The sequence below is a fragment of the Ziziphus jujuba genome, chromosome 3, assembly GCF_031755915.1.
Source record: "Ziziphus jujuba cultivar Dongzao chromosome 3, ASM3175591v1".
In the NCBI taxonomy this organism is placed as follows: Eukaryota; Viridiplantae; Streptophyta; class Magnoliopsida; order Rosales; family Rhamnaceae; genus Ziziphus; species Ziziphus jujuba.
In genome coordinates this window covers 2,321,632-2,393,720 of record NC_083381.1, presented here as the reverse complement: position 1 = coordinate 2,393,720, position 72,089 = coordinate 2,321,632, and the positions used below count along the sequence as shown (strand labels likewise).

Below are 72,089 nucleotides of genomic sequence, written 5' to 3'. Positions count from 1 at the left end.
AAATTATATTTGATAACCTATAATTTATATTTTGTAGTTGTGGGGGTTTGAAGCAATCCCAGATTTTGGTAACCAATTTGCCAACCAGTGGGACACCCGTTGTCTGAGGATCCTTGGATGGCATGCTTCAAGGCAACTGAACCTTTTTGCTGTCCATAATTGGTTCACCTCAAATAGCAATGTAAGGCAAATTTTTTTTAGACTACATGGTACGACTACATTCAAGTTACATTACCATAGTCAGTTTCCAAATTTACTTTTTTTTTTTCCTTTCTTCATTTCATGTAGTATGTTGTGCACTGGAGGTTAAATGCTATTGATGAGGAGAAGACTATGGATTACTGGCGAACAATAGCAGTTAACATACATGAAGTTTGCTACACGTCACCTCCACTTGTAGCACCAACAGTTGGCACTAAAGATGTCGGCACTAAAGATGTTGGCGCTAAAGATGCGTCCAAAGCTTAGGAGCATTCTAGTGGCCCTCCAGATGCTAATTTCAAGGTATGCAATTGTTACTCGCAGCAAATTTGTATTTCATATGTTGTACTAATATATGTTGACTTATGTTTTGGATATTGATATTGATTAGCTTGCTTGCTTGGAGGCAAAATTTGATGAATTAAATAAAGAGATGGCAACGTTAAGGAAGATGCTTAGTTCTGTTATTGACCTACAAAAGCATCAGGTATCATTTAGACAACTTAGTATACTTTACTTTAGTGCTTCAGCATTATTAAATTATATATTGTAATTCAGCAATTATTTGTTGTTAGAGTTTGGGAACTGCAAAATAACCATTGTGTTTTGTAGGTTGAACATCATATGCACAGCCATTCACCGTCATCTTCGGTTCGACCATCATCCCCTGTGGCACCATCATTTGGAGAGCAAGCCGAAGAATTTGATGCACCCATAGACGATTCCAATGGTAGGAAGGAGGATGATGATTGTACTACACCGTTTGAGGCTATCGTACCTGGAGGACCTTATGTGGAGGATTCCTGGGCTTTGGTGCCATATCGGCCTTCGCATTTCGGGTGGGATATCGGTGCTTCAGCTGACAGTCCACATCATGACCAATCAGCTAAGATTGAGGTGGAAGATCGGACGCATAACATTGGTGATACAAGCCGATTTGGTAGAGTTTACCACCAGTCACATCATGTCATCTCTCCTTACACCGACCAGTGTAAAAGAAGGTCAAATTTAATCTTAATCGACATATTGATGCATCGAAGGAGAGGGCATTCAATGAGTGGTGTAGGGTGACACCGAAGGAAGCAACCATGTGTACATCTTATATGACGGTGGGAAAGAAATTTTTTGTTGAGCTACTTATCTCTGAAGGATGGTTGAATTCCGATGTAAATTATATGCTTTATGTTCATGTAAAATCATTGTGTTCCTACGTTTGGAATGATGTTTTATTTATCACCTCGCACTTGTTACTTATTTCCTTTAATGTGGTTTTGCAGCATATTGACACTATTTTGTATTTCATACGAGAAAGGCGGTTTGAGAATGAGAAGATGTTCACCAACACCTGTGCCATATTAGACGTATTATTTTGGGTAAGATGATGGGATGTTACTGCATTGCTTAATGTTATATTGATGATATTTATATTGTATATATTTCATTATTTGGCAGTCATCCATCAAAGGGCGTTATCCCATATGGAGGGCATCTCGTAGCACATATTCATGTGATGCGACCCTTTGTAGCTATGTGCGTGGGAAGTCACCCAAACCTAGCGTGCCGTGGCGGATATGTGATTATGTAAGTCCCTACATATATTTAAAAAAATTCTCAATAAGTTTCCCATTTTGTGGATAATGAGGTTATGCTCTAATTTGCAGGTGTACATCCCTGTCAACAATGGAGGCGCGCATTGGTTGGCAGCATGTGTGGACTTGAAGGCCCGACATATTGATTTATACGATCCAAATATGGAAAATAAATACGTCCAGAATAAAGAGTTGAAGAATGCGGAATGCCTTACGTATATGCTGCCTTACCTATTGAGGGATGGGGGATATTACAAGAAGAATCCGGACGTGCCTCCCACTTTAGATCCATTCACGATGACCATGATCAAAGATGCACCCCGCCAAGATAATGGGTATGAATGTGTTGTCATTTCAAACAACTTCTATTGCTGCTGTTTTATTGTGGTTACGTGTTGAAATACACGTGGTTGGTTTTCATTAATGCTAATCATTAATGCTATTCTGCAGGGGTGATTGTGGCGTCTACGCTTTGAAATTTATTGAATACAACAAGAGTAGTGAGGAGAATCCTTCATTTGGCCCGCAAGACATTATGTTTTTTAGAAAAAAATATGCTGTTGATTTGTACTTTAATAAACTTTCAATGTAGATCGTATGTTTAATGTTATGACACTCTATACTAATGTGATCTTAATATGCTGAACCTATCTTTAGTAATGATAACCACTGAAAAAAAAAAAAGAGAGAAAAGAAGACCCTTGGTTGTGGTAAAAATTAAAGCAAAGATGATTACCAATGGTGCATTGATAATTCCAGATTCACCATCGGTAATTACAGAAATGCTTTTGGTAATATGAATTAACAAATTTTTTTCTCCAAATACTCAGCTAATGGGGTGTTTTCGGCAATATCATGCAAATTATACATTCATCAATGCCCCCAAATGTTCCAAAAACATTCTCCAATTGGCAAAAATACTTAATTACCGTAGGTTTCGTCGGTAATTACCGAAACCCCTATGGCAATCACATTTTACCAATTTTTTGGGCCCCATAAGTCCCCTTACGTGTGTTAAATGAAAAAACATGCAACATATAGATTATCAAATGATTGTAACGAGAGAAAATCCTAAAATTGCTGAAAAAGCTCTCAAATTGGCCAAAAAATTACGATGACTGTAGACCTTCGGTAATTACCAATAAAACCTTCGGTAACCAACATATACCCTCTGGAAAAATTACTGAAGGTTTCATCGGTAATTACCGAAACCCCTATGGCAATCATATTTTATCAATTTTTTGGGCCCCACAAGTCCCCTTACGTGTTAAATGAAAAAACATGCAACATATGGATTATTAAATGATCGTAATGAGAGAAAATCCCAAAATTGCATAAAAAGCTCTCAAATTGGCCAAAAAAATACGATGACTATAGACCTTCGGTGATTACCGATGAAACCTTCGGTAACCAACATATACCCTCTGGAAAAATTACCGAAGGTTTCGCCGGTAATTACCGAAACCCCTATGGTAATCACATTTTACCAATTTTTTAGGCCCCACAAGTCCCCTTACGTGTGTTAAATGAAAAACCATGCAACATATCGATTCTAAAATTATCCTGAGGAGAGAAAATCCCAAAATTGCTTAAAAATTTCTCAAATTGGCCAAAAAATTACGATGACTGTAGACCTTCGGTAATTCCCGATGAAACCCTCGGTAACCAACATATACCCTAGAAAAATTACCGAAGGTTTCGTCGGTAATTACCGAAACTCCTATCATAATCACATTTTACCAATTTTTTGGGCCCCACAAGCCTCCTTACGTGTGTTAAATGAAAAAACATGCAACATATGGATTCTAAAATTATCCTAAGGAGAGTAAACCCCAAAATCTCTAAAAATTTTCTCAAATTGGCAAAAAAAAATAGGATGACTGTAGACCTTCGGTAATTCCCGATCAAACCCTCGGTAAACAACATATATCCTCTGAAAAAATTACCGAAGGTTTCGTCAGTAATTACCGAAACCCCAATGGTAATCACATGTTATCAATTTTTTGGGCCCCACAAGTCCCCTTACGTGTGTTAAATGAAAAAACATGCAAAATATGGATTCTAAAATTATCCTAAGGAGAGAAAATCCCAAAATTGCTTAAACATTTCTCAAATTGGCCAAAAAATTACGATGACTGTAGACCTTCGGTAATTCCCGATGAAATCCTCGGTAACCAACATATACCCTCTGGAAAAATTACCAAAGATTTCGTCGGTAATTACCGAAACCCCAGCGGTAATCACATTTTACCAATTTTTTGGGCCCCATAAGTCCCCTTACGAGTGTTAAATGAAAAAACATGCAACATATGGATTCTAAAATTATCCTAACGGCAAAAAATCCCAAAATTGCTTAAAAATTTCTCAAATTGGCCAAAAAATTACGATGACTGTAGACCTTCGGTAATTCCCAATCAAACCCTCGGTAAACAACATATACCCTCTGGAAAAATTACTGAAGGTTTCGTCGGTAATTACCGAAACCCCAGTGGTAATCACATTTTACCAATGTTATGGCCCCCACAAGTCCCATAATGTGTGTTAAATGCAAAAACATGCAAAATATGGATTCTAAAATTATCCTAAGGAGAGAACATCCCAAAAGTGCTTAAACATTTCTCAAATTGGCCAAAAAAATACAATGACTGTAGACCTTCGGTAATTCCTGATGAAACCCTCGATAACAAACATATACCCTCTGGAAAAATTATCGAAGGTCCACGGTCATCGTAATTTTTTGACCAATTTGAGAAATTTTTAAGAAATTTTGGGATTTTCTCTCCTTAGGATAATTTTAGAATCCATATTTTGCATGTTTTTGCATTTAACACTCACTATGGGACTTGTGGTGTCCATAATATTTGTAAAATGTGATTACCACTAGGGTTTCGGTAATTACCGATGACACCTACGGTAATTTTTCCAGAGGGTATAGCTTGGTTACCGAGGGTTTCATCGGGAATTACCAAAAGTCTACAGTCATCATTATTTTTTGGCCAATTTGAGAAATTTTTAAGCAATTTTTGGATTTTCTGTCCTTAGGATAATTTTAGAATCCATATGTTGCATGGTTTTTCATTTAACACACGTAAGGGGACTTGTGGGGCCCAAAAAATTGGTAAAATGTGATTACCATAGGGGTTTCAGTAATTACCGACGAAACCTTCGGAAATTTTTCCAGAGGGTATATGTTTGTTACCGAGGGTTTCATCGGGAATTACCGAAGGTCTACAGTCATCGTATTTTTTTTGCTAGTTTGAGAAAATTTTCAGAGATTTTGGGGTTTACTCTCCTTAGGATAATTTTAGAATCCATATGTTGCATGTTTTTTCATTTAACACATGTAAGGGGGCTTGTGGGGCCCAAAAAATTGGTAAAATGTGATTACCATAGGGGTTTCGGTAATTACCGATGAAACCTTCGGTAATTTTTCCAGAGGGTATATGTTTGTTACCGAGGGTTTCATCGGGAATTACCCAAGGTCTACAGTCATTGTATTTTTTGGCCAATTTGAGAAATTTTTAAGCAATTTTTGGATTTTTTCTCCGTAGGATAATTTTAGAATCTATATTTTGCATGTTTTTGCATTTAACACACATTATGGGACTTATGGGGTCCATAACATTGGTAAAATGTGATTGCCACTGGGGTTTCGGTAATTACCAACGAAACCTTTGGTAATTTTTCCAAAGGGTATAGGTTGTTTACCAAGGGTTTAATCGGGAATTACCGAAGGTCTACACACATCGTAATTTTTTGGCCAATTTGAGAAATATTTAAGCAATTTTGGGATTTTCTCTCCTTAGGATAATTTTAGAATCCATATTTTGCATGTTTTTGCATTAAACAAACATTATGGGACTTGTGGGGTCCATAAGATTGGTAAAATGTGATTGCCATTGGGGTTTCGATAATTACCGACAAAACCTTCGGTAATTTTTCCAGAGGGTATATGTTGTTTACCGAGGGTTTAATCGGAAATTTCCGAAGGTCTACAGTCATCGTATTTTTTTGGCCAATTTGAGAGCTTTTTAAGAAATTTTGGGATTTTCTCTCCATAAGATCATTTTATAATCCATATGTTGCATGTTTTTTCATTTAACGCACGTATGGGGACTTGTGGGGCCCAAAAAAGTTGTAAAATGTGATTGCCACTGGGGTTTCGGTAATTACCGACGAAACCTTTGGTAATTTTTCCTGAGGGTATATGTTTATTACCGAAGGTCTACAGTCATCGTATTTTTTTTGCCAATTTGAAAAAACTTTCAGAGATTTTGGGGTTTACTCTCCTTAGGATAATTTTAGAATCCATATGTTGCATTTTTTTTCATTTAACACATGTAAGGGGGCTTGTGGGGCCCAAAAAATTTGTAAAATATGATTACCGTAGGGGTTTCAGTAATTACCGACGAAACCTTCGGTAATTTTTAAAGCAAAAACAAATTGAACGGTGTCATTTTTTAATGCTGTTTGATCGCTTACTTTGTAAGAATTTATCATTAATAATGCTACATTTAGCATGTTATTGGTTGGAACACACATGATTGAAGTTGTCAGATGGAATTGTGGTGATTCTTTTACGACGGTGTACAAATGTCAATTACCAACGATGCATCGGTCATTAGCATTGGGCAGTAATATCATCCGTGCAATAGTAAGAAACATACAAACAACTGAACCAAAAACTGAACACGGAATGATATGTTATCAAAACAGTACGACAGATGAATTTGACAACAAAAGAACACATAAAGCCAACGTCTATTATGCCAAAACACATGTTACGCGGTTGAGCAACTAATTGCATTCCTAACTACATTGCATACACACACATACCGCATAACATGGCCCCATTGTCTGAATATAGCATCGCGCGATTGATGGGCCTTCATTTCAGTGGTGCTGTTGGTTGGTAGTGCTATCAAGAGGTACGGCGGCGGAACATGATCGGGTGCTGTGACCAACTTGTTTGCACCTCCCGCATCTGTATTGATGATGCTCCTTTCCTTGAGATTGAATCCTCTTATTTCTCGGTCTTCCTGACAGTTTGCCAATTTGAGGTGGAAGTACAACCTGGTTTATGACATCATCTGGGCATGCCACTGACATTTATCTCCAAGTGGATATATGGTTTCTGAATATGCATCACAGTGTGAGTCAACTGAGTAATGCACTGAGCAAAGGAAATATGGAGAAATATGTCGATGCTTACATGCTGCAATTGCATGGACATAAGGAAATCCATCAATGTCAAATTCCTTGCATGAGAACGTCTTATTTTCTAAGTTAACAACTCCAACGAACATGCCATGGCCAACAACTTGAAACTTATATAAGTTTATTGGCATAACACGTAAGCCTCTGCCATTATTTGAGCGCTCTTGCATGATTTTTCCCAACCAATTAGTAACAGGAGTTTGCATTGCAGCTGCGTTAGTTCAACGTTCATACCACTACCTTTGCAAGACATCACGAATGTGATCTAGTAATGGCAAAACAGGTTTATCCCTAGCATCAATAAGCACAGAGTTCATGCTTTCTGCAATGTTAGTTGTCATTATGTTGTATCTATTGCCCAGAAAATGTGATCTAGCCCATTTTGAAGGACTTGCATCCTTGAGATATTGTACAGCTTCAATACGAACCCCTTCTAAAAGCTGCATGGCCTTATCAAAATCCTCAACAATATATGCTCTAGTTGCATCATTAAAAGTTGATATAATCGCATTGACATTACCTTTAAACTTCTTAGCACGTAAATTTGTACCAAGATGATATGTGCAGTGGCCATGGTGATTATTAGGGAAAACTGTATGTATTGCTTTTGCAATGCTCTTGTGTCTATCCGATATAAAAGCTATATTCGGATCATCCCCAAACGCTTCTTTAAAGCTCTCAAAAAACCACGTGTAAGCCGCATCCATCTCCCCAAGGCCTATTCCATAAGCAAGTGGATAAATTTGATTGTTCCCATCCAAACATGATGCAATATATAACAAACCTCTATATCTATTCTTCAGTGTAGTTCCATCGACAGCTACGACTCTCCACATATGCTGAAACCCTCTAATGCTAGCTCCAAGTGACATGAAAAAATATAAAAATCTATTTTGATCGTCAGTTTCAATTCGAGTAAACGTGCCCGGATTTTTGCTCTTCAAAACGTGACTCCATAAAGGAAGTTTTGCATATGAATTTTCTGGCGTGCCCCACAAACCTGATAGTCCAACTTCCTTAGCAGCCCATGCTTTGTTGTAGCTTATGTTTACTCCGTAATTAGAGCGAATGTCATGCACGATATCTCGAGGTTTGTATTGCCTTGAAATCCCATCAAACGTTGGCTGGATGATGTCTCCGATAACTGAACTTGTTGCTTGACGATGATCCCTTTTCATGATATTTAAAGAGCAAATATGCTCATCCTTGAAGGCCCTAATCATGAAGGCCTCTGTATTATCACCATGTAGTTTGGTAGCACGCATTCGCCACATGCAATTGTCGTTTGCACATACAATCTCATATCGGACTCTATCTGACTTCTTGACCTTGAATTCAAAATTTCTCCTTAGTGCATAAAGACTAATCTTCTTCTGTAGCGCATTCTTACTCGTAAAGATTTGGTTGATTTGAATGATGTCATGGGCATTGACGGATGAGAAGCGATGGTTAACCCTAAGTTCAGCCATGGTTGTGACAGAATCCTGTCGAATGTTCAAATGGTTTTCGGTACAAGGAGAGGCAAGCACATCATCATTCACATTATCAATTGGACAACTACCATAAGGAGACTCACCATGTCGACTATCACCAGCTGAAAGTCCCGAATGTTAGGTCCAACAAATGTCTCGTAACCCATCTTCACTACGATCAGTGTTGACCTCAACCTCAAATTGTTCATCTTGATCATAATCATGCCCACGATATTCATTCATATCATTAATGTCGAAGCGCTCATTATCATGATCATGTTCCACAGATTGCACATTGTTTTCACAAATTTGATTTTCAGATAATCCAGGTTGAGTTTCCGGCACATGAAGTTCGGTCGCTAGGGACTGCATGTCGGCATCAGAGGTACAAGTAGCTATCTCGGGAACTGCAGATAGTGGGGCAGTAGTCATAAATCTTGAACTTGTAGGTATCCTATTCACAACACATCCAGCAGTATTAATACTCTTTGGAACCCTAGATAACACATCAACAATAAGTGGAGATCTATCTTGAGGTCTGTGTGAATTATACTCTTTTATAAAACTTTGTAGGTCTTCATCATTTTCCACAACGTATGGCTCACATGACAAACACGCATGGTATATGAACTTGAAGATTAATTGATGTTGTGTAGAATCTAAGTTGAGAGCGTTGTAGGCTACATATTCAAGTTTGGCCAACTTACAATTCCTTTTGATACGTATAATCTTCGTTCTTTGACGTTGGTATCTCCAGGTACCTTCAGAACATACACTCCATGTTCCATCGTAGAACAGTAAAACTGAAATTTGTGACATTGAGCACAAAGGGTTTACCAATTCAAAACATACTAAGTATCTACTTCTGCAATCGTAGAATCTTTGCTGGAAGGTTTAACTATAATCCTGAAGCAAAAGTAATGAAAAAATACAAATGCATTTTCAGTAAATGAGTACAGAAAATAAGCCAAACACTTATGTTATTAACGCCTAGTGGAATAGCATTTTGAATGCAAATGAGTAGAATAGCATTTTAAATACAAATACAAACGCATTTTCAGTAAATGAGTAAAGATAAAATACAAATGCATTTTATGTAAATGAGTACAAATGCTGTTTAAATGTTGCATATTAACATCTAGTAGAATAGCTACTCTTGACAGACATAGTGGATCAAGTAGATTAAGATGTCAAATCTGTGGCACATGTGCTAAATCATAACATAACGTTAGCTTGAATGGATGCAATGTTGACAATATGGTGTTCTGTGGATTATTTTGTTAAACATCATAAATATAGTTACATTTAGCATGTCATTCATTTACAATAACATTAGAGAAGTGGACAAATTCGATTGTCCAATCGGTTTGCTTTTACAAAATGGAAAAATTAACTATTCCGATGGAACCGCCGTTAAATTTTCCAACAAGCAAGTGTTTCATAATTACTGATGGACCGTATGTAACAAACAAAGGTTTAATTTTCAAATGGAAATTTCCGAACCATTTATGGATTGTTTTACATAAAATAGCACCAACATAGAACTTGCACTTATATATCATGTCAAAACGTGACAAGCAATGAATCCAATATAAGGGAAAATGTATACATATCTGTACACATATTTATATTTATAACACACCCTGTGAAAGCTGATAGAAGGTACTAGCTGCTGGATAGAGAAGACAAACGAGTTTTCATATTTGGTCAATGTTTTCCCTTTCTGACCATGTAAAGGTTATTTTTTTAATACAATATTGACTAATTAAATTCTTATTCTTAGGCTAATATATATATATTTATTAATTAAATCGATCCATTGAAAGGTCTAATGCTCTAAATTTGACCTCGATATCATCTTTCTGTGAATTCAAACAAAACATTTTTGATTCATTTTTATAATATTATATTTAATTTTTTGTTTATAGTTTATAACGTGTCCTTTGTTCGTACCAATTCATACTTTTTCCTCACTGCTAGTATTGTGCTAAGGCTAAGTCATTATTTGATTTTGACTTTATCTATTAGCTATACATAAAGTATATTTGAGGAAATTTTTTTCGTAAAATCAATTAACAAAATTAATATGAAGTATATTGTATTTATTTTTTGGCTTAGTTATTAAGCCATTTATGTTTACTATTGGGAGTTCATGATTTCAAAACATTAAGATGGAAAAAAATTATTATAAATGATAAAAAAAATTATGCAAAGAAGTATCATAAAGCCAAATTATGTATATATATATATATATATATATGTATATATATCCACATACCAGGTAATCTTTAACTCTGATCTGCAGAAACGTACAATTTAATTACATCCTTTTGAAGTGTATGGGCTCCACAATGAAGATTTTCAGTCTTGTTGTTATCACAAAAGATTGGGGGTATGCAGGGAGAGTGAACTAAACTGAAGAGATTTTGGGATTTTCTGCAATGTTCATCAATGCAAAGAAAGGTTGAAAGGTACGTAACCAACAAAAGAGATAGAGAGAGGAAGACACACAATATTCATTTAATGTGGTAGCAGGGAGAGTAAGAGAGAGGGATAGAAGTTAATGAGGGTATATGAGAAATGAGAGATGCTCAAAAAAATTATTTTAATGTTTTCCACTTTATTCGACAGTCAATGAGAAATGGGAAACTGTTACATTTATTTTACACTTTCATATCCATTTATTTAAATAGTTTCCACAAGTGCACAATTAATTCCCTCCTAACAACTCTCATTTGGACATACTACTATGGAGCCGTTCATGTAAAAGTGATTGGAAGAAGCTTGCAAGCTGGGAATCACATTTTACAATCTAAAACTAACTACATTTCAATGCATACCATTCAAACAAGTTCTAATGGTCAGAAACTAGAAAGCCAATATTTGAGAACTCAATTACCATCCATTTAAATTATCATCCTTCTTATTTATTACTTTTCCACATATCAAATAATATGGAGAATTTAATAATGAAATTGGATCCTTACACATAATATTGACACGAGAATCATGTACAAAAACTAAAAACAAAATCTAAATTAGCAAGAGAAAATTGTACAAGTGTTTTATGAATAAAAACTAGAAAATATTACAGCTCCTAGAGAATATTATAGCTCCTACAAAAGCCTCTGTTGGTATCAATCCCGAATTGACCCAATGTTCCCCATCAATGTCAAAATCTCGAACACCAACTAGCACCACAATTGGTATAATACCAAACTTTAGTGACAGCATTAAAAGCATACAGGGCACCTTCACTAAAACGGAGACAGATTTGATACCTGGATGAAATCAAACGAAATATCTGCAGTTAGTTACAATATTTAGCATACAAGTTTCAAAGAAAATAATTATTGTAAATAATTAAGGAAAATTACAAAAGCATTTTGTTTTAAATCTCAACCTAAGAAAATGACTAACTTTTTTTAATACTTGACAAAAAAGCATCTCTGATTTAATAAAATAAGGGATTCCCTCAAAAAAATTTTAAATAAATATAATGAGAACTGAAGACCTTAGCTGTCCTCATATGCGATAAATGCTATATGCAAACTGTGAAGAGTAGAATTATTGGTCTAGACATCAACAAAGGAAGAAAAATATCACAAAGCGAGTCATTATCAAACTGTCTTGTAAGTAGTAAGTATGCAAGTGGATATGTTGTCCTGAAGATTGAATTGGATAATCAAAATAATTAAGTCTTCCATCTAAAGATCCTATTTCCATTCACTGACTTCATATAAGAAATTCTAAGGAAATTTCAGAAATCATGAAAGCAACAAAGTATTTAAAATGTCTATAAAACAGATGAAATCAGAAATGGAAAGGCTTGAAATTGTCACAGCAATTAAACATCAGCCATGGTAGTCAAGGATCACCTGCTGACAACACGATTAACTGTTGGTTGAACAAATATATGAACCCTGCAGAAAGCAAGTAGTTGTCAATAAGCAAAAAATACTATCTAGTTTACATGAAAAGAATCATGAAAAGGAAACTCCATATGAATGATAAACTTTCTAAGTACCATTTTCCAGGGAATCATGAAAAGGAAACTCCATAGGAATGATAAACTTTCTATGTACTTTCATGATTTTCTTCATTTGGAAAATTCTCCTTCCCTGTATTAGACTTCTTATCTGCAAAAACCTATATGAACAACATAAAATAAAAGTGAAAAATATAATGAGCACTGGGAAATAAAAACCACCATAGCTGAATATATTACCCTCGGTAGAAATGGAGGTTTCTGTTAACGTATAGAATGTGCAACCATGGAGTTTAAACAGTAAACCATGGAGGTTTCTGTTAACGTGTAGAATGCAATAACTGACAGTTTGCATTAAACATTAAGGAAAACAAGAATTATACATGACAACAATAACTGATAACAACGAAAGCAGTTATATTTAATCACCAACAGCAATTATAGTAATAAAATAACTATAACTACAATTATATTAAAACACAAATAAGCGTGCAGACAATTAAATTTAATAAATAAGCAGCATTCAATAATGGAAAACACACAAGACCCAAAAAACTAATAATAATATAAAACACACAATTACCATCTTTAGAATAACCTGCACAACACCTTTGCCATCACCAAGAGCTCCATCTATTTCATCAATCACCTAGAGAAAAAGTAGTAACTTGTTTCTTCTGCATACATTCTAGAATAAGAAGGGTAACCATAAAAAATAATACCAACCAAGCACTTTGGCCTTGAGTCTACAGTGACAGAGTTCATCTACACTACATCAAGAAACTAAAATGTTATATAAAGTAACCTATAACACAAAGCAATACATTGTAATAGCTAGGGAAAAAAAAAAAAACACAAAGTAACTTTATACAAAATTTCCAATCTTGAAAGAATTTAATAGTCAGCAGATAAGAATTAATGCAGATCCATGTGAAAAAAAACAAAAATGAAAAAAAAAAGAAGAAGTATATATATACAAATACATACATCAGGGACCAAACCCATGGATTTCATTTGGTCAGAAAAGTAGAAAGCGTCCTGCAAGCAAGAGCTTTTCATTGTTCCAACGATGAAAGAATGGAATGTATCCCTAGTTGGCTATACTCCATCCAGCATCATATCATCCTACACATCTCTCAGCAAGAAATGCCTACCACCACCGTTATTAAAAAAAAAAAAAAAAAAAAGAACACAACTTTCACAATTTCTCCCAAAAAAAAAATTCCAAAACCACAAAAAGAAAATCAAAATTAGAATCTACCTTCTCTGCGCGGTGAGAGAACCGATAACAGTGTTATACTCAGAGACATTGCTTGCATAGTTCCTCCTTGCGTATTCCTGTATTGAAACCGCACTGAAGTATCGCCGTCCCACCTCTCGCAGCAGTGAATTATGCTGCCCTGAATTATAACAATCTAAAATATATTATTTATTTAAAAAAAAACTATTTCATTATTAGCGAAACGAGTAAGAAAATGTCTGGGGAAAAGCTTAAGAATTTGAAAATGGAGAGGAGAAGATTACCAGTGATTCATCAAATGAGCCTCATGCTTACCTACTTCGCTGTTGCCTACCTGCTGCTTCTGCTTCTGCTCCTAGGGCTCTCTAAAACCCTGCAGTTTTCTCTCTGAATTGCCTCTTCACCATTTCCTTCAAAACACACAGTCTACAAGCTTACAATCCCGCCGATGCGAAAGGAAACAGAGGGCTCCTAATGGGCTGGATATTGATTATAAGGAGAAGAGAAAAGTCGGATGAAGAAAAGAAATAAAAAAACATAGGAAAAAAAAAAGGAATAAAAATATTTAATTTGGATATAAGGTATTTTGGGATTATCAAAAATTGAAGGGGTAGAACAAAAAAGATATCAAATGAGGGGGCAAAAATCGTTAACCTCGTCCCTATGAGGGTATTGGGCCAAATTCCCCATGTGAATTCTTTCACCAAAATACATTCAGTATTGGGATGTCCTCATTTAAGAGCTTCATTCAAGATGTGCAAAGGCTTGTTGAGCTACAACCTAAGGCCCTGTGTGGCTTCGAACTCGACAGTGGGATTCTTTTGAGCCATGTTACATCCTCCAGGGCTTACCTAGGCAAGAAGAAGATGCAGTGGACTTTGATTTTACATATTATCAAAGTAAAGATTCAAAGGCTCCGAGGCTTTATGAGGATGTCATTAGAGAAATAGAGCAAATGGCAGTGATCAAATACGGGGCATTGCCGCACTGGGGGAAGAATCGAAACATAATACCTGATGGGGTGATTAAAAAGTATAAAAATACTAAAAAGTCCTTGGCTGTAAAGAAATTGTATGATCCAATGGCGCTCTTCTCTAGTGAATGGACCGACTAACTTCTTAGACTGCAGGGTGGGATAACCATTTTCAAGGAAGGTTGTGCACTGGAAGGTTAGTGCAAATGAAAAGAGGATATTCATTATGCCCAAGCAAGGGCTATTTCTCTACGCCTTGTCAAGTTTTCAAGGATGCAAGGGCTTGTTCTCGTCAAAGTTTATTTCTAGGAGAAGTAGTAGTTCTGGCCCTCCTCCGTTAATGTCAAACATCAAGCAAAAGGCCGGAGGACACTCTGGCGTATCTTGGATTACGCAGTAAAAAACCTAGTTCAATCAGAGGAAGGTCCTGTGATATATAGGCTTTCTTCTCTACTTTGTGTCACTGCTACTTATAAGGGACAGCACGGTTTCTCCACTTAATTATAGCAAACAAACTAGACGAGTAGTGTTTAATAAGCAATTAAAATAAGTATTATTAACATCATAGCACCTTATGTGAATTGGTATGAGAGGATCATAAAATGCATATGAGAACCAAATATATATATATATATATTGATTGCAACATCAAGTTTCAATGTTTTCCTTGTGGATATGGAATAAAATGCAATAGAACAATAATGTGATATTTTAGTTGATTGCAAAAGCACACTATGGCTATCTTATATGATTTTCAAAATTTGAAATGTCAAATATAATATTAGCTTCTGTGGCATCATTGTGTTAAATACTTGTTCAAGAAAGTTTGCACATTAAATTATATTAAGCATCCAAAACACTTGAGCAAACTCTTCGTCTCTATTACATTTTGTACCCTTCTTCAATCCATGAAAATTCTAATGCACTCTCCACCTTCTATCTTTTCCAAATGCATGTACTATACCTCCAAATTGGTATAAGAACTACAAATTAAGGACATGTTATTTACTTACGTTTAACCAGTACTAATAGGAATAGCATTTATGAAGCTTTATTTTCTGAAATGGATAAAATCCAGGATAAAGAAGGCAGAAAACAGCCAAGAATTTCATTATGTCAAGCCTTTTTTTCCTGCTAGCCAATATTTCATTATTGGACAAAAATTTCTTTCTTTTCTATCGAAGAAATATATAAAATGAACTTAAGCAAATCATTAACTATTTAATTCAAAAAAAAAAGAAAAAAAAAAAGAAGAAGCTCATGTCCAAATCCAGAAAAAAGTAATTGAAGGAAAAAAGCATGAGAACTAACACAGACCCTAGGGGTCAATTGGAAGTTTCCATAAAGAATTTCTCATCAGAGAATGCATGAACAACAAAATCGATTGAAACCCATCATGACCTCCTCTGTTTTCTACTCTTTGTACTTTTAAAGCACTTCTGTTCTTTCTTTTTTTCTTGTTATTTTTCCCACAATCTACAATCTTGAAGAGAGATTAAGTTGGCTAGACAGGTGGATGATTGCAAAGCCCTAAGAAAGAAGTGGAAGAGCTTCAACTTGATTAGAGAGGTCCCATTAAAACCATACAATTGGATACCACTATTTGTTCGTCTCCCTTTCTTATTCATATCTGTTTCTGCTCTGCTCATTTAAGCCATATGGAAATGAAGTACAAGTGATAAGTGAGTTTTAACTCACTTATCTAGTCTTCAATAGCTTGATTATTTATGGAAAATTCAAGCATTTATAGTTATTTTGACATGTTTATGTGTACTTGTGTAGATAAGCTTTAAAGTGAAATTAAGGCTAATTTACATGATTTTTAAAGCTTTGGAGATCACCTTGGAGAAGAAGAATGCACACGATGCCTAAACCAAGTCAAACATGCCACCCATTACTCAAGATTTTCAAAATGTTGACTTTCCATGCTTTAATTTCTAATTTTGACTTTCATTTACTTTGGTCAAAATGTAGTTTTGATGAGGGCATATGCAAGGCATGTGTCTTTAGTGTAGGGATTTGCATATGCAAATCATGTAACCTCATTTAAAATAGGCATGTGAGAGTCATGTGCACTATCTAAGACCTTTTGATCTTGATTTAATGGTTTGATTTAACCAAAAAGGCCAAGGTTTTGGAGATAATTTGCTGAGGCTTTATTTAGGTGGCTTGGTAGAAGAAGAAGGGAGGAGCCACCAGAGCCACCATTGTAGATAGCTTGGAGAAGAACTAGAGAGCAACACACTAATCTAGAGAGAGAAAGAGCTAAATCTAGAGAGAAAAAGCTTGAGCTTGGAAGAAGATTGAAGATTCAAGGGATTCCTTTACAAGATTCCTCCTCCTTTAAGTTTTCTCTATCTTTTATCACTCTTTAAATTGTATTTGTATATATATATATATATATTGTATTTGACATGGGTTTAATGATGAATATTCATTTTATTTTTAATTTGGTTTATATTATATACATGTATTGCTAGATTTATTATCTAGGGTATTGATGGAACTTTCATTTGGATTGTAATTGAATGATGGATGAGTATTATTGTGCAATTCTATTCTTTTCTTGTGTATTCCTTGGATTTAATGTTATAATATACCTAACTAGATTGGAAATCAATTGGGTATTTGATAGATTTATGAATTTCTCCTTTTGGAAAGGTTATTTAATGAATTTGTCACTAGGATTACACAACCTATTTTTTAACTAGAGTAGGAAAGCTTAATTAAGAAGTGGGGAACCTAGAAAAGGGGAATTAATGCATGGCTTTTTAGGTTAATTTAGGAAGGAATTCTTGAATTTTCACTAATTATCTGTAGATTCTAATTTTCCCTGAGATAGGAAATTGGATGTAATTAGAAACCCTAGGGTTAGAATTAAAGGTAGAAGTCTAATAGTAATCACCGAAGTTAAGTTCAATTATAGGAAGAATACGAGGGAAATCAATATCCTAGAGTTTTGGATCATAATATTTGCCATGTCCATTACTTGTGTATGTTGTTTCTCTTGATTTCTTATCTTACTAATTTAGTTTAATTTTAATATTAGTTTTAGTTTACATTTACATTAGTTTTTAGTCAAATTTGGTGCCTAAATAAAAAGAATTAATCAATATTTTTTATACTTAGCAAAGTTTCGAACATTTACATTGGAATTGCATTAGTTCTTCTTAATTTAGGCTTTTTATTTTTGTCTTCTTAAGTTATTAATTTCTGTTTGTAGATTTACTGCAAAGAGCTATGGCCGAAATATTGCCTAACTTCCATCAAATGGTATTTTCTAGACCAAGTAAAGATAAACCGTCTTTGGAGGATATGATGTTTATATTTGTAAATGCGGTTTGAAATTGGATGAATGAGTATGAATCTCGAATAGACAAACGTCAAGCTTTTTGTGTTTACTTAGGTTCTTTAATGAAAGCTTAGGTTTGCTGCAAAGAGCTATGGCCGAAATATTGCCTAACTTCCATCAAATGGTATTTTTTAGAACAAGTAAAGATAAACCGTCTTTGGAGGATATGATGTTTATTTTGTAAATGAGGTTCAAAATTGGATGAATGAGTATGAATCTCAAATAGACAAACTTCAAGCTTTTTATGTTGACTTCAGTTCTTTAATGAAAGCTTTGGAAGCATAATTTGGACAATTTGTAAATGAAGTTAAGCATAAGGATTTAAGGAAGATTGCAAGTGAAACTGATTCCAATCTTCTAGAGTGTATGGTAAACACTTTGAGAAGTGAAGAGGCTTTGAATTCCCAAAGCTTAAGGAAGATCAATCTATTGGAAAAGTTATCAATGAGGAAGAGAGATTGATAACAAAGTAGAATTATCAAGGGAAGTTCAAACTTGTGGTACAATTGGGATGGTTGAACCTTGTGTAGAGTCAAACATTTCTATTGAGGAATCTTAAACACTATATGATTATAAATTAGAGAATCCTTCAACTAATGAAGAGGTTGAAACTGAGAGATGTGCTATCGTTGATGTTATAGTCAATAATTGTGAACTAGAAGCTCTCTCATTGCCATTTGTAGATTTCCTATTGGAAAATGAACCAGCAGAGGAAGTTAAAGAAGGCAAGATGATATGGAAAGCTTTGCAAGGCTTTATGGAAAATCCTATGAGTTTACCAACATTGAGTTTAATACTAAGGAAGACTCCATCCAAGAGCAACAAGTACATCCATACATTGGAATTTTGCAATTTGATATTGATGATCATGGGAATATAACAATGAAGCAATTCAAAAAGATGGAAGAAATTTAAGAAAAGCATATTGAAAATACTACTATGGTTGAAGAAGAATTTCTTGTTCCCAATGAAAAGCTTAAGGATGTGAATAAATTGATCATAATTCTTAATCTTCCCAAAGAGGGTGGATTACAAAATTCTAAAGAGTTAGAACAACGTTGAGACGAACCTAGGATGACCTGTACCTAAACCCGCATTATATTAGCCTGTATCTAATTATATTCAAGTTTTAATGGTCACCTTGACCCCTAACCAACTTGTGATTAGAAACCTTGGTATATAATAAAGACGCCACAATAGGTAATGGAAAGCCTTTTGATAAGTCAACCTAACGCTAATTCACTAATGGTGTTTTAGGTGTTCAAAAGAACAAAGAGAGATTCAATCTCATAAATAATTTTTGTATAAAATTCAAGCTTATTTCTCATTGATAAATAAGCCTTTAAAGAGGCTAAGATTACAAAGCAAAAGCCCTAAAAAATTAATTCAAAATCGGACACAAAGTGTTGAGAAAAAGAAAGTAGAGGAAAGGAAAGTAGAGAAAAGAAAAGTGACTAACTTTTCCTAGTTTCCTAAACTAATTTGGATTAATTAATTCCTTTATTTTGAATTAGGAATTAATTAATTTACAATTGAACTACTAAAATAAGAAATTTCCTAAACTTATTTTTCCAGCAAATAAATAAATAAAAACCAAAAAGTAATGGTAGTTTCCTAAAACAAAAAGTATATTCAAATTAGGAAACTAAAATACTAACTTTTTTACTAAGTTGACTATGACCAATCTTTGACCACTTTGAGCTCCAAATCAGCTTCTAGATGCTTTGTAGGATGCCAAATAAGCTCAATATGAAGTGCCACACATTGCCCTTGCTTGGAAGAAAGAGAAAAAGCCAACTCAACAAAATACAGTAAAGCTAGCAAGAAAACAGCAAAAGCAGGCCAAATTTTGAAGCTATCCATACAAACCCTTTTTGATTGCCTTTGAAGCTGCCTTAACTAGATTCCATGACCTCTTAGACATATCTATTGAATCCATGAAGCATTGGAACCATTTAATGCTGCCCGTTGTCCATATTTGCACCAAAACCACTATCCGGGTCCATATCGGCTTCCACCACTTTGATGCTTAGAATAGGCTTTGTATCTTCAAGTATGGACAAGCTTTGTAGAGAATTAATTATCTCCTGCATAAATGCTCCCAGGTTGTCCTTAAATCTCTTAGTTTGAGCTCTTGTGATTAGCCTGGTCTTTATCCGGATCGGGTCAGCACTCCAGCAAGTTGTCGGTTGTGCGGACTCAGGCAGAATCATATCAAACGTCACAATTATGCCCTTAAGAATGTTTGAGCTAGGAAAAAGTGAAACAAAAAGAGGAAAAGCAACCAGAAAGTGAAATGTAGCCTCATTTTGTGTATTAAAGTTCACTTTCTTACTCCCAGTTTGAAACATGATCCTGAAAATTTTGAAACTAAGGATTTGGGAACCTTCACAATTAAGCGATTGCTCTCATTTGGTGCAATTGAGCTTCAAGGCAAAGATGATGGTTTATTCCAAGTTTAACGATAAAGGGCCAAGAGTTCTTCGTTGAAGAAGAGCAAATAGAACCAAAGTTAAAGTTTAAAATTTGGTTTTTAGCTCGGCTATATCTAGTTAGAGGCACAAAACCAAGCGCTTATCGAGAAGCAACCCGAGTTCTTTCTAAACCTTCACTCTTTCTTTTAAAATTTTTGCCTTAAATTTTATGAAGTCATAATTAGATTTAATATGCTTATTTTGATATTTTAATGTTAGTTTTTACAATTATTTTTCTTGCATTTTATAGAATTCTTGATGATTAGAGGTTCAAATTCAAAGTTTTGAAGATGTTTTCGTATTTTGGATTAGTTTGGAGCATTGGAGTACAAGGTGAAAGAATTGAATGAAATGCTGAAGAAGAACTGTGCAAATGGGTCAATTTTGAAAATCTGTGAATGGAAATCTGTGAATGTCTAGTTTCTGTAGAATTTTACGGAACATCATTTGGAGGTCTATAGAGAAAGATATTGCCATTTAAGTGACTTCTGCCCAGTGTAGGAAAATTCCAACATGTACCCCCTCGTGTCCATGCTCATTCCACACCATTTTCTCTTCAATAGTACCAAGTCCACACCCTTCTTGTAACACCCTATCTCGAAGTACATTGGAATTTTCTCAAGTTGACCGAAGTTGACCGGGTTTGACCATCATTGATCGAAAGGGCTCAAACTTTAGCTTTTTGTTTTAGATAGAATTCTAAGTTGACCTAAGCACTGTTGCAAAGTATGCATCGACTCGAGTCCGTAGACTAGTAGCACGTTGAAAACCTATTTACAGTTTGAAAGTTATAAGCAGAACATGTTGAGGTTCGAATTATCCAAGGGTATCGGAGTTGACTTTTTATTCTTGTAAAATTGACCTTCAACTCATATATGGTCGTGAAGTACTCGTCGATGAGGTCATAGAGCAGCACGCCTAATTTGGAAATGTGATTTGAAAGTTATGGATCCGTGAAGTTTTTCTGAGACAGCGGTTACTATTTATCGATCTATGTGTGCACAGTGCCTAATGACATTGTGCCATGTGTCATTGCTAGGCCAACCCGTGAGTGCACAGTGGCACCCACAGGAGCTGTTTTCATTAGTTGAGAAAGGGGGAGAGAGAAGAGAGAAGGAAAAAGAGGAAAGAGAAAAAGGAGAGAGAGGGAGGATCGGCCTTACATTGTTGACCCATTTTCGAATACTCAACCAGCACATGCACCGCACCACCGTGTAGCCCACCTCATTTCTGGCCGTCCAGCCAAAAATCATGGCCAACTGACCGTCGACATGCCCGGATCGAGGCGATTTCGACTGCGGCGCCGATTCCTTCTTCAGCCAATTTCTCCCAAATCAAACCTCTGTTTGCCTTACCGCTGGTCCCATTATCTCACCCATCCTCTGATCTACCCCTCCACCAATTTTAACGGCCATTGGCCGCCGGTGGTGGCAATTTCCTGTGGCTATTGCAGTTCATCGGAAAACCCACCTCTGGTGAGTTTCCGATGACACGTCCTACCCTCTCCCACTAATTTGACCTCCTTGAATCCAAATCTGAGGTCCTTTGCCCCCAGTGCTTGATGGTTTGTGAGATTTGAGCATATTAAACCCGAGACCTTTCCTATGAAATTCCGGCCACCACGAGTCCGATCTCCGGCAAGAGCACATGTGACTTGTGGAATCGATTCCATGGAGGATCTTGATTGAATTGATTGCTCGAGGTGAGTGATCCACCTTCAAAATCATTTTGGGGTGTTAAATTATATATATTTTGTGTCAAATGAATATTTGAAAAATATGTTCTATGTGTTGAATATTTAGTAAAATTTTTATATGAATTTATATTGCCAAACTGTGATGATTTCGATGTATGTGTTCCAGTTTATATAATTTGGATTAAAAGATTTATGATTTAAAATTTTATTAAATTATTGTTGAATTTAATTGTAGAATATCTATGTTTAATAAAAACATATATTTATATGAATTTATGCATTGTGGGACTTTATGCAATTTTATTACAAATTTTCATATATTGAATTTTGAGGGATTGAAGGAATATGTATTTTAAATTATTGTTAGTTTTATTGATGGATTTATTATGTGTTTGAAAATGTTCTATAGGATTTTGATTATTGCAGATTTTATGAGGTTTAAATGAAATATTTGATTCAAATTGGTTTTGAAGATCTGAGAAAGAAATATCGATTTAAACTAGTACGCTCGTAAAATAATTGTGCATATAAATTATATTTTGATTTCGAGGAAATTCAAATTTAATTTTTATTAAGTTATTGTGGAACCAATTTTATGAATTTTGATGCATAATAAATTTATGTGCATGAGTTTATATATGAAATTCATGAGGTGTTAATATTATTTTGGACATTGGTTGGATTTATGGATTGATTTTTTGGATGTGAAGGAAAATAATTATTTGAATTTATTATGCATTGAAATAATTGTGGAATTTATTTTCTGGTAGTGAAGAATTGAGTAAGCTAATTATATATGAATTTTACGTGGTCTTAAAGATATATTGATTTAAAGTGATTTTGGGGATTTGAGAAAAATATTGTTTTAAAGCATTATGTTTCAAAAATATTTTTATGTTATTAAATATTATGGATTGACTTTATGCCACTGGAAATTTGATATATTTGCATCAATGAGATTATGAGAATGAATTTTAAATTGATGTATTTACGATGATGGTTTGAAGAAGTGCGGATAATATGGATTTAAAAAGAGGTACTTAATCCAGTGGTAATTATGAGATTTTGAGATTTGGAAAACATATGATTTTACTGGTTTTTAGACGCACCCATATAGTTCCGGTGTTCTGTAGTTATGGATGTGATTAGCATGTGGACAGATGTGATGAGCGCACATGTATATACTCTCCTGTGGTTGCCATCAGACCGAGGACAGGCAAGTTTGATGATGGCTATAACCACCCTCTCCATGGCAGTGCTGCTGGGATGCCAAGGCAGCCTGGATGCAGGTTTATCTCTTTAATCTTCCCATCAGGCAATGCTTTGGGACGCTGGACACCGTCGAATATCACTAGTATATAGTATGGTGCGTTAAGATATCCTCGATATGATTTTCAAAACAAAATATTCTACAATCGTATTTAAAATGTATTTAATGGTGTTTTTATTATTTATTTCAATTTGAGATTTTAACATAAATTTTATGGAATTTTATTATGTTTTAATTATCAATTCATATTATTGTTTTAAAATGTATCTTACCTTGATTTTACTATTTAAATTGATTTGGTGTTTTAAAATAAATTCTAGTATATTTTTACGATTTATTTTAAATGGATATTCTAAATTGATTTAAATATTTCTTTTATTAATTAATTGATTTATTTTACTTATTTACAATTTTATATAATTATTTATTTATTTTTTATTAATTAATCAAGTTTATCACATTATTATTATTATTATTATTATTATTATTATTATTATTATTATTATTATTATTATCGTTCAGTACATTAGATCACTCACTGAGATGATTAGTATCTCATGTTTTTAAATCTAGTTCCCATAGACCCAGGTTAGTAGATGTTGATCGTCTGGGGCAAGCTCGATGTGTTGGTTTGTTGCCGAATTCCAAGGAGTTCTCATCTCTTTTCCTTCTATCTTGTATTATTTCTTTCAGTCTTTCTTGTATTAATTTTATATTCTGATGTATCTTATAATGCTTTGCATACTACATTGGACATTTATTTATAATATTGTACTGGTTCCTTGTTAAATTTGAAATGTTGCAAATTTGTGGAAAATAAATTGTAGTAAGGTGGGAGGAATAAGGAGATATTATTAGAAGTGCATTTCTATGCATGGAAATTTAAGGTAAGTCCAACCCTTAAGGGAGATTCTGTCAGATTTTCAATTGGAATATTTGGTAGGGTTTATCTAAGATCAGGTCTTGTTTAGAATTCCGGTAGGGGATCTTGGACGGGTCCTGACATTTCTAGTGTGAACCACTCAGCCAACACACCAAGCATCACGCCAAACAACTTCAATCACACGTGAAAGAAGCATACTTCCCAGTTCAATAGTGTGGGCCTCAGCATGGACCTCCATGCTTCATGCTTCACTAAGCCACTATATAGAGAGAGTGGTGTTGCCCCCATGCCATTTTGGCATGTACACGTCCCACTTCACACTTTACATCCTACTCCACATGGTGTTCTATGCCTCACTTCACACAGTGCTTCGTTAGGTAGAATCACCTTCATGTAGTGAGTGGCATTGAACCATGCCGACTTCGCATATACCAAGCAATTCACATCATGCTTCATTAAGGAAATAGCAACTCATTTAGAGAGAGTGGTGCTGCCCCAAGCCATTTTGGCATGTACACACCCCACTCCATGCCAAGAAGTTTCTCTCATCTTTCTCCTCTCATGCTTCCCATGTGATCTTCATAATCTCTCAAAAGTTATTGGTTGGCCACTACATTGTCATGTGTCCATCATGTGCTTTCTTATAATTCATTTGAAATTTACAATATTACCATTAATATCCCATGTGCGAATCACATGCTTTTTAACAAACACCAAATTTCATTTTCTTTCCTCCCTCCACCAATTCTTACACATTAAACTTAAATTCATTTTCTTCTTCATTCTTCTTCTTCGTTTCACCGAAAAACACACCCTCCATAAGTACCATTCCTCTCTTCACTGAGTTTTTCATTATTTTACATCAAATTTCATCAATATTCCAAGAGGAGCTCAATATCAATACCAATGTTTCCTTCACATTTCTCTTTTTGACTACCCATTAATTTTCATTGCCAAAATTTTCCTCGTTTCTCAACATTAATACCAAGAGAAGCTCTCTCATGCGATTGGTATGGAAATTCAAGTGGGTATCCTTCAAGGTGCCAAAATTGTCAATTAGGAGCTAATTTCTGCCAAGTAAGCTCATTTTCCTTAATCTTTAGCTCTTTAATTTCATTGATATTTTGAGAAGTGTGTGGTATTGATTTGTTAAGCAATTGAGCTCAAATTGTAGTTTAAGGGGTCATGATGTAACACCCTAATCTGAGAAATTGTCCTGAGTTTGAAATTTTAATCGGGTTTGACCAAGGTTGATCGGGTTGATCAAGTGGGTCCCATGGTTTACTTTTAATATGAAATAAATTTTGTGTTGATCAAGGTACCATGGCAAGGTACTCATCAACATGAGTTCGTAGACTACTAGTACACCAGAATTGGAGTTAAGATTAGAAAGTTATCATTAAAAGACCCGAAGAATCAAAGTTTAGGGATGAATTTCACTCACCCCCCAAGTATGTTATCTTATCCCTTATCTTTAATTTTAAACATTGGGGACAACATTTAGTTTAACTTTGGGGGCAGGAATTCAAATTTTAGAGTCTTTTTGAAATTTTGGTTTAAATTTTCAAAATTTTTTTAGCTTAATGTTTGAAATTTGAATTTTTCAATCATCTTGTTAGAATTTTAAATTAGGTTTTTAATGGTTTGTTTTTGTTTTGAGAAAAACTTTTGAAAATTCATAAAATTTTGAAAATTTCCAAAAATATTGTACTTTCTTTTATGTTAGATTTTTATTTTTGAAAAATCGAAAGATATTTTAGCTTTTAGTTTTTAGTAGTTTTTGGTTTTGGTAGATAGAATAATTCGCAAATGATGAATAAACTAATAATTAGATGCACATTCTTATGATAATGAATTTGTGATTTGTTGTTTGATTACCGGAAGATAAACTTGAATATTGTTGTTCTTGAGAAATTAGAGCACTTAACAATTATGGACATGATATAGCTTGTATTTTGATGAAAATTTGCATGACTAAGGTACATTATTAGATTAGCTTTAGAACTTATACAATTTCAACTCGAGGCGAAATCCTAATTTTATGTTGAGCTTAGGAGATAATTTAGGCCTTTCTTGTTGAGTTTGAGCCTTCTGCAGCTAACCCTATCATTTTATATCCCTAGTACCCTTTTTGACCCTTTAGGATGCATATAGAGATGCAACTAAAGCCTTTCTGTTGATAAATCTCATTTACCAACCCTTATGAACCTAATTAATATTCTTATCCCACCTTTTTCATAATTAAGGAATCTTAGTATTGAAATGAGATGAATTTTAGCTTGAGTATAGTTTAGGAGAGTGAGTAATCTAAGTTTAGGGGAAGAGAAATGGAGATTGGACTTTAGTTTGTTCTCTATGAGGAGCTTGAGTGTAACTAAAGAAGTAAGAGTTCAATTTTGGGGAATAAAGATAAAGTTGGGAGTGATGATAGGGAGTGTATTTGAGTTTAAAAAAAAAAAAAAGTCCTAGATTTAGAGTTTGTAAACTCAAGGAAAGCAATGAAATTGTAATGTAGCTATGTCCCTCTATTTAAAAAGAGGGAAAAAAAAATGAAGTTCAAAAGAAAATTATTAAAAAAAAAAGAAAAAAAAAAGCAATGAAAGTGAGGGATTAGCTTTCTTTAAGTTTATAGAAATAGCTTCCTTAAGTTGTAAGATTTGTAATTTCAATACACTTGGGACTTGTATATTAAGAAACTGAACTCAAATATTTAGGAAACTTCATTAGTGAGAAAGATAAGTTTTATTCTTCAATAAGGGAGTGTAGGCTGATCATGATTAGTAAAAAGTATGTGAGTGAGAGTTGAAGTAAGAAAATGGGAAATTAAGGGTAAAAAGAGGGTCAAGCTTTAATTCATGATTTTTGGTACTAAGAATCCTTCTTGAATATATTTATCCTTACCTTTTTCTTTCTATAAAACCTCATAGCTTTTTCATTACAAGCTTTTGAAGTCCTTTGATCCTAAGAATGACAATAATGCTATATTAGTGGAGAGTTTGAAATTGTGTCTTGCATATGAAGCTACGCTAAATTTTCAAGGCCCTAGTTGTGTAGATTGATTCAATTTCTTGTTATTGAATGCCTAAATCTATTCACACACACACACACACACACCTTGAGAACAATAATATATAGTGAAAAATAAGATAGTTGGATGACATTTTTACTTTGAAGTTCTCATATAGGATTACATTTTATTATTCTTGAGACCATCAAATTATAACATCTGCCTTAATTTGCTTTTTATATTTTGGACTTAATCTTTAGTTTTGATTGCCTTTTTATTTGAACATGTGTTGCTTTGCTTGCGGACAAGCAAATAGTTAAGTTTGGGGGAGTTAATAAGTGAGTTTTAACTCACTTATCTGATCTTCTATAGTTTGATTATTTGTTGAAAACGCAAGCATTTATTGTTATTTTGACATGTTTTTGTATACTTGTATAGATAAGTTCTAAAGTAAAATTAAGGATAATTTACATGGTTATTAAAGATTTGGAGATCACCTTGGAGGGGAAGAAGGCTCACCATACCTAAACCAAGTCAAACATGCCATCCATTATACAAGATTTTCAAAATATTGACTTTTATTTACTTTGGTCAAAATGTAGCTTTAATGAAAGCATGTTCAAGGCATGTGCCTTTGGTGTAGAGATTTACGTATACAAATCATGTGACCTCATTTAAAATAAGCATGTGAGAGTCATATCTACATCTAGGACCCTTTCATCTTGATTTAAAGGTTGAATTTAACCAAAAAAGCTAGGGTTTTGGAGATAATTTGATGGGTGGCTTGGTAGAATGAGGGGGGAGGTGTCATCATTGTAGATAGCTTGGTTGAGAGCAATACACTCAATCTAGAGAGAGAAAGCTTGGGCTTGAAAGAAAATTGAAGATTTAAGGGATTCCTTTACAAGATTCCTCCTGCTTTGAGTTTTCTCTATATTTTATCACTCTCTAAATTGTATTTAGATATATATATATATATATATATATTATTGTATTTGACATGGGTTTAATGATGAATATATATTCTATTTTGGATTTGGTTTATATTTTGTGTGTGTATTGCTAGATTTATTATTTAGGGTATTGATGGAACTTTTTTTTGGATTGTAATTGAATGATGGGTTGAGTATTATTGTGCAATTCTATTCTTTTCTTGAGTATTACTTGGATTTAATGTTATAATATGCCTAATTAGATTGGAAATCAACTGAGTATTGGGTAGATCTATGGATTTCTCTTTTGGAAAAAGGTTATTTAATGGATTTGTCACTAGGATTATACAACCCATGTTTTAATTAGAGTTAGAAAGCTTAATTAAGAAGTGGGTAACCTAGAAAAGGGGAATTAGTAAATGGCCTTTTAGGTTAATTTAGGAAGGGATTCTTGAATTTTTGCTAATTATCCATAGATTCAAATTTTCCTAGGGATAGGAAATTGGATGTAATTAGAAACCCTTTGGCTAGAATTAAGGATAGAAATCCAATAATAATCACTGAAGTTAAGTTCAGTTATAAGAAGAATAAAAAGTAAATCAATATCCTAGAATTTTTTATCATAATATTTGACATGTCCATTACTTATGTGTATTGTTTCTCTTTATTTCTTATCTTAATATTTTATTTTAATTTTAATATTTGTTTTAGTTTACGTTTACATTAGTTTTTAGTCAAATTAGGTGTCAAAATAAAAGAATTAACCAATAATTTTGATACTTAACAAAGTTTCAAACATCAATCCTCGAATGAATGATACTCACTCATCTATTTATTATTTGTACGACCCATAAACTTGGAGAAATAGAGCATCAACAAGGGACAAAATATGCAATGTTATTATTATTTTTTTAATCTGCATAATATGTATACAATTGCAAATATAGAGATGATCTCAATTTGCAGCATTATCCTTAGAAAGTTTTTTTTTTTCCTGAGAATATCCTCTTCTAATAATATACAATTGTGGTGTGTACCATCTACTATTCTACGGAGATGTTCTAGCAGCTTCTTTTGGTGCATTTTCCATGTTCACAAAGTCGGAGAGAGAAAAAAAAAAAAAAACCTTGATAATTTTTTAACTACTCATGCATCCTGAATATAGAGGACAAGTGGAATGTGAAGGAATTCTTGGAGGCATTTTTTTTTGGGGGGTTAACTTTGGTAATTTAATTGTTTGAGGGACTAGACAGTAAGTCAAGAAGCTTATGGTCCAAAATGAAATGTAATACAATCCAAAAGCCATCAACTTTTTCTAATTAACTTCTTATTACTCTTATATACTGCCAAACATGTAGAATTTAGGATTGTAAAGTGAATTTTTAGTAACACTCTTTTATTTTGTGAAGGAATATGGTCAAGCATAATAAAAAAAATTAAAAATGGAAAAAATTAATTAATTAATTAAAGCAATGACATGGCACTGACATGGTCAATGTTCCTTTCTTCTGAAAAAACATGCATATTGAATATATAGACTGCAAAGTTGGATAACGATAATATGGTTGGAGAAATGTTAAAAGTTTTAGAGCATCTTCAATGGTTCTTTCTATTGGAGTATATGTGTCATTGATTTTGGAAAGTATTCATGCTTATATGGCATTATTTCTATTTAATAGATAATATTTTAGATAATTTCTCTCCAATGGATTCTATTTAAAATATTTTGAAATGTTAATGTGTAATTTTTTATTTCAAAATTATATCTAATTAAAAAAAAATCAAAAACCCACGTAGAAGTTATTTTTTCTTTAACAAAAATCAATAAAAATAAATAGAATGTTGACTCAGCCTATCTAACAGAGTTTCCAGAAGTAGACAGTGTCCTTCACAGTTTTTATTTCTTTTATTGTCACATCAGCTTGACAGAACAAATGCACAGAACCATTGAAGAAGATTTTTTTAAAACATTATCTATTTATCTGATGTGGTAAAATATTTTTAAATCGACAGAGAACCATTAGAGATACTCTTATAGAATGAGCCAACATTAAATCTTCTAATTTTTTTACAACCCAAGAAAAAAGAAAAAAAAAATCTTCTAATTTTTTTGTTAGACCAAACCTCCCAATAACCTTTGAAAAGGCATCCATGCAAACTGACATATGTAGGTCCTAAACAAATAAAACTTTAAAGCTAATCCCACCAAATCTTAATTCAAATTCAGAAAAATCCATAACAAAAAATCGGATGGGGGAGGATTCAAGGAGAAATCAAAGTATGCTTTTGGAGGATTCAAGCAAGGCTGGATATTTTCTCATCTAAAACTCGATCATTTATTGATAGTCTTATTTGCCATTGATGTTTAAGGTTTAAAGGTAATTTGGTATTAACTTTCAGTGATGTTAAACTGGGGAAGAAAATCAAGTTGATCTCTTTTTGAAATAAGTACGATGTGAAGAGAGGGAAGAGGACAAGTCTAAAACATCAAAGACGGAGTTTTCTCCATCCATCATTAAATAACTTAAAAAAAAAATAAGCAAATGATAGTGGAATAAATGTCAATAAGGTAGAATCTAGCTATGGACAGACAGGAGCAGACAGCCATTTACTAGTACTTTAGTCACGTATACGCACTCATAGCATTTCTCTAAGATTATCCTCTTCTCTCTGATGTCTTTTTTTTTTCGATATTGTTAATTTTGTGGTTGCACAATCCAAAGTAACGATGATTTCAACTTTCAAGTTCAAAGGTAAATGATTAATTTAACCTAAAAAATAGATAAATAAATAACTGGACAAGGACCACCAGTTCAATTGGTAGAATGGGAAACTTGTTTATATTCAGAAAAAACCGAACGAGGGCCATCAACATTTTGAAAGGAATCATCTCACCTAAGGCAATAACAATCAAACAAGTTTATTTTATTGAAGAAACAAACTGCTGTGGTCATTGGATTGTGACAGACAATGAAATTCAAAAGGATAAGTCTTACCTCCATATTAATGTGATTATGTGAATCCCACTTCAAAGGAAATTCTCAATTATAGTTCTAATCTTAGTTAATATCTACCCCGTATATAGTCTTTATACCAATTCTAAAATTTGTTGTTGATAGTTTCTTTTGTTTTTTGAAAAAAAATCCTGCTATTTGTTTTTATTAATGACAATTATTAGCTTATGTGGTAAATTTTAATTTGGTGCACTTAATTTTGTTACTTTTAATAAGGAAACTTTAAAAGTGAAGGATTAAATAGTAACCATTTAAATTGTTGTCATCAATATATTTTTTTTAGTGCTATTATTACAATTACTTATAATATGAAAAGAAAAGGGTGTGAGTGTGAATGGTAGACCAATTGATATTTGTCAGTTAGTAACAGCATTAATTGCTAGTTAACATTTGTATGACTTTATTTTTATTTAAAACATTTTTCATTAATGAAGATCAGGCCATAATTTTGTCTATAACTTTTTGTAACATGGAAGTCCTCAAAACAAACTATTATAGCTCAATCCACGATGGAATCTAATTCATTGCATTAAATAAATGTAACAGTCCAGACCACCTGCATGAGATATTGTCCTCTTTGGGCTTGGGGAATCCTCTTACAATCCAGCCCTCAAGGTTTTAAAAGGTCTCTCAAGGGAAAGGTATCCACACCCCCTTATAAGGAGTGTTTCGTTCCCCTTTCTGACTGATGTAAGACTTCACAATCCTTCCCCTTCGGGGCTCAGCATCCTCGCTGGCACACCGATCCGGGTACTGGCTCTGATACCATCTGTAACAGCCCAGACCACCTGCATGAGATATTGTCCTCTTTGGGCTTAGGGAATCCTCTTACAACCCAGCCCTCAAGGTTTTAAAAGGCCTCTCAAGGGAAAGGTATCCACATCCCCTTATACGGAGTGTTTCATTCCCCTTTCCAACCGATGTGGGACTTCACATAAATATGTTAAAGAGGCTGAATGGCTGCGCCAATTTTTAGAGGACATTCCAAAGTGACCTAAACTTATACCACCAATAACTATACATTGTGATAGTCAATCTGTGGTTGGTAGGCACAGAATATTATGTACAATGGAAAGTCTAGATATATTCGTAGTAGATATAATTACATTAGACAATTAATCTCAACTAAAATTATCTTTATAGACTATGTAAAGTTGAAAGATAACAATGTGGATCCACTAACCAAAGGGTTAAATAGAGATTTAATTGAGAAGTCATCAAGGGAAATAGGATTGAAACCTTTAAAAAAAGTCGATACAATAGAAACCCAACCTAGTTGACTAGAGATCCCAAGGTCTAGGTTCAACGAGAGAATGCAATTGTCAAGACTGGTAATGATCACTATGGTGATTAATCCTCTTCACATTCCTATGAAGAAACGGTGATAGGTGAATGTTAAGCATAAAGTATGATTTTAATGATTCCTATATATGTGTGTTTGGCAATTTATGCATAATCATGCTAATTACATTGGAAATAGAAATCACATGTGTGAGAGAAAAGAGTGGCCACTTCAAAGAAGAATTATTAATGGTGCAATTCTATAGAATCTCTCCCAAACTCAGGAAGGTATTCAAGGCCAAATGATCACAATAGTGAAAACTGAAGTATACAAGGAAGGCACCATGTGTGAACTATATTATCATTCATACAAATGATGAAATAGATTAAAGATATCGTATCCTACCATTAGTCAGTAAAGTAAATATAGTCTCATAAGGGAAGATTCAAAGAGTAATATCTACCTATCCCATACACATGCCAACCATAGAGCTTTACCACTAGAGTTCTACAAGATCTTTAGTCGTCAAATCATTCATGTAGGGGATTGTAATGTTTGTAGCGTTTTGACTGATTTAACGTTTTCATTCATGTGGGAATTAATAGCATTGATGAGTGTTTTAATAGGTTTTTTTATTGATGGGGAATAAAATGGTTTTTAGTGATGATTTTTAATATTCCTTACGTTTGGGTTTTATGAGGCTTTATATACAACCTTTGGAGCTCTCTTTTAAGCACAAAGAAGAATTGAACAAAGAAAATTTTAAGGAGCTTTAGTGTAGTTTAGATTGTGTGCATAAGTATGGTAAAGCTTAGGTACACTAAGTTCACAGTGAATATCCAAAATCTGAATCAATCTGTTGTATTTTGTGATGAGAATCCACCCGTGCTCGCACAATCGACTACCCGCTGGGGTGCTGATCCAATACAGATGGAGACTGGCCAATCACTAGGACTCAAACCAAGAGATTTAAGGACAACCTGGCTGGCTTTATAAAGGGAGTTACCAATTCTCAAAAGGGTTTGTCCATACCCAAAGATACAAAGCTTGTTTTAAGTATCCAAGTGGTGGTGGTCGATACAGATCCGTGTAGCTGTTTTAGTGCAAATATTGATTCCAAGCAGCAAGAAATGGATCCAACACTTCATGAGTTCGATGAATATCACTAAGAAGTCATGGAATCAAGACAAAGCTGAATCAAAAGCCTCTACAATGGTGGTTTGCGCATTGAAGAAGTGTTTGGCCGAAAATGCTGTTTTTGTTGCTAGCTTTACTGTATTTTGATGGATAAGCATTTTCTCTTTGTTCCAATCAAGGGAAACGTATGGGATTCATTAATAATCCTATTTGGCATCCTACATGGCATATGGAACTGATTTGGAGCCTTTACAAGGTGAAATTTGGTCAAAGTTAGCTTACTCGTCAAACTAGTCAACTAGTTTTCTAATTTGATTTTGACTATTTGTTTTAGGAAATTAGTCATTTGTTTTATTTCCATTTATTTATTTGTTGTACAAATCAACTTAGGAAATTTAATATTTTATCATTTCAATTGTAAATTAAATAATTCCTAATTCAAAATAAAAAAAATTAATTAATCAAAATTATATTAGGAAAAAGAATAGAATTTCGGCCACATTAGGAAATTGTCAATGTATGACCGGTTTTCTCTTAGATTTTTAGGGTTTATTGCTTTGTGAGTTTAACTTATTTAAGGGTTATTTTTCAATGAGAATGAACCTTCAATTTTATTCAGAAAATTATTTGTGAGATAAAATTCTCTTAGTTCTCTTTGAACACCTAAAACACCATTAGAGAGTGAGTGTTTTAGTTTTGACTTATCAATAGAACATATATAACTTATTGTAGCATCTTCATTATATCAAAATTTCTAATCACAGGTTGGTTAGGAGTTAAAGTTTTTCCATAAAAACTTGAACTTAATTAGGATCGAAACTAATATAATACGGGTTTAGGAGTGAGTCGACCTAGGTTCGTATCATTTTGGGAGATGAATTAATGTCACAGAACTATCTCCACCGATGGGGTAAAATTGGTCTTCAAAAGACTGTGGAATCACACATGCCTCGGATGGATCACTCAATTTCATACATACAAGTTCTGAATTTTTTTTTTTTCTAATTTTCTTACAAATAATACAACAAATGCATCCCATCCAATTACTTTATTGTTTTGTATGCGAGTCAGGATTTTGTGTTTACTTTTATTATTCTTTTGTTGTTTGCATTGTATCTGCATCATTTAATATCTTGTGGATTGTTTGTTTGCAAGGAACATGAATAGTGGTTGATTAACTGTACACGTGGGGCTGGTAAATTAAGCATTTAGGTCCATTTTTGCATGCAAAAGTTGGAACGTGACAGTCGACTCTTCTGTCAGCATTTCCATGTATATTTGCGTTTTGAATCTTTGTAAAAGATGAAGGAATCATCTTCACCGTGTAACATGTGTAATTTGGGCAATATTATTCCACGGTGATATTTCCACTGGTTTTTCTCTTGTTGCAAGTTCGAAGGCTTCGGGGAAGAGGAAGAAATGCACGTGTTTAGAGCAGGTTTTTGGCTTTTCAGAAAAGTAGGAGGAACAAGTGGGGAGTAGGGTAGGTTACATATATGGTCAGCCTAGGACCATTGATAGCCTAAGTTTTATACTGGCTTTTTTCAAAACTGATTAGATGGCTAACATTATATAAATAATTAAATGTGTTTTTCTTCCTCATTTTTTATTTTGCAAGACATGAACAGCAATTTAAAGGCATTTAAATGGAAGCAAAATAGTATTACTAATAACAATACCAACTAATTTACCAAAAAAAAAAAATAACAATACAACTAAAATAATATTAATGATAGTGATACAATACAAAGAATAATTATACCAAAATAAATGAGCAAATAAAATAAATAACTGGCTAATCTTTTTTCATGTTTTTCTGTCTTATTTTTTTAATACCTTCTTTTATTTTTTAAATTTCTTAACATTTCATAAAATTCAATAATAAATAGGATTTTATATTTTATGGTTAAAGTTTGTTTTTTGTCATAATGATCATTGGCATGATTATATGCTTTTATCGTATATATTATAGATTTATTATTATAAAATTTGTTTATTGTAAATGATGAAATATTGATTGAGTTAGCACTTTTAAAATGTTACAATTAACTTTTATTAAGCTTTTGATAAAAATAAAAATTGATTTTGTTTTTTTTCTTGAGTTTCCTTCTATGTCGATATTTTCATTCATATTTATATAAAATTTAATTTAATATTTCATTCAATACTAATAATTTTTTTTCCTTAACAGATAGCATGAATAACATTTATAATTTAGATGATTATCAAATGTATTTATAAATTGATATATCAAATATGTGTTTTTCTTTTTTCTTTTTGCCCAATATATATATGTGTTTTTTTCCTCACATTTTTTAAGTATAAATTAAATGAAATCAACCTTAACCAACTTATAATTCTATTGAGAAAATGTTTTCTTATGTTCTTATTTCATTTTATACCAATTTTTATGCTTAATTTTGCTAAATTAATTTGACAAAAGCGCAAAATTGGACAAATGTGACTAGAATAATAGAAGTTGAGGATGCAATCCAACTAATTTTTCTTTTTTTTTTTATTGGAGGGGAGTTAAACTGCAAAACATTTAGAATTTACGATGGCAAAGTGTATTTGCTAACACTTTTTTGATTTTGAGAAGAAACATGGTCAAGCATAACAAAAAATAAATAGAAAAATAGAAAATAAATAAATAAATAAAGCAATGACATGGCACAAACGTGATCAATGTTACTTTCTTCTGAAAAAACGTGGTTGTTGAATAGACTGCAAAGTTGGATAACGATAACACAATTGGAGAAACGTTAAAAGTTTTACAGAATGAGCCAAAAATAAATCTTCTAATTTTTTTTATAACCCAAAAAAAGAAAAAAAAAAAAAACTTCTAATTTTTTTGTTTGACCAAACCTCCTAATAACCTTTGAAAACGCATCCATGCAAATCGAAATGTAGGTCCTGAACAAATAAAACTTTAAAGCCAATCCCACCAAAACTCTTAATTCAGATTCAGAAAGAAATCGGAAGAGGGAGGATTCAAGGAAAAATCCAGGTATGCTTTTGGAGGATTTAAGCAGGGCTGGATATTTTCTCATCTAAAACTCGATCATTTATTGACAGTCTTATTTGCCATTGATGTTTGAGGTTTAAAGGTAATTTGGTATTAACTTTCTGTGATGTTAAACTGGGGAAGAGGACAAGTCTAAGACATCAAAGACGGAGTTTTCTCCATCAGTCATTAAATAACCTAAAAAAAAATAAAAAATAAAAAATAAAAAAATAAAAAAGCAAATGATAGTGGAATAAATGTTGAGAAGGCAGAATCTAACTATGGACAGACAGGAGCAGACAACCACTTACTGGTACTTAGTCGTGTGTACGCACTCATAGCATTTCTCCAAGACTATCCCCTTCTCTCTGGTGTTTTTTTTTTATATTGTTAATTTTGTGGTTGCACAATCCAAAATAACGATGATTTCAACTTTCCAGTTCAAAGGTTAATGATTAATTTAACCCAAAAAATAGATAAATAAATAACTGGACGAGGACCACAAGTTCAGTTGGTAGACCGAGAATCTTGTTTATATTCAGAAAAACCGAACGAGGACCACCAACATATTGAAAGGAATCACCTCACCTAAGGCAATTATGGTCAGAAAAGTTTATTTCATTAAAGTAACAAAGTGCTGTGGTCACTGGATTTTGGCAGACAATGAGATTCAAAAGGATAAGGCCTACCTCCATAGTAATGGGATTATGTGAATCCCACCTAAAAGGAAATTGTCAATTATAGTCCTAATCTTAGTTAATATCTACCTCTATATAGTCTTTGCATCAATTCTAACATAAAGAAAAAAAAAGGGTGTGAATGTGAATGATTAGATCAGTTGAGCCAACCACACCCAACATTTTTCAGTTAATAATTGCCATGATTATTAGTTAACATTTGTATAAGATCATGCCATGATTTTTTTTTCTGTAACTTTTTGTAATTATTTATAACTTTGCATCAATACTTGTAGCAAGAATAACGGTTCAAAAATCTAGCACGGTGGTTAGCCGGTGAGTTGATGGGCTACACCACCTACATAAGTGAGAGCTTATTCAGCATGCTTTATAACCTTTTGAAAGCTCTCTCCATGTATATTTGATATTAATACAGCAAATGCATCTTATCCAATTACTTTGTTGTTTTGTATATGCGGAGTCCCCATATTTGTGTTTACTTTTATTATTCTTTTGTTGTTTGCTTTGTAGCAGCATCATGTAATATCTTGTGGATTGTTTGTTTGCGAGGAACACGAATAGTGGTTGGATTAACTCTACAAGTGGGGCTGGTAAATTAAGCACTTAGGTCCATTTTTGCATGCAAAAGTTGGAACGTGGCAGTCGGCTCCTCTGTCAGCATTTCCATGTATATTTTCGTTTTTGAATTTTGTAAAAGATGAGGAATTAGCCTCACCGTGTAATATGTGTAATTTGGGCAATATTATTCCACGGTGGTATTTCCACTGGTTTTTCTCTTGTTGCAGGTTCGAAGGCTTCGGGGACCAGGAAGAAATGCACGTGTTTTAGAGTGGTTTTTGGCTTTTCAGAAAAGTACGAGGCACAAGTGGGGAGTAGAGCAGGTTACGTAAATGGTCAGCCTAGGGCCATTGGTAGCCTAAGTTTTATACTGGCTTTTTACAAAACTGATTCGATGGCTTACTAATTATATAAATAATTAAATGTGTTTTTCTTCATCATTTTTTATTTTGCAAGGCATTAAAAATGATTTAAACGCATTTAAACGGAAGCAAAATAGTATTACTAATAATAATACCAACGAAAATAATATTAATGATAGCGAAACAATACAAATGATAATTATACGAAAATAAACGAGCAAATAAAATAAATAACTGGTTAATCTGCTTTTTGTCTTTATTTTTTTAATACCTTCTTTTTTAAAAAAAAAAATTTCTTAATGTTTCACAAAATTCAATAATAAATAGGACTTTGCATTTTATAGTTAGAGTTTGTTTTTTGTCATAATGATCGTTGCCATGATTATATGCATTTATCCTATATATTATAAAATTTAGTTATTGTAAATGATGCAATATTGATTGAGTTGGCACTTTTAAAATGTTACAATTAAGTTTTATTAATCTTTTGATAAAATATAAATTGATTTCGTGGCTTTTCTTGAGTTTTTTTATATCTTGATAGTTTCATTGATATTGATTTATATAAAATTTGATTTTAATATTTTCATTAATAACAATAATTTTTCCCTTAACAAATCAGATAAATAATATTAACAATTTAAATGGTTATCAAATCTATTTATAAATGTCAAATATATTTTTTTTCCCCAATATACATATGTGTGTTTTTTTTATTATTTTTTTATTTTTATATATAAGGGTTCACCAACCAATCGATAATCAGAATATAATATAATATATTTGTCATATTTATTGGTAAAATAAGTTGGTATTTATAGCACTATTGTAATTGATTTCTTGTTTTAAAAATTCAAAATAACTACTTAGAGACTATGTTAAAATGCTCTTCTGACTTGTATATGATATTTAAATGTATATTGAATATGTACAGTACTCTTTTTTTTTTGGCTGAAAATTTTGTTCTAGTACTCGTATAACTTGCAATGCTATGAAGTGATTGAATTCTTTCAAAGCAACAATGCATGCACATTCAACCAAACAGAAAAATGTTATTGAATTTTTTATGAACGATGTGATAATGAAAAAAATAAAAATAAAAATCTTTACGAACAATATTCCATTCACTACCAACCAAACAAATAGGGCAATTTTTTTTTTTTTTTAATCAGACAAAGCTTTTTTTTTTGGTTAAAAGTGATAGAAAGCTTGTTAATGCTGATAATATAATTAGTATAGATAAACCTTTGCTTGTACAGCCGTTAGCTCTTCTATTTTTTGTGTGACACCTGTACATATATTTTCTAAAATATTCTTTTGTACCTGTATGTAATACAATTTAAATTGTGCACATGTGCTCCGTAACATTTTGAGTCCTCTCGAAATATCTCTATCCAATACCTTATATTTCTTTCTTGGTACCAAAGCCGCGGTTATAGACTTTATAATATATTAAATATATTTTAATTTAAAAGGGTCGTTTTAAATGTGAGACATATAGCACTATTTAAATGTATATAGGGCATATATATATTGTTCCAATACTTGTACAACTTGTAATGCAATAAAGTTATTGAAGTTAATTACTAAATTTTCTTTCAACCAGACAAATAAAGATTATTAAATTCATTACAAATGATATTCCTTTCATTTTTAACCAAATAAATATCGCAATATTGGTTTTTATATTTTTAGATTATAATAATATTTTAATATAAAAAATTCTATGAACTCTTTTATACGTGAATAAAGGTTATTAAATTTTTTTTGGTATCTAAGTAATAATATTCCATTTACTTCCAATTAAACAAATGAAGTAATTATTATTTTTGTCAGAAATATAATAATATTCTAATATAAAATATCCCTTTAAATGTGAGAGATATAGTGTGGACCAATCAAATCATTTACATAACCAAGTTCCCTACATTATGAATTCATATGCCTATGCACGTTCTTGGTATTATATATATATATGTCCTGATAGGCATGCAACTGCATGTACAATATCAAGAACAAAGCATTGAGATACGCTCTAATTAGCAACCATGTCTTTGTCATACCCAAGAAATGGTGTTGTGGGGGGGCTTCTCCTGTCAACATGCCTATTTCTCTTGTTTTTTATGGTATGTTGTACTCCAGAGGAGCCAATTCAGTGTAAGTCCGAGAACACAGACTGCACCATAACAAACTCTTATGGTACGTTCCCCGATCGCAGTGTGTGTAGAGCTCAGAGTGTGGTGTACCCCACAACGGAGGAAGAGCTTATTGCGGCAGTGGCTTCTGCAACCAAGAACGGGTCAAAAATCAAGGTGGCAACCCGTTACTCGAGCAGCATTCCCAAGCTAGTTTGTCCAAGCGGTCAAGATGGGCTACTCATAAGCACCAAAAGTCTAAACCGTATATTGAAGATCGATAAGGAAGCAAAGACGATAACTGTGGAGCCTGGTGTGACACTGAAAGAGCTTATAAATGGAGCTGCCAACGCAGGGCTGGCCTTGCCATATACACCCTACTGGTTGGGCCTGACCATTGGAGGTTTGATAAGTACAGGTTCCCATGGCAGCACATTGTGGGTCAAAGGAAGCTCGGTTCATGATTATGTTATGGAACTTAAAATTGTAAGCCCAGGAAGTCCTGAAGATGGATATGTCAAGGTTCGGGTACTCAAGGATGGTGATGAAGACCTTGATGCAGCCAGAGTTTCACTTGGAGTCTTGGGAGTTTTTTCACAGGCATATATATACATATATATATATATTCTTTAGCTTGGTGTTTATTTTCTACTACTTGGGGTTTGGTTTTGTTTTATTTAATTAAGACCTTTTTTCTTTCTTTTTTTCTTTTCTTTTCGAGTGAACCAATTTACTCTATTACGTTTCCAAATTTTTGAAAATTAGTATCCTATCTTCATTTTTCAAACCCCGAAAATTATCCAAAAATATACAAACAACCAAGAGAAACGAGCCCTAAACTGTTTGTTTTGTTTATGGTTTCTTTGTTGTTTTGTTTTGTTATTATTATTTTTTTTTCCTACTTGATTTGGTTTTGTTTTATATAAGAACCCTAAACTGTTTTTGAAAATTGGTTTCAGTTCCTAATCTTGGGTTTCTAACTAAAAGTTCACGATTTAATAGCAAGTAAAATAATATTTTCTTTACTTCGAGGGAACCAATTTACTTCTAGTTTCCAATTTTTTCAGAATCAATTTTCTCTTTGCTTTATATTTCCTATACCAAAAAAAGTTAGCCAAACATATACAAACTGCACTTTTGAAAAAAATACTATGGTTGTGTGATAGAATACGAAGATATGTACTTGATTGAAATATTAAAATGATGAGTTTTGTTAATCTTGAAGATCCTCAAGCCACTTCCCGGTTGCTTGACTGAAGCTTCGTTGGTTCTAAACAACACAGAAAAAAAAGCTGTAGTATACATCCCTAGATCTTTTGCATAAAATTATATTAGAGGGCGTACCTTATACTTTACAAAGTCTTTTTGACAAAAGTATTTGACAAATAATTTAATATTTTAATTTATGTAATATAACGATTTATATTTATCTTTTTAAAATTTTTAAATATATCGTATTCATACATATATATACTATTTATTTTTTACTTTAAATTATTTATAACTTCTAAAATAATCCTTTTATTTTTCCTCTCAATATCAATCATCTCTCTCTCCTCAATCTCCAACCCTTCGATTTTTTTTCCTTTACTCTTTTTTTTTTTTTTCAAATAGATACTTGTATTCTTGATCGTCTGTATAATATACCATCTAAATAATTAAATGATGAAGATGAAGATGTCTTTACAAGATCAAAAAAAAAAAAAAATGCACATGTAATATATTTTTTTAAATAAATAAAATATTTTCTATTTGACAATATGAAACATTTCTTTTTATATATTAAACTCATTTTTATTTTTAACTAGAAGAGAAAAACATATAATTTTTGGTTAGATTGGTCTAATTAAAAGGGTTTAAATTATTTGCTAACAAGTTTTGTTTGTTTTAGTTAGAATGTTTTTTGTACCCATATCTATGAGGTTATAGAATTTAGACATCTGCGGAGAAATTATTTTATTTGTCTTAATTGATATATCCTTTATACGCACACCTCTAAAGTTATAGATTTTAAACATCTAAGAGGGAATTGTTGTGAATGATAAAAAGAAAAAAAAAAAAAAGGAATTATATTAATCTTTCTAATGTCTGCTAATATGGGTGTATAAAGTTGTTTGTTTGGTGTATCTATAGAGCCCATTCAAGATGATAAAAGCATTTATAATTAGTGTAGTCGTTGAATGATGGGATTGTGTCTGGTTTTACTTAATAGCATGCATGTTTCTCTGTTTGACCATTGTAGTTTTACTTAATGGCATGCATGTATCTCTGTTTTACCATTGTAATTATAAATAGAGGGACTAAGTTAAGAATTAATTTAATGGGCTTGGCGTTGTGTAGGTGACTCTGAGACTGGAGCCACTGTTCAAGCGATCCATTACTTACAAGAATGAGAACGATTCCAACTTGGCAGATCAAATAGTAAGCTTTGGCAGAAAACACGAGTTTGCAGACATATTTTGGTACCCCAGTCAGCAGAAGTTTGTGTATCGAGTCGATGATCGAGTCCCCACCAGCACTTCTGGCAATGCTTCATATGACTTCATCCCTTTCCGCCCCAGATCCTCCGAACTCCTTGAACTTATTAGATGCCTTGGTAAATTAATAATTAGCTACCTAGAAGAATCACATATTTCATATTTTCTAGCTTTTTTACGGTTTTTTCACATTAATTAATTCATGATTTTTTTTATTTTTTTATTTTTTGTCTTCTTCTTCCTCTTCTTCTTCTTCTTCTTCTTCTTACAGAGGAGGGTCTGGATTCATCGCATAATGCTGAATGGAAATGCGGTTTTGGAAATTTGGTCCCTACCGTTCTCTCAAACGGGAAATACGGTTTGACCGATGATGGTATATATAACTATATATATATATATATATATATATTCTGTTTTATTCTTCCTTGCCTTAAAAAGTCTTAATTGGGTGCATAATATAATATTGCATTTGTTCCTCTGAACTAAAAATATGTGGTCTTGAAAGGTAAAAGCGATTATCCCATGGTCGGATCTCAAAACCGGCTCCAAGCATCTGGGTCCTGCCTGGAAGGAAATGCGGAAGGGGAAGTGGAAGAGGAAGATGAAGATGCAGGGAAGAGTTATTGCCCATGGGACCCAAGAGTGAAAGGCGAATTCTTTTTCCAAACCACACTCAGTATTGGGTTGTCCTCTGTTAAGAACTTCATTCAAGATGTGCAAGCGCTTGTCAAGCTACAACCTAAGGCTTTGTGTGGCCTTGAATTCTACAATGGGATTCTCATGCGCTATGTTACAGCCTCCAGCGCTTACCTGGGCAAAGAAGAAGATGCAGTGGACTTCGATATCACATATTATCGAAGCGACGATGCAATGACTCCTAGGCTTTACCAGGATTTTATTGAAGAAATAGAGCAAATGGCATTGATCAAATACGGGGCATTGCCGCACTGGGGGAAGAATCGCAACATAGCATTTGATGGGGTGATTAAAAAGTATAAAAATGCTGACAAGTTCTTGGCAGTAAAGAAATTGTATGATCCAATGGGGCTCTTCTCTAGTGAATGGACCGACCAAGTTCTTGGACTGCAGGGTGGGATAACCATTTTCAAAGAAGGTTGTGCACTGGAAGGTTTGTGCATATGCCAAGAGGATATTCACTGTGCCCCAAGTAAGGGCTATTTCTGTACTCATGGTAAAGTTTTCAAGGATGCAAGGGTTTGTTCTCGTCAAAATCAAGTTGGTGATGTTCTCGTCGACATTAAGTAAGTGATCTTAGAAGCCATGTTTATGTGGAGTAGTAGCCGTGGATGGCTCGATCCGCTTTTCTATAAATAAAGTAAATATGTCATAGATCAAGCTAAAGGCTAGAGGACTCTCTCTGGCGTATCTTGGCTCTTGTAATAAATAAACTATGAAGGATCTTATTCCTACTACTACTTAATAAAGAACCTGTTTGATAACACTATTTTTCTTTTTTTCTCTTATTTTATTGTGTGTGTTTTCCGTTTGATTTAGCTTCAAGAAACTAGAAAAAGCTGTAATTGTTGCAAACAAACTAGAAGAGGAGACAAACACAAGGGATTTAGTAAGTAATTGTTGTTAGCACGTGAAATTCATTGTTAATGCACTGCAAAATTGGTATGAGAGGACCATAAAATAAAATGATGCATATATTATTCTGCAATCATGTGAAGGAATCAAACTATAATAAAACTTAATTGTCCATAAGATCCCACGTGAAGCTTTTTTGTCTCAAATGGTTAAAATTCAGAATAGACGAGGCAGAAAAACAGCTACGAATTTCGTTAAATCAACCTTTTTTTCAATTTTCTATGAGATCCTAACTAGAAATCCAATACAAAAATAAAAAGATAAAAACAAGTATTGATTGCGTTAAATAAAGTTCAACCAAATGTACAATGTAAATTATGTCGAGTACTCAAAACAATAGAGCAAACTCTTCACAGATGTTTGAGATTAGTTTTTGTGAAATATAATAAATTATTTGCTTCTTCTTTTTTTGTGAAATATTCTTGGAATGTTTTATTGTACTACTAATATTGTCTTCTAACAATATAAAATTGAGGTGGGAACAGGTACATTATTCTTCATAGATGTTCCAATAGCGTCTTCTGGTACATCTCCTGTTTCCATTAAAAACAATAAAAAATAAAAATAAAAAGCCATGAAAGTTGAAGAAATAGAGCTGGTGACAAGTGGAATGAGAGGGAATTGTTTTGAGGGATTAGGCAGTAAGTTAAAAAGCTTATGGTTCAAAATGAAATGTAAGAGTACCCAAATGCCATCAACTTTTCCTAATTAATTAACTTCTTGTTACTCTCATATATTATCCATTTACCACTTGAGAGGTTATTTGTAGCCTCTGTTGATTCCTTATAACTTATTTGCAAGTTGTGAACCTATGGGCCTCTAATTACGAAAACTAATCGGTTAAATATTAAAAACAAACAATAGTTTATTTGAAAAGCAACACATACAAGGAAAGGATTTATTTAAGCATACAAACAAATATTATATCACAATTTTTTGCTTCTAAAAGATGAAAATGAAAATTAATTAGATAAAAATTAGACGAATCACAAACCGTTTTTATTATTTTTCTCTCCATAAATCGAAATGAATCCTCGAAACCATAGTGGCTGTTATAATTTGAAAATTTATTTCTATTAATATAATATTAAATTATTACTTTAGTGTTGTTTTGATTTTTGGGAATAAGGAATGTAATATTTTTATTTATTTATCTATTTATTTGGCAATCGACAAGGGGAATATAGTCAAAAGCAAAATAAAAATTAAAAGTAGCAAAAAAAATAAAGCAATAACATGGCACTAACGTGGTCAATTTACATTGGGTATTTAAAAAAACATATCACAGAGCAAGTGTAATTTGGATTTGGAAAGCCAATCATTTTTTCATTCTCAACCTTTCCCAAAAAGCACGAGTTTGCAGATATAACATGGTACCCAAGTCAGCACAAGGCAGTCTATCGAATCGACGACCGAGTCCCCATAAACACTTCCGGAGATGGTTTATACACACCTTTCGGCTCCACACTCTCCCTAGACCTTGCAGTTATTAGAAACCACAGGTTAGGTTAGCTAGCTAGGTAGCTATATGTCAACCACTTTGCACACACAAAAATATATATATATATATATATATATATATTTCCTTTAATGGTTTTTGTTGGTTGTTCTGATCAATATATATATATATATTTCCTTTAATGGTTTTTGTTTGTTGTTCTTATCAATATATATATATATATATATTTCCTTTAATGGTTTTTGTCTGTTGTTCTGATCAACTGTGTCAGAGAGAAATCAAGAATCGGAGAGTGATGATGATGGGAAATGCATCGGTGCCACTCTCTTAAACACTGCGTTCGGTTTGACGAACAATGGTCCTGTGGTATATAGCTTTCTTCTCTACTTTGTGTTACTGCTACTTAATAAAGGAGAGCCCGGTTCCTCCACTTAATTATAGCAAACAAACTAGACGAGTAGACGCACCAAAAGTTAATATGTAATTAAAATAACTGTTGTTAACATCAGAGCACCTTATGTGAATTGGTATGAGAGGATCATAAAATGCATAGATGAAGCGAAAAAAAAAAAAAAAAAAAAGAAGTATTGACTGAAACATCAAATTCCAAAGATTTCCTCGAGGATGTGAAATAAAATGCAATAGCACAGTAGTGAGACAATTTACTCGATCGCAAAAACAGACTATGGCTATCTTATATGATTTTTAAAAAAATTGAAGTGTCAAATCAACTATTAGCTTCGGTGGCATCATTGTGTTACATACTTGTTCAACAAAGTATGCAAAGTAAATTTTGTTGAGCATCCAAAACATATGTACACACACTTCGTCCCTATAACATTTTGTACCCTTCTTCAATCCACGAAAATTCTAATGCATCCTCCACCTTTTATCTTTTCCAAATGCATGTACTGTACCTCCAAATTGGTATAAGAACTACAAATTAAGTGTCTGTTAGTTACTTAGGTTTAACAAGTACTAATCGTAATAGCACTTATGAAGCTTTATTTTCTGAAATGGATAAAATCCAGGACAAAGAAGGCAGAAAACAGCCAAGAATTTCACTCAGTTAAGCTTTTTTTCCTACTAGTCAATATTTCATTATTGGACAAAAGTTTCTTCTTTTCTAACAGAGAAAAATATAAAATGAACTCAAGCAAGTCGTTAACTATTTAATTCAAAACCAAGAAAAAAAGAATAAAAAAAAAGCTCACATCCAAATCCAGAAAAAAGTAATTGAAACAGAAAGGCATGAGGATTAACAGGATTAACACAGACCCTGTTGCTCGATTGGAAGTTTCCACAAAGAATTTCTCATCAGAGAATGCTTGAAGAACAAAGTCGCTCAAAATCCATCATGAGCTTCTCTGTTTTCTACATTCTGTACTTTTAAAGCTTCTCTGTTCTTTCTTTCTTTCTTGTTATTTTTCCCACAATTTACGATCTTGAAGAGAGGTTAAGATGGCTAGACAGGTGGATGACTGCAAAGCGATGACAAAGAAGGTCTCATCGTCCAAATGGATACCACTGTCTGTTCATCTCTGTTTCTTGTTTATATCTGTTTCTGCTCTGGTCAATTTAGCCATATGGAAACGAAGTACAAGGGACAAAACGTGCAGTGTTATTATTATTATTATTTTTAATCCGCATAATATGTATACAATTGCAAATATAATGATGAATGATGATATCAATTTGCAGCATTATCCGTGGAAAATTTTTTTTTTTTTTTCCTGAGAATATCCTCTCCTAATAATATAAAATTGAGGTGGCTACCATGATTTAAAATAGTACAGTACCACGCAGTGTAAGAAGTTTGAGCTTTGTTTGCATGCAAGACCTTAGAAAGACTATTATTTTTCGTATGTATACATGCTAACATTAAAAGCGCGTTGTTGTTTTCACACAACCAAAATATTTAATTGTTCATTTTTACTTTTTACACTACGTTAAAATAAAACTTCTTTTTTTTTTCTTTTTTTTTTTTTTGAAACAAAATTAAATATCTAAATTCGCTTTAGTCAACACCCAAACTGCCCTAAGTACCCACTTTTAGACGGACGCATATCACTATTCGATTTGTTCTAGAATATTTCTTTGATTTTTTTTATTTAAAGTTCTTCTTGTTTAGATGGAGTTTAGACTTTGATGGGGATTTTAGACATTGGAGAAGGATCTCAGTTTTACAAAGGAAGAAAAATTGAAGTCAAAATGTCAAAAACTTTTCGGTTCTTATTGGTCAAACATTCTTTGATTATTCTATTTCATATTACCGGAACAGCCTAGATATGTTCAGTTAATATATAAACGACCAAACATTCGTACAAATGTTCAATTGCATAGCATCGGCTCTGGTTCATCAAACATATTATGATTCACCAAAATCTTTAACAAAAGCTACCTTTTCATGCTTGATCAATTTCTTCCATATTTTTAAATGGTTATCCATGACGAAAATGAACAATTATGCAACAAAAAATGGTAAAAACTATCTAAAAATGGAGTGAAGTTTTAAAGTGTGGATATGAAAATACAGTGTGTAAGTGGAAAAGTCATATTTTATAACCAAGATATCTAATAATCTAGTGTGTATATCTTATAATCTAGTTTAAATAAGAATTTAACTAAACCTTATTTTGAATGGGAAGCAAAAGGTCTTCGTAACTTTTATTGCTATGCATTTATCTCATTCATTTATGCATAGAAAAACTATAGGAATTATACATTAGTACTTTCTCAAAACAAATAAAAAAGTCCCCAATACTTTCACAAAGCATCAATAGGAATTATACATTCACTTTAGAACAAACAAAGAAAAAGGCAGCAGTAGAATCAGATCAGAAATCCCCAAATCCATCTTTTTCCCTCCAACCAATGGAGAAAAAAATGCATATTAATGGGGAAAAAATGCATATTTTTCTCTCTAATTAAATAATGGACATTGCTTTACTAATTAAACATGGTTAGATATGCCAAACTAGAATAAGGTTTCAGCTGAATAATCAAATAAATTGAACCTCATGCACAAATGCACAAATAAAAATACCCACCCAGAAAATGTCGCAAATAAAATTAGAGTTTTTAATCTAATATTATAAATTGACCATAAAGAGGGTGAAGTTTCTAGTATTTTCAATTTTCCTAGGTGAGCAAAATAGGGAAATTTTCCCAAATAGAATAGAATATATAAATTAGAAGTGCAGTAATTGGGATTTAAGCATCAAACAATGGGCAGGTTAGAGTAGGGGAAATAAAGCAGCAGGCAAGGAAGCTAACGAGCCAAAAGAGCGCAAGGGTCTTCTGAAAATTGAAAGAGCCCAAATCTAAAAGAATCTTAGAAAAATACTCCTTTCAGATGGAATTTACAAGGTCATCTACGGCTGAGACAATCGTGAAGAGATTCCTAATGATTCTTCTTCGAAAAGCAATTGCAGAAAAATTTGAGTACCAAAAACTCCGGTGGCGGATATTCTAAGCTAGATGCCAGAGAGTTGGATGGCGGGAAAGAGCTAGCTAAGGGGTGGTGGTCTAATTGAGGCAGACAGTGCCAATCTAAGACACTCGGATGACTGTCCGGGTTAGGGTTTGAACTGGGACTCAAACATAGAGAAGCATGGCTTCTCTTAGTGCCATTTTCTCTCTCTTCTTTCTTCTCTCTGACTTAAAAATAGAGTTCTCTCTACGGAGCGAGCTCGGCACACAGTGCAGGCGTGGGGGGGTAGGCGGCAATCTTCCCACCTAAGGTCAAAAACAAAATTTTGGTTTAAAAAAAGTCAAAATAAAACTAAAAATAAAAGTTCTATTATATAAAAAGTAAAAAAATTATAGTTAATATCATAAATATCAATTTTATTTTTTTATCTATGATATCTACAGTTACATATAGATGTTACAGATTTTATTTCTAAATAAATTTTAACAGTTAAGACTACTATTAGGAGTGGATTGGATGAAAAATGTAATTAATAAATCTAAAATTAATCATTTTTATTAAAAAAGGAGTAAAATTAATCAATATATGTAAAACTGTTAGTATATTAAATCATGTTGGTTTAATTGGTCAGTTACTCACTAAGGAAGATTTTTGTAAGTATAAAATTATCAGTATATATCGACAAAATAATTAAGTTTAAAATTTTATTTGATAATATTAAAAGTATTTTCAATGACTCTATCTATTATTATATTTTTTTTACTATATCAAATCATTCAAGTTGATGTACCAAAAAAAAATAGACATTATTAAGGTAATCCCTGCTTTTGAAGGCTTTTACAAATATTGTGAAGTTTCTTTAAAAATAAAAATTTTTAAAAGTCAATTTTTTCAAAAAATAAAAAAATTAATAAAAAATATATAATTAATTAATAACCATAAATAGCATTATGGTTATTAATTAATTACTAAATCAAACCAGTCAAACAATTATACTAAGAAAAAGTAAGCATTACTGAGGTGATCTCTGTTTTTGAAAGCTCTGTCAAATACTATGAAGTTTCATTAAAAAAATAAATAAATAAAGAGTCAATTTTTTTTCAAAAAAATTAAAAATTAATAAAATATATATAATTAATTAATAAACATAAATAGTATTATGCATATTATTGTTAGAGAATAATTTTAAAATTGGTTATATATTTATACCATCTAGCTTTAAAAGATGTAAATTTTCATGTTATATAAGCAACAGTTCACATTTACTATTGAAGATATTCTAAATATAAAAAAAACATCAAAAAAAATCCACACATACAATATAATTTTATAAGTAGAGCTACGTATATCAAAATGTTAATAAAAAATATTTACCAAATGATATGTACAATATAATAATTAATTGATTCTCATGTAACCTAAGTATAGGTAGGTGATCCTTTAAATAGATAAGTGAACCAAAAAAAAAAAAAACTAGTTAAATATTATCACATCATTTACCAAATCATTTGATAAACATTTTAGAATCTCTAGCATGATTGATAATTTTATAATTAGGTGAGGTCTTTTTTAAAAACTTTTAGATCATTTACTTAAAAAAAAAAATCATAGATTGTTTCAAAATTTAATTTTTAAAAATAATAAATATACTAAAATAGATTTAATAACATACTATAATAAAATCCTTTTTAAAAACCCTATAGAGGTTCAGTGAACTATAAATATATTTTTAAATATTAATAAACAATTATGATGGACAAATGAAGTTCTGATATAAGTCAGCTTTTATAAAAATATACTAACTATTATAAATATATATTGCAAAATAATATATTATAAAACACATATACACATTAATATATACAGTTTTGCCATAGATCAGATTTATTTTATAAGATGAGAATTTAATATCAAACATTATTTTAGAATGACCAATTTTGTGCCAGAGTAAATACATTATCATACAACAGACCTACATAATGGACTTGTACCCTTCCAAAAATGATCCTCTCACAACAAAACTAAATATATGTTCATTAGTTTGTGTACATTTATAATAATAACCATAACAAAATAATAATTATGTTTGATCATATTCCACTTATAAAATTTTAGTTTTTAATTATATATGTATATTTTTAAATAGAATTTTAATTCTTACTAGTGGAACCATTTCAATTATTTACTCCAGTATATTTTTTTTGTTGTAAAATAAGATATATTATCAATAAATGAGGATATTTTCTATATATAATTTTTTATTATATGGTTACTTTTCTATGGTGTCACCTCAATAAATTTTTCTAGAGATTGTAGTTTGGAGTTAAAGTTAAGCTATTCCATTCCTTAAATTTATATGACATTATTGTAATTCTAACAAAGGAAAAATCAATAGCAGACCCACATCGGTCAATTTTTTTTACCTTTCAATTTTTGTTTAACCTATTTATTGTGCTCCTCAATTTCTCTCCCATTAGCTTTTTCAATTTTCTTTTTTATCTTTTTTCTATTTTTAAATACTTTTCACTCATTTACTTTATTTTACCTATTACTTTTCTACAATTATAATGGTTTAACATAACCAAACCTATTTATCTATAAATATTAATTATTATAATATCTTATTTCATTATGATTTATATTTAATCACAATTATAATTTTAAATAAAACTAGTTAATAACTAAAAGTTATGCAATATTATAATATCTATTTACATTGTTTTTCTAATTTTTCTACATTTTAATTTTTTTACCTATTTATTATTTTAGTAGTTCGAAGGTTCAACCACTAATGTTTAGTCACTGATACAATTTTCCAGTGACCAAATTATATAGTCGTTAAAGGTTTTTATCCATATGTTTTCTTTTTCAATTTTTCTATTATTTAAAATATTAGCAACCACTTAATTGGTCTCAATGATCAACAATCATTAGTTGCTACAAGTCAAATATTTATGTTATTTTAGCCTATCATTGATCAAACTATGGCTATTGATGACAACTATGAGCGACCAAATATGTTTTGGTTAGTGAATGATGTGAGTGATCTTCTTTCCACCAAAAAAAAAATGTGGGAACAAATTCCCGCTCTTGCCTTTGGTGACCAAATATTTATTGGTCATGAAAGATGTTCATTAGTGACCAGTTATTTAATCATTAAAAGTGGTTAACCAATATTTTCCATACATCAACTACCAAACATGTACCAATCAAAACTTGGTCGCTCATGGATTCTTTTAGTGACTACAATATTTTGCTCACGAAAAGCTTAGTCACTAATTCCCATCTTTTTGGGTAGTGAAATTAAAATTATTTTTGTAAAATCAAATATATATTGACTATTGATTCAAAAGAATTTGATACAAAAAGTTTCTTTTTTTTTTTTAAATGTTTAGAAATATTTTTTTAATAAAGACACTTATAAATAATTTTAAAATATAAATATATTTTACTAAAAAAAGATTAAAAAATATTATTGTGAGAGAGAATATAAATTTTAGAAATTTTCTATTATGATAAATTTAAACCTTTTTTTTTTCCTTAACATACAATAAACTTAAACTTAGAAACTCATTGTTGTAATATTAATAGCAAGTCTCTCATTATGATATCTTTATGAATTTTTTATCAGACCTCTTTTATTGGCCTTTGGATATCTTCAAAGGCTAAAATTTGAACATGTATTTGGGATTTATATAAGTTCCGACATAGTTCATTTTGCTTTTTTAAGGTTTTAGTATTTCACTAGATTTATATAGAACTCTAATTATATCTTTAAATTTCAACATTTAAAGAGATCTAAAGGCTAATAATATTCTATATTCTAGTGGAAAATCTATCAAGATATCCTAATAAAAAACTAACTTGTTGTATAAAACACTAAATATATATACATATATATGTCCAAAAATAGTAAGAAAATTTTTGAGTTGTTATTAATATTAGACATATAGCTAGTGCTGGTGTTACCTAACAAAATAACACAAATTTGAAGACTACCAAATTTCCCTTCTATCTCCATGTTATTTCGAGTGATTGGCTTAAAAAAACAAATGGATGATAAAAAAATAATAGAAACATAAAATTATAGATATATATATATATATATATGTGATCTTATGATTTTTTTTTTTTGGGTTCTGATATTATATACATATATATCTTTTGACATTTTTAAATATTTAAGTACCTCTATAATGTGTGTTAGCTACATTTTTTTTGGTTATTTTTGGAAAAGGTATATATTTCATATTTCTTAAATATTTATATAGCTTTTTATAAACAAATTTAATCTCTTTCCTTTTAAATTTAAACATTTTTTTTATATATTTTTTAATACCAATTATGTAACAACACATATCAAAATACCCCATGTTGTACAGGTTTGATCAAGTAGACTATATGTGTGGGTCCTAGGTCGATTTTTTCTATGGTCAAGATTTTGGTTTGATTGATGTACTATTGCGTAGAGCTCGTTGATACGAGTTTATAAACTGGCGGCACGTTAAATTTTGAGTTGCAGATAAAAAATTATGATTCTGAAAAATTTTAAGCATCAACTTTATATTAGTGTCCAAACCAATTTCAAGTTTTCGTCTATTAGTGATCCAAAGTTCTATATAAATGTTGAAAAGCGTGTCTAGTAGAAAATAAGTTTCAAAATATCCATTTTATCCATCAAATTCGAGAAATTTCTCCCTAGACCCATAGATCCGAATCGGATCGTTTCGAATCCCGTTTGACGCCCAACCAAGTCATAACCATTTTGTCCAAATCCGGCCACCATCTTGATCCATGCACCAGCCACCCTTGTTATCCACCTCAAGACAACCTTGCCGGTCAAATTTCAAAACCGTCGACCGATGCTCCGGGATTAATCGTTTGAAGCTGGCACCAGCAATTTTGCATATTCCGGCCGTTTGGCCATTTTTCGACCATTTTAGATCAACCTATACACCTCTCCCCTATTTTTGAATCCTCTAAACTCATTTCCATGGTCCATTTGCCAAGATTCCTCACCGTTTGAGAGATACATCAACCATGAATTCGGTCGAGATTTCCATCTAGTTTTCCAGCCACCAGAGACACTTTTGAATAGAGGTGAGCACATCATTGTGTTTCTTATCTCTTGGGCTTTTCGTAGATATAAAAATTATGAATTTTGGACATCGTTTGATAATTTTTCTATTTTTTGGTCAACTAGTTAAACACCGGATAAATTAGGATTGTGTTTGGATGAAATTTGATCAAATTGGCAAAATTGGAGTTTGATTAGTGAAATTAGATATTATTAGGACTCATTATAAGGTTCAATTTCAAAAGATTAGCCTTTGGGTGAAAAGCCCCATTTTTGGGTACCGGGTTCTTAGGATACGCTGTATAATTGGACCGGTCGGTATCCAATTTATGTCATTTTGTTGTTATATAAATAATTCAAAGACATTTGGTACGCACCAATGTGTTTGATTAGTTATTGGAGCCTGAGAATTATGTTATTATATTACAAGTACTCAAATTGAGCCTAAAGGCGATCCTATAGTGGAGCCGAAGTAAGCATCTGCAATACTGTGAGTGATTATAATTTTAAAATGTTTTGAGTATATAGTATAATATATATATGGTATGAATATTTTACGTATATACCATTTGATTGAGATATTGGTTTTATGCATATATAAATATCTGCTTTCACATATATGTATTATCGTTTTATGTGACTTTTGACAATATTTTGAATGGTTTTCAATTCTAATGAGTTCATAAATGAACTTGTGGTATTTAAATATCTTGCTATTTAAATTGAGGTTTTAAATCATTTTGGAAAATAATTTATTGAGAAAGCAAATTGAAAAATTAGATGATTTTAAGCATGTTCAAATATTTTTCAATTTTATGTGCTTAAAATTGGTTTATGATGATATATATTTCACTGTGGTGTTTCTGGTTTTATTATGAAATGATGATTTGAAATTTTTGGAAATATTTAAATAAGCAATTGAGTTTGAATATTAAATTATGATCTATGATATAGTATTATTTGGAAAAATATGATCTCATAAGATTGTTTTACGAATACTTTATTATTTATTTTTAATTGATGTACCATATAATACCAATGTTTTGGATCAATAATATATTATAACGCATGGGTTTTCCATGGTGTCGTGAGATTGGGTTCACCCTGACGGTTTATTATTGCCACAGACCATGAGACTGGGTTCATCCTGACGGTTTATTATTGTCACGTTGCCATGAGGTTGGGTTCATCGCACAGGTTTGTTATTGCCACGGACTATGAAGTTAGGTATATCCCAATGATTTACTATTTCCACAATACTTTTCATACATTAAGGGTCGTAAGGTTGGTGTATCATACGGTTTATGGTTTCAGTACATCGTATGGTATATTGTATATGTTCTGAGAATATTGTCAGTTTTTCAATATTGTGATTATTACTGCACTTTCATAATTATTTTGTGAAATTGTATTTATAATATTTTATGTTCAATATTTATATCTTGATTAAGATATTTTATATATTATAATAATCATTTACTTTATGCCCTTTGAGCATCAATTTTATAATATTGAATTGGGGTACAAGTTTGGATTTTATGAAATGATTTTTAAACAGATAACTTTTCAAACGAGTGGAATGAAAGGTCTGGAGAGAAAGTTTCACGAAAATAAATTTTTTACTTTTCTATTATACTATACCACTCATTGATATTTCTTTATCTCATGTTTTATTTGTTTTAAATTCGTTCCCGTAGGTTTAGACAGTTAGTGACAGTCTACTTCGTGCACCACTTGTCACTTCGTTCTTTCCACAGTAGTAGTAGTATCTATCTTTCCTTTGTCTTTCTAGACTTATTTATTATTTATTTGTACTTCCAAACTTTGCAAATATTTTTAGAATGCTCTGATCTAAATATTCTAGTAGAAACCATATTATATACATGTATAGTTATGGCATGTAGTATAATAGACTGGTTGTGAACTTTTATGCTATTGTGGTTTTATATATATAGAATGAGATATTATTGATAATGCATATGTTCGGTTGTCCATGTTTTAAGTGAGGTTTCATTGGATATTATTTAGGGATTATTCAGTTGGACTTCACTAGACGGGACCATTCGGAAAATCCTAGAAAAGTTTCCGAGACAGATCCTATCAAGTTTAGTTTTATTATTTTCAAAATTTATTATAAAAAACAATATATATTTTTTATATTTTATTATTAATTTTTATATATTTTTTAAATATTTTAAATTTTTATAGAAATATTTTTGCAGCTTTTTTAAATACAAATGCTCAATATTTATAGTTTATAATTTTGTTTTTGATGATATTTTAGATATAAATATCTTTAAATTATTGATGTTACTATCCTCTAAAGTATATTAAAGTTGCATTTTAATCCCTCTTAAATAATCCTCAATGCTCTTTTATGAGCTTTGCACATGCATTTTACTGTTTCACATAGGTTTGATAAAGTTGCATATAACATAATATAAATTCATATGATAATTTAAAGGTTGGAATCGCTAATATTGTTTTAAATCATACGCAAGAAATCTAATAATATCCAATAAATTAATAGGCATTAAAGGATGAAACAAAATAGGGCATATAGATCTATTAAGGAGGGTATTTTTGTAATTGTGCAACTATCATAATTATGAAAATTATTTAGTTTACTATTTAAACACATGAATTTATTTACTTTTTCTTAATTTAATTTTAGAAATATGAAACATATAGGTCCATTATGCAAAATTTTTAAAAAAATATATTTTATTATTTAAACGTTAAATCAAATTTGAATATCTAAATTTGTATATATTCTTAATAGGTTAAAAAATTAAAAGATGGACTATACGAAAATTTAATGAATATTTAAATTTTTCTATCTCTACACAATAGCTTAACTAGTTGTGTTAAGATAGATTAAATTATTTACGAATACAATACAATACAGACACAATTCAACTGGACACATTTTCTAATATAATTTTTCATCAAGTAATTAACGAAAACTTGTAAAAAATTTTACAATGCAACACATAATTGAGTTCAAAGTTTTAAATGCCAAAAAACTAGGGAAAAAAAAAATCAATAACCACAATGCAATAGACATTCAAGTTTAGGGGGTCATTCGTGCTAATTACTCTTCAAACGCATACTATAAAATATTTGTGGTTTTGCTAGGAATAGTATTTTGGTACATAAAATATTTGCATATTAATGGTTTATATTGGAATTGAACTTTTCACTTAGGTTCATTGAAAACCAAAACTTGATTTTTAGTGCCAATATATTTAGTATTGATTTGAGGGCCCAAAAGATTTGGTAGTACTTTACCGAGGATTCAGAAGAGAAAAGGAAACGCTCCCTAGAACTTATACTCACCAGATGACGGGATGCGTACAAGGTGAATTATCTGATGAAGTTGGAATATTCAATATTGAAAAAGTATCCCAAATCCTAAGGATCAAGAATCATACGGACGGTAGTGATTAGCTCAGATTTATTCTTTATTATCGTATAGTGATATTGCTGTCTATACAAATCATATCGTCATTGATTATATACAAAGGAATCAAATTTTGATTTTCATATGCATACACATCTATAGAGTACAAACCTTTCACCCCCAAAAAAATAAAAAATATAAATCCATATGGACACGCATATATATATATATATATATATATATATACACATTCATGCATATCTCTATGTTTTTGTGTGTGTAAATATATATCTGTTCAATTGATCTTTTAATCTCAAACCAAAAGAAATAAATAAAGAGAGGTTATTTCTTTTTAACAATCTCACTGGAAAACATCTTATTTGTATAATTTAATGCGTAGAAAATTTGGTATACGATAGAAGAAACTAAGTATTGTGAAACTTATTATAAAGTTTCAATCGTTTTTATTTTTTCTTTGGTAAATTCCCTACCTTTATATATGTAGCAATATATATATATATATATATAATGTCAACATAGATTTTTACACTTTCTGAAATGATTAATTAAGCATTGGTAAATAATTAATATAATTTTCAAAAAGAATAAGTCACATCCTGGAGCACAAACTTATCATCACCGTGTCATATATTTAGTTTTAAGTTTTTGTATATAAATATTTTGCATGAAATTCTGGTTTCTGTGACAGCGATGACAAAGACAATCACGAATTAAATAATTATATATCAATTATTTTCTTTCTTTATTAAAAGGGCATAGTAGAATCACAATCCCAGATTCTCAAATTTTGCCAAATAAACATAATAATGTTGTTCCCCTGTACATCTTCATAGGAACCTGTTAGAGGACCAAATTTTGAAGCCACTTAATTTTATTTATATTATATCCAAGATATGAAGTACAGCCATATACTCATATTGTACCAAAAAGATATAATAAATAAATTGAAAGCGATTTAGGATGTTAGTCAGTAATAAAAACAAAGACAAACTAATAAGATACATAAATAATCTCAGGGGTGAACAGATCAGCATGAATTCCACTTCTAAACTTTTAACTAGGTTTTTTTTTTTTTTTTTACATGAATACCGTATAACAAATCACTCATTATTAAATACATAATTATATTCATATAAGATCTACATATTTTAATTTATTATTATATGATATTATACATGATTATAGATTATTAAATCTATGTTATACGTGATGATTGAACGTGACATAGATGACATTAATAGTATATATATTTATTACATATAATATTTTCTTCAGCTTTTATAGCTATGCTTAATTTTCAAATTATAAGCAGCTCTTCTTGAATAATATTTTACGTGCAAGTTGCCAACTTTGATAAGCAACATTCAAACGCTTGTCATTTATTACCAAATATATGTGTATATATATATATATATATATAGATACACGTAATGAAGAAAAAAATATGAAAAACGTTATTAGCGAATAGCCAAAATTTGAAAATTATATTTTTCAAAAGCATGATTTAAACTTATTGTAGTTCAGAGGGTAATAAAACCAATATTCCAAAATATATGTATACTAAACTTATTTTTGTGTATATATATATATATATATTGACTATTGATTCAAAAGAATTTGGTACAAAAAGTTTACAAATAAATATATATTTTTCTTCATAAAGAATTAGAAAAAAAAAATTGAAACAATAATTAAAAAAAAAGAAAAAATAATTATTTGAATATCTTTAAATCTCAGTGTTTAAAGAAATCTAAAAGTTAATAGTGTTATGATAGAAAATTTATCAATATGTCTTAATAAAAGACTACCTGGTCATATAAAATGCTAAATATATGTATATATGTCCAAAAATAGAAAGAACTTTTTTCAGTTGTTATTAATTTTAGGCATATAGCTAGTGTTAGTTTTATCTAACAAAATAACACAAATTTCAGAATGATTGGCTTTTAGAAAAAAATGGATTAGACAAAAATAAAGACAAAAATAATTATATATATACATATATGATCTTTCTATGTTTATGATATTATATTCATATATATCTTTTAACATTTTTAAATATTTAAGTGCCTATATAATGTGTGTTAGTTACATTTTTTTTTTTTTGTGGTTATTTTTGGAACAGGTATATATTTCATATGTAATATTATGATCCGAGAAAACATCCTGAACTTGAATTTTTGATCAAGATTGATTGAGGTTGACTAAATGGATTCCACAATTGATTTTTTACTATGAGAGAAATTTCACTCTCACCGAGGCACCGTAAAAAAGTAATCATCCAACTGAGTTCGAAGATTAGTAGAACGTCAAAATTGAAGCTAATATTGGAAAGTTATAGTCAAAACAAGGTGCGGCCATAATTAATCTACAAGTTCAATGTTGACTTTGTATTTGTATGGATTTTGATTTTGACTTATGTACCATATGATAGTGCTTGTCGATACAAGTTTTTACACTAGCGGCACACTTAAATTGGATCTACAGTTGAAAAAATATAGGTCTATTAAGTTGCGTTGATTTTTTTGGGACTCACATTATCGCGTAGTTTTATTAAAGGCATATGCAAGAATTTTCAAAAAATACCCCAAAGGGTTCCACATCTCACCAATCCACAGGTGCCATATGGCCACTCTTTTCTTTTTCTTTTCCCTTTTCTTCTTTCTCTCTCTTCCCCTCTTTCTCTTGCTCTCCCTTTTCCTTGGGTTGATCGAAATTGATGAACTTCTGGCCATCTATTAATGTCATGCCTGGGCAGCTGGCAAAGTCTAGTTGCTATCTACACCAGCTGCCAATGAAGCCCAGTCGCCAGCAATTCGGGCCACCAGCAAAGCCCATTCATCGGCAACCTCAGCCATAAGTTTTGTCACCAACCGATCATCGATGAGCCCAGATCAGGTGGCTGAAGCTGATGGTGGCTCAATTTGTTGGTCTAGCGAAACGGCTATTTTCCTACCTACCTAGCCCAATCTTATACCCTATCTTCCATATGTTGGACCTTCTGATCCCAAATATGGTCTCTATTTTTTCAAATTCTAAGTCATTTGACAGATATGAAAGTTTGAAGTTAAGCCAAAACTTTTCGACCAATTTCAAATCATTGTTGACCAGTGTGAGTCATTTGAGCTAATTTAGAATTTGTTGTAAAAACTGGACTATGTTGAAAGTCTTCCCTAAGAAAAATTATCACATATAGGTTCATTGTAGATAACATAAATGAATGGAATGCTCAATTTCATAAAATTGAGCATAGTTAGGAGAAACCCAGATTTTGGGTAATAGGCTAATTGGGGTTATTGTATAGCCGAACTCCTTTGGAGTCCAACATTGGAAACTCGAAGTAGTGAAAAGGAGCTTAAAATATTTAGAGTATTCCAGCATCATTGGAAAATATTACGTATATTAGACACTCGTGGGGACTTGCAGTGAATCCTGCAGTAGAGCAAAGATGGACAACGTTATTAAGTAAGTGATCTATTTTCTAAAATTATTTTCAGGGCAATTATAATTATATTATTGTATTGTTTAAATTTACCTAAATTAGGTGGTAAATTGAATTAAAGAAGAATTATTATTAAATTGTATGTGCAAATTTAGGTGGTTTTATATTTAATTTTTGCATAAATTGATTTTATGGATTTGAAGAAAATAATTGTGAATAAATTTATTACAAAAAAAGACACACACACACACACACACATATAGATATTTATTCAATTATTTAGTTACTATTAGAAGTTGTAAAAATACTCAGTATTAAAATGATATTATTGTAGTACACTTCCCTGAAAAAATTATGTTATGGGATTCATGAATATTTATTTATTTATTTGTTTATTTGTTAAAACATTTAATTACATTTTGAAAGTATAATCATGAGAAGTGACATTTTTCGTTACTATATATATACATATATATTTATTTTATATGACCAATCAGTTTATAGATGTACCATACAATATTGATATTTTATATTGTTATATTTATGGATCAGTGCGTAGATTATATAAATAGTCATCCTTTGTGAGCTGTAGTGAGAGAAGATAAGCAAGTATTTTGTGATGATAGCATCAGCCACCTTCACTATGACCGAAGGATGGCAAGCTTAGCTATGCCTATGGGAGCTAAGGGTAGGAAGGTTGGCAGGTATTTTGTATATTAAGCATCAACTGCCCCTCCTTGGTCGTAAAATGATAGGTCATTTAGCATCGGAACCATTGGGATGCTAATGGGATCAGTGCAGGTTCTCTTCTCTCTTTCCTATCTGTCAAGTGGTATTTGGGACACCAAACATCATTGGCAACACTGGTATATTGTATGATGCATCAGATGTTTTTTTGATGTATACGTATATATATATATATATATTATGTTATATCAGTGTGTACCACATAGTACTAAAGCAATGATCCACTTTGACTCGTAAACAGCCTAGTATAGTATTTCTACCGTCTATGAGAGCAACAGGTTGAACGGTCATTATAAGCAACCATCTTTGTCTGTATTGATAGTAATATACTTACGACAGCTGATATCATAAAATCTTACATTAGCATACTATATGATAATTGAATGTATCTTCTCTACGAGTGTATAGGTTATGTAATGTATTTATCAAATTTAGTCATATTATGCCTATTCATTTTTATTATCTATTATTGTTATTATTATTATTATCATTATTTATTATTGTTATTATTATTAATTGTTAGTGTTATTAGTTCTTTTTTGTATTATCATCATCATCATCATCATTATTTGTGATCATTGTTATTATTATTATTCTGGTTGTTGTTGTCAACTGTACAACTATTATATTTGTCCAAATGGATGCGTTAATGGATTTGGAGGTATCATAACCTTCGGGCAAGTTTGGTAGCATTCTAATAGTTAATGTAGCATTCAGACAAATATGGTAGTATTCGGGCAAGTATCGTAGCCTTCAGACAAATATCATAGCCTTCAGATAGGTATTTTAGCCTTTAGGTAAGTTATCCCAAATTTCTCGAGAGATTGTATTATTATTATTATTATTGTTGTCATTGTTGTTTTTATTATGATTATTATTATTATCATCATCATCATCTTCCATCTACATTTATGTGCTTGGTATATTCGTGGGATGCTATGAAAAATGTATGACTGTAATAAGTGGGTGGTGTGGATGGTCATAAGTTATAAAAGTATGGATATTCTGTACTCAGTAAGGACATGGAAAAAGCCTGAGCTATTTCGGGTTCAGATAGTCAACTCCGAAAGGGGTCCCAACACTGATAAAGGTATTTTCGATGCATTTAATTATTTTTTGTATTTATATTCCCATGATATTGTTTTTGAAATCCTTACAATTTATGGAAATTTGTAGTAAGGTGAGAATAATAAGATGAAGATATATTTTCAAAGTGAGTTTTCTGTGTAGGGTACATTCGGGGAAGTCTAGTTTATAAGGAAGATGCTGTTGAACTTTTTATAGAATTTCCGATGAGATTTCTCCTAGTCAGAGTCATTATAGGGTTTTCGATAGGTATGTAACACCCCGTCCCGAATCGCACCGGAATCCGTGCACGTTGACCGAGGTTGACCGTTGACCGTTGACCGAAGGGGTCAAAAGTTGACTTTTTGACTCGGTGGGAATTTTGAGTTGACCAGGGTACCGTGGCGAAGTGCATGACGCCCTGAGTTCGTAGACTAGTAGCACGTCGGAAACGGAGCTACGGTTTGAAAGTTATGGGCAAAACAAGTTGAAGTGTAAACTGTCTAAAAGGTGCCGGGAGTTGACTTTTTCTTGTGATGTAATTGTGAGTTGACTCTTGTATGGTTGTAAAGTACTCGTCGATACGAGTTCATAGACTAGCGGCACGCTTAAATCGGACATCCGGTTAAAAAGTTATGGACGTTTGAAGTTTACCGGATACCGTATTATTTTAATGTTTTTGGGTCGTGAACAGTGAAACGCCACGTGTCAGTTTCTGATTGGTCCACGTGGCATGAACAGTGTCACGCAGGGTTTTAATTTTGAAAAACTCTCGGGGAAGAGAGAGAAAGAGAGAGAAGAGAGAGAAAGAGAGAGAGGAGAGAGAAAGAGAGAGAGAGAGAGCCACCGCCGGCCACCGGATTTTGCCACTGTTCCGGCCGAGTTACTGTACACGCGCCGGACAGAAAGCTTGCCCACCTCATTTCCGGCAAAACCTCCAAATTTCACGGCGAACGGCCGCCGGACGCGCCCGGATCGGACGTCCGAAGTTTGGCGGCGATTTTTCCCCTCCACCGCCGGCCACCGCGAATCGGCACTATTCCGGCCGATATACAGTACACGCGCCATACACCCAGCATCCTCTCCTCAAGTCCGGCCTACCCACCAAAAATCACGGCCATCGGACCACCGACGCGCCGGGATCGGAGCGTTTTCCGGCGAGGGGTCGAAAATCTTCAAACGGTGATTTCTCCGCCGTCCGACCTCCGTTTTGCTCACCGTCGGTCCCGTTGGATTGCTCTCCTCACGATCTACAAATCTGCAAAATTTCACAGCAAACGGCCACCGTCGGAAATTACTGTTCCGGCGACGGTTGCCGGTGACGTGGCGGCCCGCCGGAAATTACTGTTCCGGCGAGTACCCCGAAAATTCCGGCCAGCTCCAGTCCGCAGTGTTCGACCTCCTGAACCCAAATCCGACTTCCGTTTCCACCAATTCGCGACGGTTTGGGAGAATTGCGGAGCCGAAACCCGAAAAGCTTCCCGATAAAATTCCGACCCCGTCGGGTACGATCATCGGAAATTAAGACCGGATCTGTGATTGGCATCACTCGAGCTTCGATTCGGTATATAATTCGTAAATTTTAGTTATCGTTTGGTGTTCGCTCCTCGGGTACCCATTTGGGGATTACCCGAATAAAATATTAATATTTGTGGTTTTGGTACTGTGGGTGTTTTAGGTGCACGTGCAAGTAGCGGAGTCGATCCTGCGGAGGATCTTGATTGAGATACGTGCACAAGGTGAGTGACCCACCTTCAAATTAATTTTGGGGAATTTAATTGATGAATATATTATGTGTGAATTAAATATTTGGAATTTAATTTCTATGTGCCAAATATTTATTGGATTTATTGTAGAATTATTTATGAATTTATTGGATTTAAGAAAATATGAATTCTACAATTTATGCCATGTGGAATTATTTTATGGTTTTGAGGATTTTGAAATTGGTGTGGTTTTAATGGTAAATTGGGCACGATTTGATTTTCAAATATTTCAAGGAAAATATTTGGTTATGTTGGTGATTTCAATTTTTATGAAATATGCCCATAAAATATTATGGGATTTGATTATGATATTTCGAGAAATTATTTATGCTTGGAAAAAAAATGTGGATATTTGAATTGATGGATTTGGGAGTTGGTGGATTTGAAAATCATGGAATTTATGGTATGGATTATAAGGAAATTGTGGAGAATTTCCCGGTTCAAGCGGATGGATTATGCCCGCTATGCTTATGAAAAATGTGAAATTTGTTTTATGATTTAAATTTATGGATTTTATAATTTTTAGATGCACCGTGCACGTACTGGTGTTCTGATTATGTGATATGGTATATGTGATATGGTTAGTGTGCACACGGTTGTGATTAGCGCGCAGGTGGGTGTGAGTAGCGCGCGGTTGATATTATGAGGGTGTCCTGTGGATGCCATCGGAGAGGGCGGCCACCCCCCTTTGGCCGGGACACCAGGTTAGCAGCGGCGCAGTGGGACGCCACGCGACCGTATGCCGGTTTCTTTCTATAACCTCCTGTCTGGCGGTACCTTGGGACGCTGGGTACTGTTGGCGCCACTGGTATATAGTGGGTGCATCAAATGATTTTCAGAACTGTGTTTTAAAAATAAAATGTTTGGAAACTGAATTGGAATTAAAAATATAATTGTTACCGCTTCTGGTATTTAATTGATGTCTTGGTTTTCGGGAAATATGAATAAAGGGTTTTGTGAAAATGTTTTAAAAGGGGAACCTTTCCAACTGAGAGAATTGTAAGGGTTTTGAGAGACATTATTATTTCCAAATAATTATTATTTATATACCTATTACCGTGGTATGATAGTGTAGAGTAGTAGGGTCGCTCACTGAGATGATTAGCATCTCACACTCTTAAATTCCGTTCCTCTAGGTACCAGGTTGTCGGTGTTCACTCGGAGCGGACTCGATCTTCCTCGCTGTATTTGTTCGTGCAGTACCTTGTTCTTCTTTTACTGCAGTTGTACTATTTCTTTCACTTTTACTGTATTCTGTATTTTGTAGTACTTCATAAAGCTCTGTATACTGTATGGGACACTTATGTATTTGTATTGCACTGGATTACTGTATTTTTATTTTGGAGTGCTGAAATTTGTGGAACCAGTTCGTCGTACTGTGGGAGGAATAAGGGAACAATTATAGAAGTGTGTTTTCAGTGCAGGAAATTTTGTGGTAAGTTCATCCCTTAGGGGAGGTTCTGCTGGATCTTCCACAGAAGGGTCCGGTAGGGTTTCCCTGGGATCAGGGCTTGTCTAGGGTTCCGGTGGGGAACTTTGGACGGGTCCTGACAGTTGGTATCAGAGCATAGGTTCTTGTAATCCTAAGGGACTGTGCACTGCTGTACAGCCCATCCGTAAATTCCTTCCTTTTGTAATCGTGCTTAAGTGTCCCTGTTTCTAAACTCTTGTTTGTTTCTTCAGTAATCGACTACGATGAGTCGGCGGGACACACGTAGAACTCGGGAACGCTCGGCTGAGAGTTCCGGGAGTCGATCAAGCCTTAGAGATCTGGTCTCTCAGCTAACTAGAGCCTTAGGAGGTTCAAGCTCTAGTAACCGATCCGTGGATCAGGCTCGACGTTTAGGAGCCGTGGAGTTCGATGGAAGCCAAGGCCCAGCTGCAGCCTTGAAGTGGCTATCCAGCATGGAGAAAATCTTGGAAGAGGGGATGCAGTGCCCCGATGAGGATATGGTGAGGATTTCTGGGTTCATGTTAGAGGGAGACGCCCGGAAGTGGTGGCAAATGGAGAAGACCCGCAGAAGGCATACGTGGGACCAGTTCAAGATTGCCTTCTCTACTGAGTTCTGTCCTCCTGCCTACCGTGAGGCGAGAAGGAGAGAGTTCGAGGGACTGCGCCAGGGAAACATGACGGTGACAGAGTACGAGAGGAGGTTCCGGGAGCTGTCAGAGTTCTGCATGCACTTGATTCCCGACGATCACGCCAAGAAGGTGAGGTTCATAGACGGGTTGAACGAGAGCATCGGCTACACCCTTTCTGGGTCAGTACACCCCACCTATCAGTCCGCCAGGGATGCAGCGCTCGAGCTAGAGAGACAGGCGGAGATACACAGACCCTCGAGGCGCAGACCGTTCGAAGGTTCGTATAGCGGGGTACCTCGACAGGGGGCATCTAAGAAGAGTCATAGTTCAGGCTCAGACAGTGGTGGGTTCAGCCCTCGAGGCAGATTTCAGAGGAGAGGCGGCTATCGTATGCCCCAACCAGCGCGCCATTCCATCAGCGGCGGCACGAGCTCATATCAGCACTCTGGGTTTAGCCCCAAGCCATTCTGCAGACGTTGCAATAGAGCACACCATGGGATTTGCCAGTTTGAGGGTGTGTGCTTTCAGTGTGGACAGGCGGGACATATTAAGAGAAATTGCCCTTATGGAGAGGCGGGAGTGTTAGGGGCGAGCCCACCATCACATCAGGCCAGTGGATCGCGGGGTCAGAGTTCCCGAGGGAGTTATGCAGTAGGAGGTTCATCGGGATCAGTCCCACAGCCTGTTGGACCGAGCAGGGGTAGAGGACGGAGGCCCCAGCAGACAGGGCAGGGTCGAGTGTTTGCGATGACGCAGCAGGAGGCCCTAGCTACACCGGACGTCGTGGCAGGTACGTTGAATATATTTGGTAATGATGCATTAGTACTTATAGACCCGGGAGCAACACATTCATTCATCTCCAAGGAATTCGTCACTCGGGTCGGTATGACCCCTACTCCTTTAGAATGTCTGCTAGAAATAGCCACTCCTGCAGGAGAATCCTTGTGGCCTAGCCAGTTAATCAAGGAATGTTTCTTCTGCATCGAAGATCAAGTGATGGAGGCGGACTTGATCCTGTTGGATCTGTCCGGACTTGATGTAATTTTGGGCATGGATTGGTTGGCAAGGAACCATGCATCTGTAGACTGTTTCAGCAAGGAAGTTACATTCAGGAGGCCAGGGTTGCCAGAAGTAGTATTCCGTGGAGGAGTTGGAAGGCCCTTACCGAGGTTGATATCTACCCTTACCGCCAAGAAGCTACTGAATAAAGGTTGCCAGGGGTATTTGGCTCATGTAATAGATACCCGAGTAAGTGGGGTCAGGTTGGAAGACATGCCCGTTGTGAGGGATTTCCCGGACGTGTTTCCTGAGGAGTTACCAGGATTGCCTCCGGAAAGGGAAGTTGACTTTCCCATTGAATTGATTCCAGGCACCGTGCCTATTTCTCTACCACCGTATCGGATGGCTCCAGCGGAGTTAAGGGAGCTAAAGGTCCAGTTGCAAGATTTGGTAGATAAGGGGTTTATTAGACCAAGTATATCGCCGTGGGGAGCCCCAGTTTTGTTTGTAAAGAAAAAGGATGGTAGTCTAAGGCTGTGTATAGACTACCGACAACTTAATAAGGTCACCATTCCTAATCGCTATCCGTTGCCAAGGATAGATGATCTATTCGACCAACTCCAAGGTGCCAAGGTGTTCTCCAAGATCGACTTGAGGTCGGGATACCATCAGTTAAGGATCCGAGAGTCGGACATTCCTAAGACTGCCTTTAGGACGAGGTACGGACATTATGAATTCCTAGTGATGTCGTTCGGACTCACCAATGCCCCAGCAGCTTTCATGGACTTGATGAATAGGGTGTTTCGTCCGTACTTGGATCATTTTGTCATTGTATTTATCGATGACATTCTGATCTATTCAAGGAGCCAAGAAGAGCACGTGAGGCATTTGAAGAGAGTGCTCCAAACTCTAAGACAGCATCAGCTATATGCTAAATTCGACAAGTGTGAATTCTGGTTGAATCAAGTGGGTTTTCTCGGACATATCGTGTCGGCAGAAGGTATCTATGTGGACCCTGATAAGGTAAAGGCAGTGTTGAGTTGGGAGCGCCCTACCACTGTGAGGGAGGTACGAAGTTTTCTTGGATTAGCGGGTTACTACCGTCGTTTTATTGAAGGGTTTTCAAGGATTGCCGGGCCGCTTCATAGATTGACCCGAAAGAATGTTGAATTTAGTTGGACGGACAGGTGTGAACAGAGTTTTCAGGAGTTGAAGCAAAAGTTGACATCCGCACCTGTTTTAACTTTACCTGATGGGAATGAAGGTTTTGAGGTTTATTGTGATGCATCCCATCAAGGGTTGGGTTGCGTGCTAATGCAGAATCAAAGGGTGGTAGCGTATGCATCTCGGCAATTGAAGCAGCACGAACAGAATTACCCTACGCACGACTTAGAATTGGCGGCGGTAGTCTTTGCTCTAAAGAAGTGGAGGCACTACTTGTATGGGGCCACGTGCCAAATCTATACCGACCACAAGAGCCTCAAGTATATTTTCACTCAGAAGGAGTTAAATATGAGGCAAAGGCGATGGATGGAGTTGTTAAAGGATTACGACTGTGTGATTGACTATCACCCGGGTAAGGCGAATGTAGTGGCAGATGCTTTGAGTAGGAAGGCTACTGGATCCCTTGCTCACATCCAAGTCATCCAACTACCTCTCATGGTGGAGTTGAAGAAGATGGGGGTGTTAATGCATATGCATCCTTCAGGAGTTCTCATGGCTAGCTTCCAGGTACGACCGGTGTTGGTGGATCGTATAGTAGAGACCCAAATGGAAGATCCTAAGTTGAGGACAATTAAGGGCAAGGTACAAGAAGGTCTTGATCCGGAATTTTCCATAAGGAGGGATGGAGCCCTCGTGTATAAAGGACGACTTTGCGTTCCGGATATCCCAGGACTCAAGAAGGAGATTTTGGAGGAGGCGCATAGCTCGATGTATGCGATGCATCCTGGGAGTACCAAGATGTATCGGACGCTTGTGAAGTATTATTGGTGGATTGGTATGAAGAGAGAAGTGGCAGACTTTGTATCAAAATGTTTGATTTGTCAACAAGTGAAAGCAGAAAGACAGAAGCCTTCGGGACTACTCCAACCTTTACCGATTCCCGTGTGGAAGTGGGAAGAACTCAACATGGACTTCGTATTCAAGCTTCCTTCCACACCTAGAAGGTACGACGGCATTTGGGTAATCATTGATCGTCTCACCAAGTCGGCACACTTCCTACCGGTACGAGAACGTTTTTCGCCCGAGAAGTTAGCCCAGTTGTTCGTGCAACGCATTGTAAGTCTTCATGGAGTACCGTTAGCCATCGTCTCCGATCGAGATCCGCGCTTTACTTCACGACTATGGCGGAAGTTGGCTGATGCACTAGGAGCAAGACTTAACTACAGCACCGCTTTTCACCCACAATCTGATGGACAAGCAGAGCGCACAATCCAGACATTAGAAGACATGCTAAGGTCTTGCATTATGCAATTTAGCGGTAGCTGGGATGAACAACTGCCACTGATAGAGTTTGTCTATAACAACAGTTATCAAGCGAGTACTGGAATGTCCCCGTATGAAGCTTTATATGGGAGGCAGTGTCGGACACCTTTGTGTTGGAGTGAGGTAGGAGAAGAGAGGCTCCTTGCAACAACTAATGCGGTCGGATCTGAGTATTTAAGGATGACCTTGGACAAGGTGAAGATCGTTAGGGATCGATTGAAGGTTGCCCAAGATAGACAGAAGAGTTACGCCGATGTGCGTAGAAAGGATTTGGAATTCGAGGTAGGAGATTGGGTATTCCTAAAACTATCTCCATGGAAAGGAGTAGTATGTTTTGGACGACAAGGTAAGTTGGGTCCTCGTTATATTGGGCCTTACGAGGTTACGGAGAGGATTGGCCCGGTGGCGTATAGGTTGGCGTTACCGGAAGAGCTAGCTCGAGTACACAACGTGTTTCATGTGTCGATGCTACGAAAGTATATTGCAGACCCTTCGCACGTACTCGAGAGTCCGGATATAGAGATAAGGGAAGATCTTTCGTATGTGGAGCAGCCAGTACAGATTTTGGATCGCGAGGAACGCACGCTACGCAACAAGACTATTCCTCTAGTTAAGGTCTTATGGCGGAACCACTTGGTCGAGGAAGCAACGTTGGAACCCGAAGCACAGATGCGTGAGCAGTACCCGTATCTGTTCCAGTGACGTGCGGAAATTTCGAGGACGAAATTTTTGTAAGGGGGGAAGGCTGTAACACCCCGTCCCGAATCGCACCGGAATCCGTGCACGTTGACCGAGGTTGACCGTTGACCGTTGACCGAAGGGGTCAAAAGTTGACTTTTTGACTCGGTGGGAATTTCGAGTTGACCAGGGTACCGTGGCGAAGTGCATGACGCCCTGAGTTCGTAGACTAGTAGCACGTCGGAAACGGAGCTACGGTTTGAAAGTTATGGGCAAAACAAGTTGAAGTGTAAACTGTCTAAAAGGTGCCGGGAGTTGACTTTTTCTTGTGATGTAATTGTGAGTTGACTCTTGTATGGTTGTAAAGTACTCGTCGATACGAGTTCATAGACTAGCGGCACGCTTAAATCGGACATCCGGTTAAAAAGTTATGGACGTTTGAAGTTTACCGGATACCGTATTATTTTAATGTTTTTGGGTCGTGAACAGTGAAACGCCACGTGTCAGTTTCTGATTGGTCCACGTGGCATGAACAGTGTCACGCAGGGTTTTAATTTTGAAAAACTCTCGGGGAAGAGAGAGAAAGAGAGAGAAGAGAGAGAAAGAGAGAGAGGAGAGAGAAAGAGAGAGAGAGAGAGCCACCGCCGGCCACCGGATTTTGCCACTGTTCCGGCCGAGTTACTGTACACGCGCCGGACAGAAAGCTTGCCCACCTCATTTCCGGCAAAACCTCCAAATTTCACGGCGAACGGCCGCCGGACGCGCCCGGATCGGACGTCCGAAGTTTGGCGGCGATTTTTCCCCTCCACCGCCGGCCACCGCGAATCGGCACTATTCCGGCCGATATACAGTACACGC

The 72,089-nt window shown here is 33.7% G+C and overlaps 1 protein-coding gene across 1 annotated transcript; it reads left to right on the top strand.

The window, feature by feature from the left end:
• Nucleotides 1-40,332: 40,332 nt before the first annotated feature.
• Nucleotides 40,333-44,423, top strand: LOC107404356 (probable L-gulonolactone oxidase 6). Its single transcript, XM_016011304.4, has 4 exons — nucleotides 40,333-41,084; nucleotides 42,825-43,080; nucleotides 43,233-43,334; nucleotides 43,467-44,423. Exons 1-4 carry the CDS (start codon nucleotides 40,398-40,400, stop codon nucleotides 44,225-44,227), a joined length of 1,806 nt encoding a protein of 601 aa, XP_015866790.2. The 5' UTR covers nucleotides 40,333-40,397; the 3' UTR covers nucleotides 44,228-44,423.
• Nucleotides 44,424-72,089: the final 27,666 nt, after the last annotated feature.

Excerpts from the sequence above, each read along its gene's own strand:
- LOC107404356 (XM_016011304.4), top strand. The coding sequence starts at position 40,398 with ATGTCTTTGTCATACCCAAGAAATGGTGTTGTGGGGGGGCTTCTCCTG. Across the intron at positions 41,085-42,824 it reads TCTTGGGAGTTTTTTCACAG|GTGACTCTGAGACTGGAGCC; the intron begins GCATATATATAC and ends GGCGTTGTGTAG. Across the intron at positions 43,081-43,232 it reads TGAACTTATTAGATGCCTTG|AGGAGGGTCTGGATTCATCG; the intron begins GTAAATTAATAA and ends TTCTTCTTACAG.